Source organism: Panthera tigris, chromosome B2 (genome assembly GCF_018350195.1).
Source record: "Panthera tigris isolate Pti1 chromosome B2, P.tigris_Pti1_mat1.1, whole genome shotgun sequence".
Classification (NCBI taxonomy): domain Eukaryota; kingdom Metazoa; phylum Chordata; class Mammalia; order Carnivora; family Felidae; genus Panthera; species Panthera tigris.
This window is the reverse complement of record NC_056664.1, coordinates 77421307-77493395: the sequence shown is the minus strand read 5'-3', so window position 1 is coordinate 77493395 and position 72089 is coordinate 77421307. Positions and strand designations below refer to the sequence as shown.

General features: G+C 37.8%; 1 protein-coding gene and 1 long non-coding RNA gene across 6 annotated transcripts; one reads left to right on the top strand and one right to left on the bottom strand.

The window, feature by feature from the left end:
* Nucleotides 1-20947: 20947 nt before the first annotated feature.
* HTR1E (5-hydroxytryptamine receptor 1E) lies at nt 20948-23522 on the bottom strand. 5 transcript variants are annotated; one of them, XM_042985317.1, is made up of 2 exons: nt 23463-23522; nt 20948-22518 (listed from the first exon to the last, which is right to left on the bottom strand). In XM_042985317.1, exon 2 carries the CDS (start codon nt 22329-22331, stop codon nt 21234-21236), a length of 1098 nt encoding a protein of 365 aa, XP_042841251.1. In that variant the 5' UTR covers nt 22332-22518; nt 23463-23522; the 3' UTR covers nt 20948-21233. The 5 variants fall into 5 exon arrangements, with proteins under 5 accessions (XP_042841251.1, XP_042841250.1, XP_042841249.1 ...); XM_042985316.1 differs by having other exon boundaries at nt 23350-23508; XM_042985315.1 differs by having other exon boundaries at nt 23354-23508.
* A 2255-nt stretch (nt 23523-25777) lies between these two features.
* LOC122238409 lies at nt 25778-46588 on the top strand. The gene is made up of 5 exons (XR_006217323.1): nt 25778-26065; nt 28995-29228; nt 40762-40866; nt 42806-42852; nt 46522-46588. It is a non-coding gene; the product is annotated as an uncharacterized LOC122238409 (long non-coding RNA).
* Nucleotides 46589-72089: the final 25501 nt, after the last annotated feature.

Genomic DNA, 72089 nt, shown 5'->3' with positions numbered 1-72089 from the left:
CCAACATTTTATAAACAGTTGTGAAAATTTGATGTGATTGTAGTGGAATATTCTTTTAAAATGAATTTTTATTTTTTATTTACTTATCTATCTATTTATTTATTTTTGAGAGAGAGAGAGAGGGGGGGGCAGGGGGAGAGGGAGAGGGAGGGAGAGAATATTAAGCAGGCTCCATGCCCAGTGTGAGAGTCAAGAGTCAGACACTTGGGGTACCTGGATGGCTTAGCTGATTAAGTGCACAACTCTTGGTTTTGGCTCAGATCATGATATTGCAGTTTTGAGAGCTCGAGCCCTGTGTTGGGCTATGCACTGACAGTACAGAACCTGCTTGGGATACTCTCTCTCTCTCTCTCTCTCCCTCTCTCTCTCTGCCCTTCCCCTACTTGTGCTGTCTCTCTTTAAATAAAGAAATGGGCAGAAAACATGAATAGACACTTCTCTAAAGAAGACATCCAGGTGGCCAACAGGCACATGAAAAGATGTTCAACGTCGCTCCTTATCAGGGAAATACAAATCAAAACCACACTCAGATATCACCTCACGCCAGTCAGAGTGGCCAAAATGAACAAATCAGGAGACTATAGATGCTGGAGAGGATGTGGAGAAACGGGAATTCCCAACTGTTGGTGGTAATGCAAATTAGTGCAGCCACTCTGGAAAACAGTGTGGAGGTTCCTCAAAAAATTAAAAATAGACCTACCCTATCACCCAGCAATAGCACTGCTAGGAATTTACCCAAGGGATACAGGAGTACTGATGCATAGGGGCACTTGTACCCCGATGTTTATAGCAGCACTCTCAACAATAGCCAAATTATGGAAAGAGCCTAAATGTCCATCAACTGATGAATGGACAAAGAAATTGTGGTTTATATACACAGTGGAGTACTACGTGGCAATGAAAAAGAATGAAATATGGCCCTTTGTAGCAACATGGATGGAATTGGAGAGTGTGATGCTAAGTGAAATAAGCCATACAGAGAAAGACAGATACCATATGGTTTCACTCTTATGTGGATCCTGAGAAACTTAACAGAAACCCATGGGGGAGGGGAAGGAAAAAAAAAAAAAGAGGTTAGAGTGGGAGAGAACCAAAGCATAAGAGACTGTTAAAAACTGAGAACAAACTTAGGGTTGATGGGGGATGGGAGGGAGGGGAGAGTGGGTGATGGGTATTGAGGAGGGCACCTTTTGGGATGAGCACTGGGTATTGTATGGAAACCAATTTGACAATAAATTTCATATATTAAAAAATAAATAAATAAATAAATAAATAAATAAACTTTAAAAAAAGAGTCATACACTTAACTGACTGAGCCATCCATGCACCCCCAAAATAAATTTTTATTTTAGAACAGTTTTAGATTCACAAAAGAGTTGCAAAGATAGCTAGATAGTTCCTGTGTACTCTGTACCTAATTTCTTTTATAGTTAACATTTTGCATTCCACATGACACATTTGTCACAACTAATGCATATGTAATGTACATGACACTAACAATAGACTATTATCAAACTATATTTCAGTAGTTTTTAAGCCCAATATTCTTTTTTCTGTCCCAGGATCCTGTCCAGATATCACATTAAATTTTGTCAGCATGTCTCCTTAGGCATCTCTACTGTGACAGTTTCTCAGACTTTCTTTGTTTTCAATGACCTTGACAGGTTTGAGGATTATGATTCAGGTGTTTTTTAGAATGTTGCTCCTAGTTAGACAGGAGGTACAAGTTTTAAGGAGGATGACCACAGATGTAAAGTGCCATTCTCATCACATCATATTAAGGTACATGACTTATCATTGTTGATATTAACCTTGATCACCTGGGTGAAGTAGTATTTTTTCAGGTAAAGTTTGGTACAATTACTCTTTGTCCCCCTTTCTATACTGCACTCTTTGGGTTGGGGTCACTATGCACAATCCACACTTAAGTGATGGGGAGTTATGCTGTATCACCTTGGGGGGGCACTATCCACATAGATTATTTGAAATTCTGTATGGTAGGTTTCCTATTCTCTGTCATTTTTAATTTATTCTATAATTTATTTATATCATTATGGACTCATGTATAGATACTTATTTTATATTTTGGGCTACAATCTAATACTACAGTATTTATTTTTTTCCTAAAATTATTCCAGCTTTGGCAATTGGGAGCTCTATCAGTAGGCTACTGTGTCTCTTTGATATACCTCTATCATTGTGTTTTTTGGGGACACCCTGGCTTTCTGGAACTACAAGGTGCTTTAAGTCTATCTTGTGCATTTCCTGCCCCAGCCCTAGAATCAGCCATTTTTCTAAGGAATGCCAGTTCTCTTCATTAGAGAATGACATTGAAGACCAAGATCTGGGCACTGAATATGCTCATTGTCTTGAGGGCTAGTTTTATTTTTTAAATTTAGAATTTCCATGAAATCAGAAAAGAAGTAAATAGTTGTACATGTGGATCTGAGTGGATCATAAATCAATGAAGAAATTTCCAGGAACTCTGCTACCTGGAGACCAAAATCTGAGAGAGGTTTTAGACTATAGGTTGAAGACCTTCCAGGTAATTAGGATAGACTTTCTAGGTTGGGGGTGAAGAGTTTTGTTTTGAGAAGTAGGAGATGTTCCAACATTTAAGAGTTCAATTTCCTGAGGCTAGGAGGGCACAGAGGTGGCTGTTTCCATGGGTATTGGATCCCTGTGTCTTACTTGTGTGTAGCACTTAACAGGTGGCAAGACCTTGCATGGGTGCCTGCGTGGGTACCCTACTAAGTGTGGGGCCTTGGGTGCCTCAGAAGTCCCCACAACAGAGTTGACACCAAGAAAATATAGTGACAGCAGAACATGACACCTTCAATGGTCCATATCATTTGGGAAAGGAGAATGGCCTGAGAATAAGGGCTTTCTCTCATATTTTTCTGGAGTGCACAAGCTGAGTTCATTTATGCTTCTTTGTGTGTTTATTCCAGACAGCAATATTTATTTCTTTTTAAAAAGTAAAAACCGATTAGCTTAAATTATAGGAAGTGTGTCTATATACTTTGTTTCAGTTCCATGAGTTTCCTGTTTTCTACGAGTCTTTTTTGTGAAACATATCTAACAGGCATCTAAACCAGAGATGAACATGGTTGTTAGAGTTTTCCCATGTTAAGCCAACTGAGACAAGATCAGGACCTTGGGGTAACAAGAGAAATTAAAACTGAGCGGACTCATGATCTGCTTACTATTGCAGCATAAGAAATTACCTCCAAACATACTGGCTCAAAGCAGCCATTTTGTTTGCTCACAATTTTTGGGCAAATACTTCAGGAAGGGCTTGGGTAGGCAGTTTTTGCTTGGAGTGTCTCACATATTTGCTTTTAGATGTCAATTAGGACTGTAGTCGTCTGAAGATTCAAGTCAATTGGAGAAACAATGGCTCACTCTCAAAGCAGTGGATGCTAGCTGTCAGCAGGGAGCCCATCTGGTGCTGTTAGTTGGAGCATTGGCACCTGAACTCTCCAGCATGGTGATCTCAGAGTAGGTAGATTTATTATGTGTGGTGGCTAGCTTCTTCCAGAGTGAGCATTGCAAAAGGACCAGGTAGAAAATTGGTGGTCTTTTCTGACTTAGCAGAGGATGTCAGAGTGCAATTTATTCCTAGTCTATTGATCTAGGCAGTCACAAACACATTTAGATTCAAAGAAAGAGGACATATACCCCACCTTGAAGTTGGGGTAGTATCATATAATTTGGGGACTAAGTTTTAAAACTGACATAAGCAATAAGTGTTTTCAACTTTATTATTATTATTATTATTATCATTTTATGATTGAGTAGGTTTGTGGTGAGAATTTTTTTCTTTTCAAATTTTTATTTAAATTTTAGTTAGTTACCATACAGTGCAATATTGGTTTCAGGAGTAGAATTCAGTGATTCATCACTTACATACAACACCCAATGCTCAACGTAAGAAGTGCACTTCTTAATACCCATCATCCATCTTGCCCATCCCCCACCCAACTCCCTCCATCAACCTTCAGTTTGTTCTCTATCTTTAAAAGTCTCTATGGTTTGCTTCTCTCTCTTTTTCCCCCCTCCCATATGCTCATCTGTTTTGTTTCTTAAATTCCACACATGAGTAAAATCATATGATATTTGTCTTTCTCTGGCTGTCTTATTTCACTTAGCATAATACATTCTAGCTCTATCCATGTCATTGCAAATGGCAAGATTTTATTCTTTTTGGTGGCTGAGTAATATTCCATTATATGTATATGTGCGTGTGTGTATGTGTGTGTGTGTATATATATATACCACATCATCTTTGAATTTTTTTTAATGTTTATTTTTGAGAGAGAGAGCACTAGTGGGGGAGGGACAGAGACAGAGAGGGGGACACAGAATCTGAAACAGGCTCCAGGCTCTGAGCTCGAACTCCAGAACCGGGAACGGTGAGATCATGACCTGATCCGAAGTTGGGTGTTTAACCGAGTGAGCCATGCAGGCGCCCCTATACCACATTTTCTTTATCCACTCATCAGTTGATGGACATTTGGGCTCTCTCCACAATTTGGCTATTGTTGACAATGCTGTTATAAACATCCGATTGCATGTACCACTTTGAATCTGTACTTTTTCTTTTCTTTTTTTTCCTTTTTACAAACCCTTGTGTTGGTGGAGGGCTGACTTCCAATAGATTGCAGCAAGAGAGCTGCTCTGCTACCTATGAAACCCTGACCTAGAAGTAGGTTGTCTATGAATGGTTTAGCACTAGGTTCCCTGAACATGTGAACATGCCTTGAGTGATGGGCAAGGGAGTGGCCTCCTTTCCAGCCTTCACCGGTTTTCCAGGTTGAGGGGCTCAGCACACTGAGTGGTGGGGTTTGCCACATATTCAGGGCAAGCGCAGTGGCCACCTGCAGGGTGGGTGTGGGACGGGCTATCCGAGGCTAACTGAGGCCCCAAAGCGCTGCTGTATCATTCTGCCTGGGTGGGATTCTGACTTAGAGGCATTCAGTCATAGTCCCACAGATGGTGGCTTCACTCCACTGACTCCTCAGCCAAGCATATACAACTATTGAATCTGCATTTTTGTATCCTTTGGGTAAATGCCTAGTGGTGCAATTGCTGGATCATAGGGTAGTTCTATTTTTAACTTTTTGAGGAACCTCCATACTGTTCTCCAGAGTGGCTGTACCAGTTTGCATTCACAACAACACTGCATTCACATTTTTTCCTTCAAATCCTCACCAGCACCTGTTGTTTCTTGTGTTGTTAACTTTAGCCATTTTGACAGGTGTGAGGTGATATCTCATCATGGTTTTGAGTTGAATACATTTCTTACCCTAGTGCATGTCAGTGTCTATCTACCATTTGAATTTTGATTTGGAATGTCACAGAACAATTTTCACTTGTCTCATATCTTTGAATGTTCAGGGATGAGTCATAAGAGAAACAGGCAGTAAATGGCTTAACAGTTATAGCTCAGGGGGTGCGCACAAAGCATGGCAGTTGGTGAGGCATGGTAAAGATCACAGGCTTTGGTGAACCCAGCTCTGCCACTTGCTGTCTATGTGGCAATGCAAAAGCTACTTAATGCCTATGAGTTGACATTTTTCTTATCTGCAAAATGAGGACAATTATAGTCGTCATTCATTAAGTTATTCATGCAATTATTGAGCATCTATTTTGCAGCAAATTTACAGCATTGTAGTGAGATTTATGCATGAAAAGCACTTGTAACGGTGCCTAGAACATGGCTACAACTCAATTAATGTTTTAATTATTATTATTATAAGTAGTAGTAATATTTTGGCAACATGATGTAGATGAGGAGGTAGATGAACCTGTGATTCAGCCTGACACCCACCCAATAGGCTGGAGGAACCAGCGTAATGGTCAACATGAACTGTGGAGCTGTTCCTAAGGTTGATAAAATTGTTTCAGGGAAGGAGAAGGCTAGTCTTAAGGATATCTGGGTGTTTAGTGCATTCACTCATATTTTTCTGTTGCTTGCACTTCTAAACATGGCATCTCTCAACATTTGGTAATATAATTGTACTAATTCTGTTTTTTGGTGTTAAATTCAATAATATATTGTTCAACAGACCATCCTTATAGAATCTGGTACTGTTGGAATATGTAAATTAAGAATAAAATTCACAGCCTAGTTATTATATTTTGTAGAGCAAATATTAGGTGAAACTAGTTGATGTCATAATTTCTTAGTTTTCCAAATATTGACCCCAGTGATGGCTTGCTTTTGGTTTATTTCATTGCCTAAATGTTTTTGATACATTATTATATTCTGTATATTTCTTTATTTACTTCTTTTATCCCCAAAGTCAACCTTTTTAGTGTTCAGGCATATTATAAAGTAGATTAGTAGTCTAAGTAGAAATAATTCGTATTGTACATTGGATAATAACATTATGGCCAGTAGAGGGCATCAAGGAATTGTCCCAAGTACAGGTTTTGCTAAGACAAAAATATTGGTGTTTAAATTGCAGAACAATTTCAGCCAAAACATGCATACAAAAATAATTTCATGACGTAACTATATTCAAAGCATCATGGTTACACTACTGAGTGGTAATTTTGGGTCTCAGTCTATAACTATAGACATGCCTTAGTTATACATTTTGAGATAAGAATACCTCTTACTCATGTCAAAATGAAACTGTTGAATTTTGACATTCTTAGGAAAAATATAAAGGGTTAAATTTCAAAATGAAAAGTATAACTTCTAACTTTTTAAATAAGTATATACAGCCCCTCAGTGTCTTCATTTCCTCATCTTTTAAATGTGGGAGATTGAAGAAGTACTCTCCAAGGTCTTTTCTACTTATATCACAATGTGACAATGAATCTTTATTAATCTTCTGGGAATACCAGCGCAAACAGGAGAATTCAGATGTATTCTTACCTCTCAGCCATTGGAGGGCTCCCAGCATCAGATCAGAACTTGGATTAAAAGTCCCTTGCAAAAAAAAAAAAAAAAAAAAAAAAAAAAAAAAAAAGTCCCTTGCAATTTGTGGACATAATGTGTCTGATTTCTTAGCGTTTTTTAATCAAAATAAAGATAATTCATTATCTTAGGCAGTTTTAGAGATTTTCTGATTTCACTTCCCATCCTCTTCAATCTTTCTCTCTCCCTCCCACGCACCCTTCTTCTTTTCTCTCTTTCTCTCTCTCTCTCTCTCTCTCTCTCTCTGGCTTTGTGGCTCACCAAAGCACCTTTTTTTTTAGAGAGAGAGTGTGTGTATGTGTGCGTGCGCATGAGCAGGAGGTGGTGGGTGGGAGGAAGAGGGACACAGAGAGAGAGAGAGAGAGAGAGAGAGAAAGAGAGAGAGAGAGGAGAGAGAATCTTAAGCAGGCTCCATTCCAAAACCCCAGGATCATGACCTGAGCCAAAATCCAGAGCCGGAAACTTAAACAACTGAGCCAACCAAGGTACCCCAACACCTTTTTTGAGTATTATGTCATTTAACTCTTTCAGCAACCTGGAGAGTAAGTCTTTATACCCTTATTTTTATAGTTGAAGAAACTGAGGCTCTGAGAGGTTAAACAACTTCCTGATGTCACTCATTAATTTTGGGATAGAAATTTAAATCTAGGCTTTCTTACTTCATGTTCAATATTCTTTTCAGTCTACCAGAGAAAGTCTACACTTAACTCCAAATGCACTGTTTGGTAGAAGGAATTTATTACACTACAACTACTCATGGATATATTTTCAAGAATCATAAGATTTAAGAGAGAAGGAATTAGGTGTTCTAATTCCTCATTAGCAAAAAATGCTTATGGCTCTCTCCAGATCTTCAACTTCCATTTCATCTTGTCTCTTGTGTTGGTCTCATTAGCTCAGTCTCCTCCAAAGAACAGAGCCTATGGCCACTGGGTTCCTATTTTTACAATTCTCAGGGACCAAACATAACCTTTAGGAAAAGATTTTGATTGGATCCCTGGAGCCACAGGAAATGGAGGCAAGGGAGAATTTTCCAAATTACTGAAGGAGCTGTTTCCAGAGGAACAGAGAAATGATTTTGGAGCATGGGTTATTGGCCCAGTGTGGGTGCCTCAGTGAAGATCTCTGGGCCTTCACTGGGGGTTGGCCAACAAATGCAACCAAAAGCAAGTGTAGGAAAGGCCCAAAGAATCTAATGGTGTTAAGGGTTGATCTTCAGAAGTATCCTATAAGGTACTTTTTGGTTACCAATATAACCAATATAACAATAGCCAAGGAAAACTGTGCAAAACTATGATTCCTGGCTTTTCTTGACAGGCATGATGTACCTCCCACCTGGGGCTCACTGCCCTCAGGATGCACAGGGCTGAGAAGTACAGCTTTCTAGAAGGTAAAAGCTCACTGAATATGGTCTGATGGAGCTCTGGAAGCCAGGTGAACCATTTTTTAGGATGCTGACTTAGGTACACATTTAAATATCTTCTGTTAATGATGCAGGTATAGATCTTCGAGCTTAAACACACATTTTAGATTTTGCACAGTATTAAAGTGCAAAATAAAAACTATTACCTTAAGGAAGAATCTTTCACTGATGTCTCCAGATTTCCTGCTTTATGTTTCTGTGTCTTGCTGTTGCATTTGTTAGGATTCTGGGTTTGCAATGTCCAATACAGTCAGGTGTGAAACAGGCTAACTAAACAGGAGCAACTTCCTTCTTTTTCCCATTTCTTTCCCATTTCTCTTGGCCTTGTAACATAAGGATTAGTTAGGGAGATATGAACCCATGGGATAAAGTGTGTTTACTTATAGGATAGTCAATATAAGCATAAAAGCACACAGAAAATTATTAAAAAGTACTGATACAACTAATTTGGGGAAAAGCTATTAAATATGATTCCCACTACACTGTGCTGTGAGCAAAAAACCATAAGCCTGAAAGATGAGGTCAGTGCTCTGTCTTGGCTTTTATCCTGCAGACTTTCATGGCTCAGTTTCCATGTTTCTGTTTGAGGTCCCAAGTGTAGGCACTGTCATCCCCACTCTCTTCTGTCCCTACTTGCTCAAAGATCAGCTCAGATTTTCTGCTTCAATCCCATCAGATCTGGAGATACACCACTTGTATTGTTCTTGTTATTTCTTTTTGGTTCTTAATTGCCATGGCTCAAATTATGAAATGTAGGAAATGCAGGAGAATTTATTTTCCTGCCAATGTCTCCTCAAATGGCTTTGGATGGAGATGTCTTAGACTGTGCCATACAGGGTGCGGTCCTTAGACCAGTAACATCAGCATCACCTGGGAATTTTTAAGAAATATACAATCTCTGGCCTTACTTCAGACCTTCCATGTCAGAAGTTGGAGAAATATTGCTCTTTACTGCACTTTAACACACTGTATTGAAAATGCTACTTAAATTAACTCTCTCTTCCATTAGACTAAACTTTCAGTTAGAGAAAGAATCTGTATTGTTTAGTTCACCACCGAATATCCAAGACCTAGCATAATTCCTGGCAGGTAGTAGGTGCTCAGTAAATATTTGTTAAATGACAAATGAATTGAATATCTGCCTTAGTAAGGGTTGTTTGCTTAACTGAGTTGTTAAGTAACCACTGTGTTTAGAAGGACTCAGGGAAAGAGTAGTGCTAACAGTGGAGACAAATGAGGTGTTTAATTAACCTATTGTTATTTCCTAGGAAGGATTTTCTATCCAGTTGACTGTGATTAAGCAAGGGTAGACAATCTGCAATGTGGAAAAAAGATTGGTCTGTTTGGTAAAGAAGGTGACTCTTGTTTTATTCTACTATGTCTTCAAATTGTGGAATTTATGATCTGCTGCTGAAGTTACTGTACATTCTCTTTGGCATTCTGGAACTTTGCTCTCTTTCAATTTAAAAAGGTCATTTTCTGGATAAATCTGATTTGTCTGTCCTCTAATTTTATTTCTGAAATTTCTCTAACATCTCCCCCCACCTCTCCTTCTGCTCAATTTCCTCCTCTTTAGTACAGACTCCACTTTTTGCTCCCTGGCTTATTCCAGCACCTGTGGTCTTCATTCTTCCATTCTTTTTCATTCAAGGATTCTTTCAAAATTTCAGGTCTGATCATGTTCTCCGTTGGTTGAAAACATCAGGCAATTTTCTGCTGTCTTCAGGGTAAGATCTAATGTCCTTAGTGAGGCATTTGAGACCCTTCATGGACATGCCTGGACCATCAGCCTCCTTTCTTGACTTTCTCCTTCCTACCCCATATACTGACCACCTCAGGCCACTTCTCATTCCCTAAACACCGTTTAAATCTCTGTGTCTCCATGCTTTTATTCATGCTGTTTATCTGAATGAATTGTCAGCCTAGTGAACTCTTATATTATGTACCAGCCTAGTGAACTCTTGTATCATGTACCAGTGAAGGCTCCTCTCCTCTATCTCCCACAGAACTGATTATTTCTTCTTCTGCACAAACATAGCAGATTGTACATATCTCTACAATGCAATGTATCATACTCTGTTGTTTACTTGGATTTCTCTTCCAATAGACCATATTTTTCTTAAGGGCTACAGCTGGGTCTCATTCACAAGACAATCTGCTGCAAAGCTTGACACACAGATGTTAATAAATGTGTGTTGAATGAACTTTATCTTCAAATTATTATTTAGTAGACTAAATTTCACACACACACACACACACACACACACACACACACACCCTTACTGGATTTTGGTAATTTCTCCTGGTTATTTTTATTAAGAAAGGGGTCATATCACTGGAAATATGCCCGTTTGCTGGAGTATATTCAGATCTATGACATTTTAATAAGAGTCAAAGAGGTGATTCTATACCCTAGGATGCTTGTGACTGAGCTAAGCCTGGGTGAGTATAGAGCGGTTGTTAATGTCATGATTTTGCTTCACTCTAGAGAGGCCAAGATCAGGCTGCCCCAATATGGGCCACAGTGGCACATTTTATTTTTAATAAAAATTACTTAAGAGACAGCCTGTGCAAGAAGGACACTTAGACCCTTCTCTGCTTCCTGAGAGCAGGAACTAAATCTCCCATATGCAAGTACCCTCCTTGTACCAGGATGTAAAGAGACATCCTTACCACTAGAGATGGGAAATTGAGAGCCAAGAAGTCTGTGGAAACAACCCTTGTTGTTGTTGTTGTTATTGTTGTTATTATTATTATATTACTAATTTACTACTCTAAATCCTGTTTAGAATTTCTTACTAATTGGGGGCAACTGGTTGGCTCAGTTGGTAAAGAATGTGATGCTTGATCTTGGGGTTGTGGGTTCCAGCATGTTGGGTGTAGAGATTACTTAAAAAATTTTTAAAAAATCTTTAGAATTTCTTACTAATTGAAGCTCCCAAAGTTAAGTTTTCTTTGTCCTGTCAATTACTCAAAGATTTATTGTCTCATTGTCTAAAAAGTATAAAGCCTGCCTGTCTTGGTCATTTCTTTACATCTCAATTTCATTATTTGGCTTCCATGTGCACACACTAAAACTTTTTTTTCTCCCATTAGTCTGTCTCATGTAAATGTAATTCTTAGTCCAGTTGGAAGACCATGAAGGTAGAGGAGGAATATTTCCTTCCCTCACCTAAATCCCTCAAAACACCTGTTGAGGACGCAAGTGTAACTAGTTCACAAACCCCTTATTTTTTAATTTTTCTTTTTAATTTTTTAATGTTTATTTGTATTAGAGAGAGAAAGAGAGAGAGAGCGTGAGTGGGAGAGAGGCAGAATCTGAAGCAGGCTCCAGGCTCTGAGTTGTCAGCACAGAGTCTGATGCAGGGCTCAAACATGATTTGAGCCGAAGTTGGATGCTCAACTGACTGAGCCACGCAGGCACCCTTTAAATGTGACAAACCCTTTAAAGATGACTGTTAGTACCTGTCATGAAATGGATATTGTGTCTTCCTCTAATTCATATATTAAAAACCTTCCTCAGCAGTCTGCAACCCGCAAGAGGGTCTTCACCAGAACATAACCATGCGGGAACCTTGAATCTCAGACTTCCAGCCTCCAGAAGTGTGAGAAATAAGTTTCTGTTGTTTCTAAGCCAACAAGTCTATGATATTTTTGTTATAGCAGCCCAAACAGATTAACACAGCCCTTTGATCTCTGCCCACTGCCCCTCCCACCCTGTCCATTCTATTCCTTCCCACTCCCAAGGCTAAGAGTTAAGGAAAGGAAGGTCATTTTATCCTAAGAAGTAAAGTAAAAACAAATAACAACAACTTAAAAATAAAAAACAACCTATGATGAATAGAACTACATCCATGGAGTAAAAAACTAAATGGAAAAATTTAGTTTCATGAAGGCAACTGAGACATATTAGAGTCATGGAGACTATGTACATTTCCACACTAGAAAGGTCAATGGAAATGAAAAGACTTGAATCTGGTCCAACTGCACTGACTGTCCAAATGGAGCCAGTGTGCTTATTCCAGAAGCTTATGGCTCAGAGACCCAGGAACTCTGTGCATTCAGGATCCTTCAGTTGGAAGAAAGAGAACGATGCAGATTTCCTTAAGTAGTAGTGGTCAATTGTAATGGTAACTGTTGCAATAAGCAAGAAAGGAGTCTCTGGAGTTTCTCACAGCTAAACCTCAAGGACCTGGAACATAGTTTGGGACCCGGAAGGTTGTCTGGGATTGTAAAAGGCAACTCTAAAGGACAGGCAACATTGTTAGTTTCTTAGCAGCAGGAATTAATTGAGTTTCATTCTTGTGCTTTGCCATGGATGCCCGTTGGCTGCTTGCTTGCTTGCTTTCTTTCTTTCTTTTTTTCTTTCTCTTTCTTTTTTTTTTTTTTTTGTCTCATTTTGCTTGTCTTTCTACTTCTGCTTCCACTGACAATGGAATGACTCTCTGTGTTTTTTTTTTTGTTGTTCAAATTCTTGAGAGGTAAGAATGTCATTATCACAACCAATCCCTTTATGTGTAAGGGGAGCTTTCACACCAGACCAGCTCATAGCACATGGCCAGTATATAGGCCTGCTGTTCTTGGTCCGGTGCCCAACTGCCCTAACTCATCAGCTGCAGATAGGGAAGCTGGGGACAGGCAGGGGATGTCACCTGGTGCCACATGGTGAGTTATGCTTAAAGAATCACTTAGAGCTGCTTTTCTCAGTAGGAGCTGTGTCTTGTAACACATTTAGAAGGAGTTTGTTGGCAAGGCAGTCATTCTAAGGCAAGATCTCTCTGATATAGACTTATTTTGGAAACTCTGATGATTCTTCCTAAGTATTAGCAATGAGGTTGTTATCTTTATACCCCCCTATTCCAGTTTGTATAATGTCCAACAATTAAACATGAAATAACATGTACATACATAGTACACTTGGCATTCATTTTTAATTGGACTCTTGTAACAGTTATACCAATGACATTTGCCTGCACCAAACTTGCCTTTGGTTTCCTAATGGGATATTGTTTTTATTTCTAGATGCATGTGTGTGTGTGATTAGAAAGGGCAATTAGGCCTTAGTTTTTCATGAGAAATGGATCAATAAGAAGTAATCAGGTAAAGTTGTCAGGTAACACTGTTTACATTGTGGTTGTTCTTACTGTTCTTTATAAAACACCTCTTCTCTGCCCCTCCCCTCCAAAGTGCAGAAAGAGAGGATGGCTGATGGGTTAGTATTTTTATATAACTGCTTCTTACCTCTGAGTGTGGATTTTATTAGCATCCTTCTTACTGACTTACACAGATACTTTGGTTATACCACCAAGTTGCTCTCCTTTGCCATCTAAATGCTGACTCAGGCTTGGTGGCCTGAGTAATTAATTTATTCATTTGCCAATCCCTTACTGAGTGCTTAACCATGAACCAGAAACACTTGGGGTAACTGGTCTACTTATTATTCGACTGCTTATAAATCTGAATTTTCCTCAGAGTTCTGTTTCCATCCTCATTCCTGTGGATGTCTTCATAAATCAGCTTTTTAAAAAATTTTTTTTAAACATTTATTTATTTTTGAGACAGAGAGAGACAGAGCATGAATGGGGGAGGGTCAGAGAGAGGGAGACACAGAATCCGAAGCAGGCTCCAGGCTCTGAGCTGTCAGCACAGAGCCCGACGCGGGGCTCGAACTCACGAACTGTGAGATCATGACCTGAGCCGAAGTTGGATGCCCAACTGACTGAGCCACCCAGGCGCCCCTAAATCAGCTTTTCTTAAATCATCTTCTGATGTACCACTATTTGATACCATGCAAACTAGAAACACATGCACCTGTGACCTTATTTCTTGTATCCATGTTGTTTATACATTTTCTTTAAAGAACCATCCATCCTCCAGAGTTTCTGGTATTACTTTTTTCCCCCAAGATTTTGATGTGCAAAATGTGCTCTTCTGTCTTCTTTCTCTCCCATCCCCTTAAGCAAAGGCAATGTTTCTAATTCCCTCTAAAATGCTATTTTATCCAAATAGAAAATAAATAAAGTCACCTTCCTACAAATATGCTCTTAAGATTTGGGCCTTGTAGTTTTCTACCTGGATTGTCTGCCTCTTTCCCTCTGCTTTTTTCCTTATAGAGATCCCAGTGCCTAGTACAATGTCAAGCTCATGGCAAATGCTCACTTGGTGTTTGTGAACCCCAAACCACCACCACCATTATCTCCCCAAGTTTTCTCTTTCCATTGCTGTAGTCTTGCTTTCTTCATATCACTGCTCTTATACCATTTTTTATTTTTCAATGGAAAACTTTTACAATTTATTCAAACTCACAGCAGATGGTCAATTTTTTTATTGCCTAAAACTCTGTTGATATTATCTCCCAACTCCTCCCATTGCTGTTTCTTTTGTATCATCATTGTCCTGATGTCCCTTTCTTTAAAAAAAATTTAAATATGTGGCGACTCCACCTCCATATGAGAACCTTCTTACCCACTACATAGTTCTACCTCTAAATTTCTTGAAGTCTGTAATCAATGTGTTCATTTCAATTAAATTCAATAAACATGTAAATTATACAACTTGAGTGCCATCATGCACCACCCTCTGTGTTAGGTACTAGGAGCTTTTAGGGAGCCAACAGATTACTTTCTTTAAACAATTCTCTCTTCAGATTGATTCCTTACTATTATGAAGGAAATAATTTCAAACCATTTTTGTGGCAAGGCTGAAGCTTGCTGTATATTCTCCAGGGTGAGGTTTATGGGGAGAAAGGAGGGACCTTGGATAGTTTAAGGGTTCCAGAAACATCTAATGTCATACTTCCTAACTTTTGAAATATCTCCTCCTTCTACTGACAGGTTCCTGAGAGTCTCTTTTAATTCTAAGTCTGAAGTGACTTAGGTGAGACTATATTTGGTCTTTGAAAGCCTTTCCACCAAATAAGGATATGAGTCAATCCTTTGAAGTACCAATACCTCCTTCTCACTGATAGGTACTTTATTGTGTCCCATTTCTTAATGATCTCTGCCAATGTCAATGGAAACTCTTTAACCAATGTGGTGTCTATATTTGTTGGCCTGACCCATACTTTGCTATTAGACAGATTCAAATTGGTCTTGAAACTCTGAAACCCTCCATGACTTGCAATAAAAGTTCATAGCAGCACTTTCACCATGATAAGTCTTCTAAAATCCCAAATAATCCCTAGCCAACACCTGAATTAACATTCAGTTTCTGAGCATCCCATGTCAATGCTGGTACTTATGTGTTTCTTAGCAGGTAATGATATTGGTATTTTGGGTGTGGTACTTCTTTATTGAGTGGGACTTTTCCCCCCTCCCCCTTTTTTTAATTGTAAGATTTAGCCTCCATTGTCTCCTACTGCAAAATACCATTAGGGTTCTCTATTGAGATAACTAGACATGCCCACACACACTCTGAAACAACTTTTAGAACTACTGTGTGGTGCTCAGACATTTTCCCATCACATTAATCACTTTTCCTACTTTCTTGCTGATTACAGTCAATAATTGAGGCACAGTACTTTTTCCTGTATTGCATATGATGGTCCTTGAAAGCTGAACAAGATTTGATCCCATTTTCCTATGCAATGATAGTCATTTTCTCAGCCCTTTTAATTGAAAAAATTGCCTTTACTTGTATTTCCTTTGTAGTCATAAGGTTCTTTTCACTAGTTTTTCTGATCCTCTTACTGTATTTGCAAATACTGTACATAAGGACTTAAAAGTTGTTGCGTATAGAAGACCTTAAAAACTAAGCAAACACAGCAAACACACATTAGTCTGAGATCAGTACGATAATGGATGTTTTGTGTTGGTAGCCAGAACAGTTGCTGAACTTCACTTTGGAACTTCCCTTCTACGTGCCTGTCAGAGTTTGCAAGCTGAAATTCATAAGTATAGGAAACTATCCAGTTATCCAAAGCAGATAGAGGTAGCGATGCTCGTAAGGATTCTTATTGCTACCAGTTATAACCAGATAATTACCAGGTCTGCAAGGGAGTGACTTTTATCCAAGAATTCTTTCACTGGGTACACAAACACGGAAGTCCTAATTTATTAGTATTGTTAATGGAAGTGTTCAAAATATCACCCCTGGGGTTTACTTTTAATTTGCTGTTTACACTGGAAAAACTGACAATATCAGAAGGTACCATTACTTCACTCAAGTTTTAATTGAAACTGGCAATGGTGGTCAATACCAGCTAGCACTATTAGTTAAATGAGTAAACCAAACAGCAGATTTTTTTTTACCAACAGGTTTGATTATACTAGGAAATAAATACAGATTCTTCTTTGCTAAGGGCAAAGATAGGTGTGAGAGAATTGCATTTAACTAGGACTTATCTAGTAAATTGAAATGAGTTAGTAAAAATGAGTAAGTAAAAATTACTTATGCATCTTCTTTTTGTTTTTTATTTACTTAGACTCTTAACATTTTAAAATGCTTATAATTGCCAAGAATTTTCAATGATGATATGTGGTTGATGATAGGAAAGCAAGAGGGTTGCTCATATAATTTCTAGATAGTAGAGATATAGGCATGATAAATACTGGATTTTCAGCATATGCACAATTTCAGTCAAGTAACCCGTGATTTAAACCTCAACATCCTTGTACATAGATCACCACTAGCTGCGTAACCAATTGACTTGCCTGGAATATATGAGCCGTAAGTACAGAAACCAATATCCCTTTGGGGTAGACTGTTCATTGTCCCTTTGTGGTCATTCTCTCTTTCTTCCACTTATTATAATGTCCCCAATTTTAGCAAGGCACATGGCTGCCCAGCTAGAGATTTACTCTCCTATTCTCTTTTACAACTTGGTGTGGCCATGTGACCTAATAATTGCCAATGGAGTATAAGCAGAAGTTACATGATCCACATAACTTCCTTAAAAGGAAATTCTTCTCTACTTCTCTCTCTTCTTTCCTATGGACTGGAATGTTGATATGATGGTGAGTCAGCTCTGGCCATGCAGATGAGAATAAGACCTGGATGGTGGTGGTGGGGGGGGGGGGTGCAGAACCACAGGACAGAATAAAACTGAGTCCCTGGATAATGTTGTGGAGCAGAGTCCCCTACTCACTCTGGGCTGCCCTCCTACCTCCTGACTGTCACATGAAAGAGAAACTGTCTTGTTTGGACTACTATATTTGGAGGTTTCTTCTTTGAAAGCAGCTTAGACTGAATCTTAATGAATAAAGTCTATTCATTTATTCAATGGGAAATTCTTTTTCTTTCCATAGGGAAGCTTTTTCTAGCATTTTTTTGGAACAAAGTTGGGAAGTTGTATGGTAAGTTTTGGGGAAAAATAAAGTCAGTATTGCACCATGGGAATTAAGAACTTTGGTTTTCTCACTGGGAGAAGATGGCACATTTACATATTCTCTTCTAGGGATATAATCCCATTCACATTAACAGACATTTATTGAGTACCCACTGTGTGTAAAACACTGTAGCAGTCCCTAGGGATACAGAGATGAAACAGACACAGTTCCTGCCCTCAAGGAGCTCATAGTATATTAGGGCAGACAGCAGAAATACAGAAACAAATGCACTATAAGATAGGATGCATATAATAATAGTGACAGAAATGGGGTTCTAAGGAACATAGAGCTGGGGGAGAGGACTCTCATAGTGACAGAGAAGGAAGAAGGATCTCAGGAAGACTTTACAGAAGAGATTGCATTTGAGTTGCATGATAAAGAATTGGTGAAATAATGGAAAGCCATGGGGTCAGGTTTCTGAAGCAGTGAGATCAACTGTTAAGGAAATTCAGAGAGCACATAAAATATCCAGACTTTGCTGGAGTATGGGATGGGTGAGAAGAAGTGGTGAGACCTAACTCTGGAAAGGTAAATTAAGGTCACATAGTGAAGGAGCCTTGAACATTATACTAAAGAATCCTTATTTATTTTTTATTTTAAATGTTCATTTTTTAAAAAAGAATCTTTACTTTAAACTGATAGGGAAATATTAGAGGATTATAAATACTGTAATTAAAAACCAATGGCATGCTCTGGGATAGTGATTCTCAAACTTTAGTGTGCACCAGAATCTCCTGGAGGGCTTATAAGAGGAAGTTGATGCCCCCCCACCCCCCTCTGAATTTCTGATTCAGTATGTCTTCAATGGGGCCCTAGACTTTGCATTTTTAACAACTTCCTGGCTGATGCTAATGCTGCTGGCCGGGAACTGCCCCTCTGAAAACCACTGTTCTAGGAAGATGTCTCTGATAGACCACTGTTCTAGGAAGATGTCTCTGATAGACCACTGTCCTAGGAAGATGTCTCTGATAGACCACTGTCATAGGAAGATATATCTGATAGGTGTGCAGATATGTGGCCACAGAGTGACAGGTGAAGGACTTGAGAGGTAAGATCAGATAAGAAGATTTGGAATGGGTGAAGAAACCAAATTATTGGAGAAGAAGGGATCATATTCAAACATTTCTGTAGAGGTAAACACATAAGACTATCTGGATGTGAGAGACAAGCCACAAAGAGAGAAGATCACATTTATCTAATATGAATGATAAAAAGCATGGTAATCCTGTTATCTGAGGTGGGGAAGGTGGAAGGAGGAGAAGGTTTGAGTGTGGGAAAATGATCCTGAGTTCAGTTTAGAAAAGCTGTGTTTGAGGAACCAACAGACAGTTCATAGGGAGATGTTCACTGGATGTAATTCATGGGTCTGGAATTTGAGAAACACAGAGATCAGAACTAAAGACACAAATTGAAGAGCCATAGGAATGGACCTCATTGTTAAAATGATGGGATAGGATTGAGTATGGAGACACAGGAGGTAAGAGCTGAGGACAATGCTCCAGGAGAAAGGAAAGGAGACAAAAAATGAGGTGGTTGGAGAAACAGGGGAGTAAATTATTCTGGAAAGCACAGGCTTAAACAAGAAAGGGAGGCTTAGCTGTTTTTTTTTTTTTAATGTTTATTTATTTGTTTTGAGAGAGAGAGAGAGAGTGAGCACGCACATGCGAGAAGGGGAGGGGTAGAGAGGGAGAGAGAGGGAGAGGGAGTGAGAGAATTCCAATCAGGTTCTGTGCTGTCAGGGCAGAGCCCGATGTGGGGCTCGACCTCACGAAACTTGAGATCACGACCTGAGCCGAAACCAAGAGTCTAATGCTTAACTGACTAAGCCACCCAGGCTCCCCTTAACTGTTTTACCTGATGACAGATTGTGAAGCAGATGAGGACAGAGGGAAGGCCACTATATTTGCCTACTGGGAGATGTGTTTCAGGAGAGCTAGGAAGGGCACACCCAGATGGCAAAGGATGTGAAAGTCAGTGGAAGGTGAGAGGTGGAGCAGAATGAAGGATTGATGAGTGGAGAAGCTCAGGTGGGAGAGACAGGAGAGAGACAAAGCAGGAGCTTGAGTGGGAAGCAGGGTCAGAGGAAGTGTACACCAGTGTCCAAGAGACTTGAGCAAATGAAAAGGTGAGATTCAAGAAGAGTGGGGAGAGGAAGGGATGGGAGGTAGGGAGGGGGGAAGTGAGGGAGGAGAGGTATGGGGGAAAGAAGTTGGGGGCAAAGGAGAGAGGTGCAAGATTACAGAAAAGGTTAGAGAGCTTAGATTTAAGGCTAAAACATGGAGGTGGAGAGGGAGCAAATGCAGGTCTTCTCTGTAAACCAAGAAGAGATATGACCCTTGGAGGGTGAAGAGATGAGGAGAAGCTGTGGATGAGATGAGGAGCAGAGGTGTAGAACAGTCACTGACTTGAGAGTGCACAAGCATTTACAAACTTTCATTCCTTTCTGTCATCACTCGTGACTTAGTGGTAAGCTCCTCCTCATGACTAGAGCAGTCACCCCAGCTGAGGAGAGGCACGTGTGGCCTCAGGTCCCATCTGTAGCCTCCTGGCCCCAGGGTGCAGTCTGGCATGGAAGCCACAGAGGTTCCAGGGGTCACAATTTCACACTCATCTCCTTGATGGGTGTAAGCACAGATGTTCAACTTTTGTTTTTCCAAGTGCACACTGGTAATTTAATGAGTAGCATTCTCCAACACGGTTCTTCAGATAATATAAATTCCTTCATTTGATCACTCCACCCTGTGAAACTGCTTGTACTCCCACCTGAATCCTGTCAGCATGAGGGAGTGTGTGCGAGGCTTAGGGCGACACTTCTCCAAATAGGAGGAAGTCCAGTGTGCCTGTCAGGTAATATAGCAACACATGGGCCAAAGTATATTTAGGTTATTTTGTATTTGTTTATGTTTCATGTTCATAGTTAAAGACCCAGGAAAGCAGAGGATTCATTCCAGGTTCTCTTTAGAGAATGAGGAAGTGTATTTAATCATGAACTAAAAAGGATACATCAGCTGTACTATTTGCACCTAAAAGGATGTAGTCACAGTAAATGACTTTGGTTCAGGTCTGCAAGCAGATGGCAGCACATCACTTTTTAAGAAATGCTTTATGGAGTCATGCAGTTCCCACTAAAATTTGCACAAATATGGAGCCATGACCCCAGGTTTAATGCCACACGAAGGCAAGTTATCAGGTATTTGATTTATAAGTAATAAGAAATTCTGCAAATGAAGATTTATTTTGGCATTCTTTAATTGCAGGATTAACTGAAATGGCTAAAAAAAGTAGTTACTATTTCACCTTATTATTATTTCTATGAAATTTCTGTCTTTATATGATAATGTTTATTTGAAATCATGTACCACAATAAAACCAGAGGTAGAAAACGGCACACCGAATAACAAACCTCAGACAAAACAGAACAAAACAAACAAAAAGACCACACTACCTTACAAAATTTCCTGAACCAATTATGTTCACAAATTGATAAGTTGCACCCCTTACCCTTGTCCACTCACAAGGCTGGTAAAAGTGATGCTTTTTGGCTTTTTGCAATCTAAGTATGTTCTCGGCACTTAATGAGCTTTTTAAAAGCCAGCTTAAAGTCTTCATTAAAACTTGTGTAGAGCAGAGGATTGATCAGAGAATTAACATAACCGAGCCACGTCAAAAAATCAGCCACTTCAGAGGACACTGTATAGATGCTCAGACCTACAATCAACTCTTTGATGAAAAATGGCAGCCATGACAAAATGAATGCACCCAAAATCAGTCCTAGGATTCGTGCTGCCTTGCGCTCCCTGGTGCTAGAGATTTGCTGCCGTTCTCCAGGGTGATCTAGATCATTGTCGAAGGAAGGGATCCTGATAGAGGTGTGGATCTTCTCAAACTCTGTGGTAGGGTCTGAGGTGGAGAGATCAGACACACAGAAAGTCTGTGTAAGTTTACAACTCGCAAAAGAATTTTGGCTATCTGTGCTTCTGTTGCTTAAGTGCCGGCTTGATCCTCTTTTCTGGTAGAGGCTCTTGGCTGCATGATAAATACGGTAATACAGAATAAGTATCAAAGTCAAGGGGATGTAAAATGCCCCAAGTGTGGAGTAAATGGTGTAGATGACATGGTCATGCTGGATTGTGCACTGACTAGGGGGTGGGCTCAGCTGGCGGTGGCTCCTCCAGAACAGAGGGGGCATGGAGATGAAGATGGAGATGGTCCAGACGGTGAGGATCATCAGCCCAGCCCTCTTGGCCGTCCTCTTCCTGGCATATTCAATAGCATTGGTGATGGCCCAGTACCTGTCCAGGGCAATTACACAGAGATGGAGGATGGAGCAGGTGCAGCAGGTCATGTCCACACTCAGCCACACCTCACAGATGAAGTACCCTAGTTTCCAGCTGTCCATGGCAATGTACATGATGCTCAGGGGCATGACGAGCACTGCCACCAGGAGGTCCGTCACGGCCAGAGAACAGATCAGGTAGTTGGCAGGCTGGTGGAGCTTCTTGGTGGTACAGATGGCCATGATCACGGCCAAATTCAGCAACATGGTCAGGGTGGTGATGGTCACCAGAGTCATGGAAATGAGCATCTTCTCAGTGACGGTCTTGGGTCTCACAGCCACACTGGCTTCTGTGGTACAGTTAGTGATATTCATGTTTTCCCTGTTTTGATCTACACTGTGGAGAAGCTGTTGGTTATTTTCCCTCAGCTGGAAACTGCTCAGACTTCAGTGCCTCTCATTTATAAGAAGATTGTAGTTTGTTCAGCTTTGTAGTTTCTTATGTTCCATTTTGTATGGGGTAAAAGGAAGCACCACAGCATTTCTTCTGAATGGAGGGTTCCTGGAAAATAGTATGCTACTGGTTAATGAGTGAAAAATCATATTTTTTTCCCTCTGGAAAACATAATATTTCAGTATTCGTAAATTCTTTACACATATTTTTGATATAATTTCCTTTTTTATCTCTGGGTGTGAAGTTTATTTTTATTCTTCAAAAGATACCTTTTAAAAATTATAATTGACACACAATGTTACATTAATTTCAGGTGTACAACATAGTGATTCACAAGTTTATTCCTTATGCTGTGCTAACCACAAGTGTAGCTACCAAAAAGATACTTCTTAAAAAGTTAAGTTCCCAAACTCTTTCTCATGAAAACATTACCAACTTTAAAGTCTATCTTGCCACCTGAATTACTTTCTTATTTATATTTATTAATATATATGTAACATTTATATGTAAAAGGGTTTTTTTTTGTTTACATTTGGAAACATACATTCACATTGTATCATATTTTAGAAATTCAGGGACATTAAAGAAAAAATTATATTGTTTATAATCAGATTTCAAACCAGTTTTAAAGTTCCATAACAAATTTGAACTCCAAAGATATTTTAATGTCACAATGGAATTGTGCAATTTTGTCTAATTATTTCTGACATTTTACTATCCCACTGTGCATTTCTTTGGAGAAAAGAGAGAAAAAAAGCATATAACACTACTTGGATGTTTATGGCAAATTGTTCTCAGAGTAATATGGTAAATTGACTGCGAAACAGCATTATCATCAAGGTCAAAGAAATGTACATTGAAAAATGTGTTTAGTTTTGGTTAACATTTGTGTTCTTTTAGTATCTATCTATCTATTAGTTGATCAATTGATCAACCTACCTACCTACCATCTATGATCTGTCTGTCTCCTGGATAGCTGTGATTAAGCTGGGCAATCACTGAGATACTGACATTTATTGAATGCATAATTGTAAGGAATTTTAAAAAAGTACAGGAGTCCGCCTTATCTGTAGTTTCGCTTCCGCACTTTCAGTTACCACGGTCTGCAAGCCAATGATCCTTTCTGAGGAATCAGCAGAAGGTCAGTAGTAGCCTAACAATACGTCACAATGGCTGCGTCATCCACCTCACTTCATCTCATCACGTAGGCATTTTATGTCACATCATCACAAGAAAGGTGAGTACAGCACAGTAAGATATTTTGAGAGACCATATTCACATAACTAAAAAATTTTTTAAAAAATGTGTATTTATTTTTGAGAGACAGAGCACGAGTGGGGGAGGGGCAGAGAGAGAGAGCGTGACACAGAATCTGAAGCGGGCTCCAGGTTCGGAGCTGTCAGCACAGAGCCCGATTTGGGGCTGGAACTCGCAAGCTGTGAGATGATGACCTGAGCTGAAGTCAGACGCTTAACCGACTGAGCCGCCCAGGTGCCCCACATTAACTGTTATTATAGTATATTGTTATAATTGTTCTATTGTCTATTAGTTATTGTTGTTAATCTTTACTAAACCTAACTGATAAATTAAACTTTATCATAGGTACGTGAATATAGGAAAAAACATAGTACATACAGAATTTGGTACTACCTGCAATTTCAGGCATTTACTGGAAGTCTTGGAATATATCTCCTGGGATAAGGGGGAACTACTGTAACCTCAAATATAAATGTATACTCATGGAAACAAGACAATCAAAATCTACATAGGAATATTCACAGCCAATGGCTGCTGGTCAGAATGCCAATCAAATCTCTAATTTGTCTCTGTGGGATTCGGTCTAGGAAAACTTCAAAGAAAACTGACATTTTTGTGGTTTTAAGAAGGGAAGGGACATGGATTGATATGGATTAGGCTTAACAGGCACAATGATGTTAGCAAAGAATGAGGACAGGAACAGGTGAGGCATGTGTAAAATGGAGAGTGGAGTATGTAGGAGTCTTCGGGTGGAATGGGGACTGGAAGTCAGGGGGCAGGAATAAAAATCTCCAGCCATGGTGACATCTCTCTGGCTCTGGATTTAATTGCTTCTGCCCATTGGGCAAAACCCAAGGAGACGGGGAGATAGTTACCATCTATCCTTTAGATATGGAAAGTAAAAGAAAATGATTTCACTAAAGACCAAAAATGGGGCAGTTGTTTTTAAGACAGTCTTTATTTTTCTGCAGTGAAATGAGATTCATTCTGCCTCTCTGTTGTCATTATGCTTCTACAGCATTTCTGTGGATGTACCCTTTTTTGAAATTCGTATGTTTCTCTAGTTCTTCCATGGGACTTGTTCTGCCAACAATCCCCTCCTTTTTGTAAATTAAATGTTTTCGTCTCCACTGGTTTTTTACCCTTCTTTTATAATCAGTTTAAACTTACATTTATATCTAAGACAGGCTGTAGCATTGAAAGTATATGGGCTTTGGAATCAGGGAGACCCGGGTTGTTGCTGAGCCATCATCAGCTTGGGGCAACCTCACTACATTTCCCCCTGTGTCCCACGTGTTTATTTCTCTGTCCAACCCCTTTCTCTTTAAATGAAGGAAAATTCTTTTTTTTTCTGCAAAAATTAATCCTAAGTTATGTTTTTCTTGAGTTCTTGAGGTTTGTTGGGAGAGCAGTTCTAAATAAAAAGGCTTTTCCATTCTGATCGGAAGATTGAGAGTTTGGAGAGTAGCATGGAGAAGAGACAGAAAACTTCAGAAGTTTTAGTTTGATAATAGAGATAATTAGGAAATGTTATTTTCAAAGTATCAAGTAAAACAAAAATCAAATAATTCAGCTTTATCAAGCTTTTAAAAGCTGCTCTAGGGGTGCCTGGGTGACTCAGTCAGTTATCCCTTGATTTCAGTTCAGGTCATTGTCTCAGGATTTGTGAGTTTGAGCCCCACATTGGGCTCTGCTGACAGCAGAGACTCTGACTGGGATTCCTCCCCTGACTCTCTCTCTCTGCCCCTCCCTGCTCTCTCTGTCTCTCTCAAAGTAAATAAATAAACGTTAAAAAAAATTAAAAGCTGGTCTATTTATCTGAGCTTCCATACATCCTGTCATTTCTCCAGTGACATCATTTTCTTCCTTATTTTGTCACTATTTATTTTTCATTCCCCCCCCCCCCCCCAGAAGACTATACATTCTGGAGGGTGGGATGTATGCCTGATTCATCTTTTTAGCTGCCTCCAGTTAAATTAGCAAAAACATTACCGGTTGAGGCTATATTGTCAGCTCTTTAATGTGACTCCCTGGTTTATTTTGTGCCCAGGCCTTTCAGAACAGGAGTTGAGTGTTGTATCCTTGTGTTGTCAGTCACTCCAAATTCCTGCACATATCCAGCTTTCCATCTTTTATCTTTTTTTCATTTAACATCTATCTTAAAGTTTGTTCCATAACACCATGTGGAACGCAGTCTTTCGAATCACTGGGTGGGATGACATGGGAGCAAGTACAGATTGAACAAGTCTGAGAACTGCACCTTGGAGCTTTTCACTAATCAAAGGTCAGGAAGGAAAGGAGGAACCAGTGAAACAGAGAACAGCTGTTGAGGTGGAGGAGAATGATGGAGATAATCCCAAGACCAAGTGAAGAAAGTGCATGAAGAGCAATCAGCTGTGTAAGTGCTGCTGACAGGTGGTGGGTGACGAGGACTTGATCATTGGGCTGGGCAATGTGGATGACACTGATGACCTTGACAGGACCCATTTGGTGCAGTGGTGGAGATGAAAGTCTGAATGTGGTAGTTTTAAGAAAGAATGGGAAGGAAGGAAATAGAGGATTGGATAAGAACAAGTATTTCAAGAGTTTTGCCTTTGAAAAGGGGAACAGAGAAATAAGGTAGCTATGGGGGGAGATGTGGGGTCAAGGTTGTTTTCTTTTTAGGATGAGAGATTGTCTTTTTAAACTGGACTGTTTACGGTTTTCTTTGCTGCTACACCCAATATACTTTATATTGGGGCAGAGAGCATTTCTGGAGTGAGTGAAATGTAAAAGAGGAAGGAGGAAAGCAGTGATGGAATAGGCAGGGAGTCAGTGGGGTGGGGGCACCAGGTAGGTAGAATTCTCTGAGGAATTTCAGGGATTACATTGGGGATCATGAAAGGGAAAAAGATATAGCCATACTCAGGAAATGATCCAACTTCAATTGTCTTGGTTCCTTTACCTTGTTAAGGAAATAGCACATGGTTTTATAATCACTAGCAATTCCTTAGGAGGTAGTATGATTTCTTTTTTTTTTCTTTTTTCTTTTTTTAAAATTTTTTCTAGAGGTAGTATCATTTCTAATTAGAGCAATGCTTGTTAAATAGCCCCCCAAAATTTAAGTCTCTTTTGCCTTTAACATAGTAGGAGAGGAGGAACTATGTAACACTTAACTCAAAACACATGCTGCAGAACAATCCAAACACTAATATCAATACACCAAGCTTGCATTAGTCCGCTGGGATGGAAAATTAACTGCAATAATCACAGCGAAAAATGGACATATCCTATCAGGAGTTAATGGGGGGAGGTTTATAAAATTTAGTTTCTGTTCTGATTATGACATGGAAAATACCAGTGCAGTCCAAAGCCATATTTAAATAGTTTTTCATTGAAATTACAAATAGGGAGAATCACTGTAAACCAAATGGGTCGGGGTATACTGCTTTCATTTACTGAGATGCTTCAGAGCCTCTGATTTAGTATACTACCCCAGTGGCAGAACACCAGGGATAGGTCATGAGCACACTCATTTTTAGATTAAATTTAATTAATTAATTAATTTTTATTTTATTTATTTATTTATTTATTTATTTATTTATTTATTTGAGAGAGCAAGAGAGAGAGCTGTGAGGAGGGGAGGGGGCAGAGGAGAGAGAGAATCTTAAGAAGGCTCCATGCTCAGCTTGGAGCCCAATGCAGGACTTGATCCCATGACCCTGGGATCATGACCTGAGTTGAAATCAAGAGTTGGATGCGCAACTAAATGAGCCACCCATGTACCTCTAGCACACTTATTTTTTAATTTAATTTTTTAATGTTTATTTATTTTTGAGAGAGACAGAGACAGAGCATGAGAAGGGGAGGGGCAGAGAGAGATGGAAACACAGAATCCGAAGCAGGCTCCAGGCTGTGAGCTGTCAGCACAGAGCCCGATGTGGGGCTCGAACTCACAGACTGTGAGATCATGACCTGAGCCGAAGTCATATGCTTAACAGACTGAGCCACCCAGGCGCCCCTAGCACACTTACTTTTAATTTCACCATCTTACGTAGTCTTGGTTTTCAACAACTCTTTTTCAAAAAAAATTTTTTTTAATGTTCATTTGTTTTTGAGAGAGAGACAGAGACAGAGCGCTGGCGGGGGAGGGCAGACAGAGAGAGGGAGACACAGAATCCAAAGCAGGCTCCAGGCTCCGAGCTGTCAGCACAGAGCCCGACGCGGGGCTTGAACCCACCAACCATGAGATCATGACCTGAGCCAAAGTGGGAGGCTTAACCAACTGAGCCACCCAGTCACCCCAGTTTTCAACAACTCTTTATGATTTACCATAAATATTCTTTCATCTCTTCTTTGATTATTTTCATTTTGCCCTAATTTCTTCAAATAATTAAATTTTAAAAATCACTAATGTAGGATCTAAGAAATAAAACACACAAAACAACACAAAACACACTCTACTACAGAGAACAAACTGGTGGTTGCCAGAGGGGAGGAGAATGGGAGGATGAAGTAGGTGCAGGGGATTAAGAGGTATAAACTTCCAATAATAAAATGAGTAAGTCATGGGATATGAAGTGCAGCATTAAGGAATATAGTCAATAATATTGTAGTAACTATGTATAGTGATAGATGGTAATGAGACTTACCATGGTGACCACTTAATAATATATATAAATGTTGAATCACTATGTTGTATACCTGAAACTAATGTTGAATAGCACGTCAACTATACTTCAATAAAAAAAGAAAAAAATCTTCAATGGGTGCTAATTTCTTTTTTTTTTTTTTTTTCAAATTTTTGGAGTAGCTGCTTGCCCTCATATTACTAATTTTATCTCTCTAATTGTTTTAAATTCACTTCCTCAGCCTTCATAAAGCTTCTCCTTGGCCTGTTATAGGAAAGAAAGGGGTACATAGTAGTTTCTCGGTTTGTTCTTCAATGAGAGCAAAGGAAGGTGCCCAGGAGATACTGGATTGTGGAGTTCATTGTTTTTTTTCTTGTTTATGTAAATTGTGATTGAGACATGATATGTGATTATTATAAGGTTATTATATTCATAATAACAGGAAAATACTATCATTGTAAAAATCAAACAAAACAATACATAGAGTTTTAGGAGATGTTTATATATTCTGGACACAAGTCTTTTGTCAGAAGAATGTTTTGTGAACATTTTCTTCTACTCTAGCTTTGCTTTTATGTTTTTTAATGATCTATTTTGATGAGAAGATTTTAATTTTGATGAAGTCTAAGTTCTCTATTTTTTCTTTATGATTAGAGCTTCCTGTGTCAAAGAAATGACTTCAAGTTCACAAAAATGTTTTTCTGTATTTTCTTCTAGAAGATTAAAATCTTTAGCTTTCATGTGGGAAGAGGTCATCAGGGGACATGACCACTGATTGACTTGTAAGCTGGATCCAGACAACCAGAGGCATCTCACCACCTACCTTCCCCTATCCTTGGAATGTGTGCTCAGCCTACCCATTCCCATAGTGGGAACCGTTTTGAAGGATGCAGCCTTGAGAGAAAAATTTGTAGATGAGACTGTCTGGATGGAATGCATTACTGAACCCAGGTAAGGCTTCTATATAAAGATTCTGGAGGATGGGTGTGGAGGTCTACTCTTCTCATGGGCAGACAAGCCTCCTGTGTAATTTTCCTTTCCTATTAAACCTGCCGCCTACCAATCTGGAGTGGTCTGTCTCTTAGACTCTGCTTGCCCTCCATTCAGGGGCCAATTTCAGATTTCAACTGAGAAATTCCTGAATTTGTAAATCAACAGTTCATGATCTATCTTGAATACATTTTAGCATTTGGATATGAGGTTAGTGTTAAGGTTTATCTTTTTTCCCAATATGGGTGTCTGGTTATTTCAGCAACTTTTGTAGGAAAGACTTTATTTCCCCAATTGAAATGCTTTGGTGTCTTTGTCAAAAATCAGTCAACTGTATGTGTCACTCTATTCTTTTTTTTTTTTAAATGTATGTTTGTTTATTTATTTATTCATTTTTGAGGGAGAGAGAGAGAGAGAGAGGCAGGGAGAGGCCTGTATTTTTTATTTAATTTTTAAATTTGAGTATAGTTGACACACGTTACATTAGTTTCAGGTGTACAGTGTAGTGATTTGACAAGTTTATATGTTATGCTATGCTCACCACAAGTGTAGCTATCATTTGTCACTACACACTGCTGTTACAACATCATTGACTGTATTCCTTATGTTGTGCCTTTTATTCCTATGACTTATTTGTTTTGTAACTGGAATCTTATATCTCTCACCCATTCACCCATTTTACCTATCCCACACACCCACCGTTCCTTTGGAAATCATCAGTTTGTTCTCTGTATTATAGGTCTGATTGTCCTTTTTGTTTGTTTAATCATTTGTTTTGTTTTTAAGATTCCACATATGAGTGAAATCATATGGTATTTGTCTTTCTCAGTCTGACTCATTTTACTTAGCATAATACCCTCTAGGTCTATCCATGTTGTCACAAATGGCAAACAAAACAAAACTCAACCTTTTTATTGCTGCATAATATTCCATTGTGTATATCTATATCTGTATCTATATCTATCTATATCTATCTATTTATCTGTATCTATGCAACATCTTTTTATGTATTTGTGTGTCAGTGGACACTTGGGTTGCTTCTATATGTTGGCTATTATAAATAATGCTGCAATAAACCTAAGGGTGTATAAATTGGTAGCATTTCTATAAACTAATAATCAAGTAGCAAAAAGAGAAATATCCCTATGCATTATAATATTTTTGATGTTTTTGTAAATGGTACTTGTATTTCAATTTCCATTTTTATTTTTTGCATAGGGAAATACAGTGGATTTCTGGATATTGATTTTCAATCTGTGATCTTGTTAAATACTCTTATCAATCCTAGTAGATATTTTGTAGATTCTTATGATCTTTCTGTGAAAACATTCATTTCATTTGCAAACAGAGACAGTTTTATTTCTTTTATTTCTTTGTCTTGCCATGTTATACTGACTAGTACTACAGTGAAATGCTGAATAGGGGGTGCCTGTTTGGCTCAGTCAGTTGAGCATCTAACTCTTTTTAGATTTTGGCTCAGGTCATGATTCCAGGGTCTTGGGATTGAGCCCATACTATTGGGCTGTATGTTGAGTGTGGAGCCTGCTTAAGATTCTCTTTCTGTCAGGCTGCCTGGGTGGCTTAGTCCGTTAAGCATCTGACTTTGGCTCGGTTCATGATCTCATGGTTTGTGGGTTCGAGCCCCACATTTGGGCTCTGTGCTGACAGCACAGAGCCTGGAACCTGTTTCAGATTCTGTGTCTCCCTCTCTCTCTCTCTGCCCTCCCTCCCTTACTCACACTCGGCCTCTCTCTCTCAAAAATAAATAAACAGTAAAAAAAAAATTTAAAAAAAGATTCTCTTTCTCTCAAGACAAATATGTGACTTCACTCATATGAGGACTTTAAGATACAAAACAGATGAACATAAGGGAAGGGAAGTAAAAAGAATATAAAACAGGGAGGGGGACAAAACATAAAAGACTCTTAAATATAAAGAATAAACAGAGGGTTACTGGAAGGATTGTGGGAGGGGCGATGGTATAAATGGATAAGGGACATTAAGGAATATATTCCTGAAATCATTGTCGCACCATATGCTAACTAACTTGGATGTAAATTAAACACTAAATAAATAAAAAAAAATTCTCTTTCTCTCACTCTGCCCCCTTCCCTGCTTGTGTGCTGTCTCTAAATAAATAAATAAATAGTCCTTTAAAAAATGCTGATTAGAAGTGGTAAGGACAGACATTCTTATCTTCTTCCCAATATACATGGGGGAAATGTTCATCATTTATCATTAATATATTAACTACAAGTTTTTCTTAGATCCCTTTTATTAGTTTGAGGAAATTTTCTTCTATTCCTAAATTGCTGATAGTTTTTATAATAAGTGGGCATTTAATTTAATCAAATGTATCTTTTCAACTACTGAGATGGTTTTGTGATTTCTTTATTCTGTTAATGTGGTGAATCACAGTAATTGATTTTTGGATGTTAAAACAATCTTGCGGTCTTAGAAAAACTTCCAAGTCTTGGAAAAACATCATAATTAGTTTCGATGTATTGTTTTTTAAAAAAACATCTATTGCTGACTTTGATTTGCTATTTTTTGTTAAGGAGTTTTACATTTATGTTAAGGAGTGATATTTGTCTGAAAATTTCTTTTCTTGTATTAATTTGTGAGTTTTGGTATCAAGGCTATGCTGTCTTTTAAAAAATGAGTTTAAAAATTTTTCTGAAGGGTTTTGAGAAATATCAATGTCATTTCTTTTGTGAATATTTGATGGAATGTACTTGTGGATCTCTTTGGAACTTGAGTTTTCCTTGTGGGAGATTTTTAAGTACAAATTCTTTACTCAAATAAAAAAAACCCATAAACAGCAACACCAAAACACCATATATTGGGCTTTGTGGGATTTCTGTTTATTCTTGTATCACTTTTGGTAACTTATATCCTTTAAGGAATTTTTCCATTTAATCTTAGTTTAATTAACTAAGAATTTAATCTTAGTTGTCAAATTCATAGTCATAAGGTTAGTCATAATATTCCTTTCATGTTCTTTTAATGCCTGTAATATCTTTGTGATATTCTTTCATTCTTGCTATTGGTTTGATCAATCTAGGTAAGGATTTTTCAATTGTATTAATCTTTACAAAGAATCAGCTTCTGAATGACTTGGTTTTCTCTATTATCTATTCTTTAATTACTTTTAGCCTTTATATTTATGATTTCCTTCCTTTCCTTACCTTGGTTTAACTCACTCTTCTTTTTCTAGTCTCTTAATGTAGAAGCTAAGAAAATTAGTTTAAAACTTTTTTTCACCAACAATGTAAGCATTTAGAATTATAAATTTTGCTCTAAGCACTATTTTAGCTGCACCCTATACATTTTAGTATTTGTATTTTCATTATTGTTTAGTCAGAAATGTTTTGTAATATCTTCGTGGTTTCTTATTTGGCTTATGCAACATTTAGGAGTGCACTTCTTAACTTCGAAAATAAGGATTTTATATGTTCTTTTAAAATTGACTTTTAATTCCGTCATACTCAGGCTTATAAAACATTGTATGATTTCAGTCATTTGAAATTTATTCGGACTTATTTTATGGCTCAGCTTATAGTCTCTGTGGTGATGTTATGTGTATGTTAAAGAGAATGTATATTCTGTGATTCTTCCATGTTATTTGCTTGACAGAATTGTTCAAATTTTTTATACCTTTGCCAATGTTTTGTCAACTTTCTGTCAATTGTTGAGAGAAGGGTTAAAATCTGTAACTATAATTTTAGATATGCTAATCTCCTCTTTTGGTTAGGTCAATTTTTGAGTCATGTATTTTGAAAGTAAGTTATTAGATATATACTCATTTAGAATTGATGTCTTCTTGATGAATTGACCGTTATATCATTATATACCTCTGTTTGTCCCCAGTGTTCTATGTTCTGATGTTTACTTTGTATGATTTTAATAAAGCCACTCCAGCTTTAATTAATGTTTGCATGGTATATCTTTTTCTGTACTTTTACTTTTAACCTATCTATGTCTTTATACTTAGTGGGTTTCTTATAGATAGCCTCTATCTATAAGATATAGATATCTTATAGATAGCCTCTTGCATTTTTGTCCAGTCTTTCTCTGCCTTTTAATTAGGATGTTTAGATTATTTACACATAATGTAATTATTGATGTGCTTGTTTTTAATTCTACCATCTTTGTATTTACTTTCTATTTAATCAAGTATCCTTTTGTTTGATTTTTTTAGCACTTTATGATTTTCAGCATCCAAGTTCTGTGCATGTGATGGTAAATTTATACCTAAGCATCTTACTAGTTTTTTCTGGAGGGATTGTAAATGGCATTGTTTCTTTAATTTCAGATTTGACACGTTTATTTTTAGGATACAGAAATGTGATTTATTTTGTGTTTTGATCTTGCTTACTCACCTATTAGTTATAGGACTCTTTTGGTAGACTCTGGTGTTTTCTGCATAGATGATCATGTCATTTGCAAATAGGAACACTTTGTTCTTTCTTATCTGTATTGCTTTTCTTGCCTTTTTGAAGTAGCTAGACCTTCCAGTACTATGTTGATTATTAGTAGTGAGAGCATCCTTCTTTAGCTTCTCCCTACCTTAGGGAGAAAACATCCATTCTTTCCCTGTTAACAGAAGAGGGATCATTTTTGGGGAATGGAAGGTGAGCATAAGTGGTATGTGCCATTTCTAGGCCTGGTGTACAAAAACTTTTAATGTACTATCCTAGCTCTCAATCTCCATCCACTAGTGGATGGGATGGAAGTATCCTGGGGGGGGGGGTGTCTCTGAATGACGAGGTGGGGCAGAATGCAACCCCTTCTCCTTCTGACTTGCATTAGATGGTGATATAAATGAGAAATAGCATTTTACTGTGTTAAGTCACTGATACTTTGGGGCTTATCACTTAAAGGAACTAATTATTTACCTTAAGTAACACATCCTTGAGTGATTTAATCTCTGGATGTTTGGTTTTACAACCTGAAAAATGAGGATAATTATATTGACCTCACATATTTATAGAAAAAAAGGAAATGAGACAGCATTTGCCAAAGTGCTTGCACATTTCCTGTAACATGAGGTACTCAATAAACATTTGTTCAGTCTCCTGTTTGCTGAGCATACTCATATGTAGATATACTAATGGGTTTGTTATCTTCATATTGAACTAAAAGGTATTTACTAGTGTTTGTGTCTTTGAATATTTAATCCATCCCTTTAAAATGTATTCTTCAGCAATAAAAGTGATGAAACAAAATGTAAACCTCATATATACTGATCAGAATATTATGCATTTGTCAGTCCCCCTAACATAGAATTCATAGTCGAATTTGACTTTAAGGACTGTTTTTAAGAAAATTCATGCCACATGTATTACAGGTTATGCTCATGCCTTTCTTGTATCTTTTGGAAACACAATTATATGAAAAGATGAGGAGAAAAAGAGCAAGGAAGTTTTCCCCATCTATATAAAATTTATGTGGAAAGCACATATATGCCTTTTTTTAACCAAGTCACTTCCATTCATTTACAAAGTCATTTTGAAGGGATTATTGTTTAGAAGACAAATCCAAAAAGATGTCTAAAGGAAGAGATGGTTGAGATTTCTTTGACAAAGCTAAGGGATTTAGGTGATGAGTGAGGATGGGGGTGTGGTGGAGTTTAGGTTGGGGCTGAAACCTTCAAGGTTGAAAGCAGAGGATGGCCTGTGTGGGAAAAGGCCTTTTCTTGGGAAAAGGAAGTAATTTAGAGAACTGGGTGGCAGGAAGGGGCTATGACTTATGGGCAAAATGATTTTACTATTTTGGAGATGATAATATAAATTTCAGATATTGTTATAATATCCTAGATAACTTCTAGAGTAAAGAGAATTTAGAGAAGTTTCTCAAATTTGAAGGTTTGTCTAAAACTTATGTTTTTAATTTGAGTCTTTTATGCTATTAAACATAGACACTATTGTATAGCTAGCACACTTTTGTTTCTTTGAAATCTGGTTAGTTTACTGGTTTGGGCTTTTACCTTAGTACTTTTGCTGACCTATAAAGGAGAGCCTCAATTTTTGTTATGTTCAGAACACATTCTGTTTCTCAGATTACTACAAATAATTATTATAAATAATACTCAGGTTATTCAGTGAAGAACAAACATTGATTTTCCTTTTTTAAAAAAGTTTATTTATTTTGAGAGACAGAGAGAGAGAGTGGGACTGGGGCAGAGAGAGAGGGAGACAGCAAATCCCAAGCAGGCTCCACAGTGTCAGTGCAGAGCCCCATGCAGAGCTTGAACTCAAAAACCACGAGATCGTGACCTGCGCCAAAGTCAGATGCTTAACCGACTGAGCCACCCAGGACCCCAACATTGCTTTTCCTTTTATTGTGCAGTGTGCTGTTTCCACTCCACCCCTGGCTGTTAAACTCATTCAGCTTCCCCAAACCTTTTTTAAAATGTGCGTCTTGGATTGGGCAATGCATTAGCTATAGAATTCTGCCATGCTTCAGACAGACAGCATATGATGAGATAAATTTGTACCATCTATTTTTTTTTACATAAACTTTTTGTTTCGGTATAATTTTATATTTATAGAGAAGTTGTGAAGATAGTACAGAGTTCCTGTATATCCATCACCCAGTTTTACCCATTGTTAACATCGTACATTACAGAGTACATTTATCAAAACTAAGAAAGCAACAATATTCATCACTATTAACTAAACTCCAGACCTTAGTTGGATTTAACCAGCTTTTCCATTAATGCCTTCTTTCTGTTTCATTGCAGGACACATCATAGTTAGTTGTCACATTTTCCTAGTCTCCTCTGGTCTGTGATAATTTCTCACTCTGTTTGATTTGCATGACTTTGATGGTCTTGAGGAGTACTGGCCAAGTATTTTGTAGAATGTCTCCTGATCTTGGTTTGTCTGATGTCTTTATCATGGTTAGTCTGGGGTTATGGGATTTGGGAAGAATACCTTCTCATTACCTCACATCAGAGTACATCATATCCACATGGCATTACTGGTGATGTTAACCTTCATCACTTGGTTAAGACAGCTCTCTCCAGGACTCTCCACAGCAAAGGGACTGTTTTTCCCTTTCCCTGCTCTAATTTTTGGGAGTGAGTCACTAAGTGTAGCTCACCCTCCAGGGTAGGGAATTAAGCGCCACCTCCTGGAGGGGAGAATATGTGTATATATTATTTAGAATTCTTCTGTGGGGAAGATTTGTCTCTCCTCTACCATTTATTCTACTTATTCAGTAATTTATATTTGTACTTATATGTCTGTACATTTATGACTCAGTCCAAAGAAAACCATAGCCTCTAGTTTTGGGACAATTATCTTTATAAAAGTGCTGTTGATGCCTAGTTACATTATTTGTTTATCAATATAGACTTATGAATATTTATTTTATACTTTTTAATTGAATACTGCATTATTTTGCTGCTTAAATTGTTCCAGCATTGGCCATCAAGAGCTCTTTCAGTTGGCTGTTGATACATTGTCTCTTTTATCACACTATTTTCCTTTGTCCAGAATGGACAGGCTACACCTCTTTGAAGGGTGTTGGGGAAAAACAATCTGCTCTGTGAAGTATAGATAAGGTTTTTAGTCAATAGAGAGTCTCTATTGCCAGCAAATAAAGCCTTTTAATATGAAGGACACCTGTAGAAGTGTTGTTTACTTTTCAGCTGAGAATAATAAAAATGAACTTTATGAAGTGCCTTTCATTTAAGTGAGCTGGTGCCTGAGGTTAAATTAGCATATTAAAAAAATGAAATGATGTTTTTTTGACCCAGCTTTAATGATATTACTGAAGTACTCAATTCTTCAGGGAAGATCTGGGCTTGTTCCTGTGCTGTGCACACAATTTTCTTTTAAATCTTCTGCAGTGCAATGTGCCTTTGTGGCAGACTCAAGGGAATGAGCATTTAAGCCATCTGCAGGACTAAGGTTTCCTACTGGGCTTCCACCTGGGGAAGCATTGCTAACTCAGACCACTTGGCTCTGCTCCAACTAGTTCCAAGGGCATGTTCTACAAGAGGGAGGTTTGCAAGTATCTTTTTTGGGGGGTGTGGGAGGCTCAATCTACTTCTTGCTGAGAAGCAAGAGGTAGTGTGTTATAATGAAATGGAGGGGCCAAGAGTAGAGACTCCTGTGAATGCATCTCAGATCTATTGATGGTTGGCTGTGTGGCCCTGAAAAAGACACTCTATGCCTTTGGATCTCAGTTTCCCTGTGTTACCAGGACTTCATTATTTCTGACCATCTCTCAGATCTAATGTCTTATGATTTTTATGCTACAATTTTATGGTGGCTGGAAGAGGGGTATGTGCATATATTTACAATTCAATTCCAAGAGTGAAGTAGCCTCTAGTTTTGGAGAAATTATATTTGTAAATGGGCATCTATTGATGCCCCATAAAAATGCCAATGTTTCTTGACATTTATATGGCACTATTATTTTTCAAATTTACTTTCACCTTAATTTTGTAGTTTCAACATTAATTTTCTGTTTTTTACTTTGGACACATAATCTTTCTATCAAACATACACATTTATCTGTTCACTTTAACTCTCATGTTGATATTTAGCCATGTCTCTCTTTCCTTGGGTGGTTTTCTCCCAGTTTGTCACTTGTCATGGGTGGTGTGTGGTCTCTCACATTTATGCAAATCTTGAGATTGCCTTTGTTCCATACTATCAATTTCAAGGATATTTGCATAGAGAATAGTCTTGAAAGGTAGGGATTGGGGAAGGGAGGCATGCTTATTGTCTAGTATGATAAAGATAATGCCTGCTTTGGAGTAATGAGCAGGATGCTTAATGCCCATTACAAAATATTTGAGTTCCCTAAACTCAGTATGCAGCCTGTAATGCACTCACTGCATGTGAGAGTCAGCTGACCTTCTTGGCATCACTCTGTGTGAATTTGGGCTTGGGAAATTGGTACAAGAAAATGCTAATACTCTGGCTACTGCTATTGCTATAGTAAAGTCCTTACTCTCTGACTCAGGAATCTCCTGTTTTCTATGTGGTTTCCATAAAACTGTGGCACGCTTATTTGTTAGCTTATAAGTAGGATAAAATAGCATATTTTGACAGTTAGTTCTTTGTACTATACTTCCCTTGTGAACTTTCAGAGGGTTGTGTACAATCACTAGTTTTGCGGGGTTGTCCTCTCTTTATTCATACTTACCTTGAGCTTGATGTGGTACCATCAAAAGAATTGAGAACTTGGATTTCCAGAGAATTGGATTCAAGTATACATTTGGTCATTTTCCAGCTTTGTAATGCTGGCGAGTCACTTAATATCTCTGTACTTCTTTCTCTTTTTAGTGGAGATGACCTGCTTCACAAGGTTATTATGAAGGTAAAACAAGATTTTATATACCTGTGCTACCCAATATGGCAGCCATACATGACTGTTTAAGTTAAAACTAAATTAAATTAAAAAATCATTTCCTTTAAGTTAAAACTAAATTAAATGAAAAAATCATTTCCTTGGTTATACTGGTGCCATTTTTCAAATATTTAACAGGGGCTTTGTTATGTTTCTTTTAAACTTGATGAACCCTTTTAGTTGCTAAGCTATTATCAGTCACAGTCCCTTCTAGAATATAGTTAATTAGATTTCACTATTTTCCTGCAAAATGTTGAAAGAGTCTATAAGGATTAGTAGCACTAATCAGAATTTGAAAGGGCACTGATACCTCTGTAAATATTATAGGATTATATTTATTTTTTTTTCCTTTTTAAACTGCCACAGGTGAGGTACTTCAAATGTAATAGGAAAGGCAAATAGTTTCACCTCATATAAACTCCAACCCATGGGTCCTAGATGCTGGAGTGCTGGGCGGAGGATTCAGAGGCGGTGTCTGGACTCAGTCCAGAGTTATGACTGATTATGATAAATCACTAGCAACTAGCCTAGATTGATATCTGAAAATCTTAAGTTTTTTTTTCCTAGAAATAAAAAAATTAATAATTATCTTTCTAAATGGCAGCAAAGGTATTGAGGACTATCGTCTTGATTCAATCTAATTTCAATTCCAGTTCTGCCTAGAGAAAAACAAATTCTTCCAATCACCATGCTTATGAACTGAAGCTCTTATCAGAAAACTGATAGAATTGTGACCCTTAATGCTACTTTTTTTATTGTTTATAAGAATCACAGCAAGGAAGTGATGTAACTTTCTTCCCTTCCATAACAGCACAAATAGTAAATAACAGTGGTAGTGGTTACAAAATACATGTATGTAAAATATAAAATTGTCTTCCAGGGTGGAAGATGATATAATTCTACTCTCACTAGGAAGTTCAAGACTCTGAGCTGCTTTTCACAAAATGCAGTCAAATTTATTCATGGTCTACAGTTTGAGCTTGTTAATAAGCAGTACATAAACACTTTAAGACCCAGCACATATTAATTATGTGTGTGTATATATATATATATATATATATATATATATATATATATATATGTTTACTGGAAAGCAAACTAACAACAGTTCCATATTGGGATACCTGTTGAATGAAGACTGATGACAAAATACAAAGAGAATAAAGTAACATCTGTTCCTGAGTCTGATATTTAGGAAAGCAAAATATTAGTGCTTTTGGCACACATGGTAACTCTATGAACAGATGTTTTAATATAATGAGTACTTATAGAGTAATGGAAATACACCAAAGTCAGGTTGAGTCAAATTTTAAATATGCCGTTGTGAGATGAACTATAATTACAATTTTTTTTCCTTTCCTTTTTTGTTGTTTACTCTATCTCTTAACTTGGCTTGGAAAGAAATGGTTTCAGTGACATGTTTTCAGCACATTTGACAAGAAATTATGGGAAAAGAGTATCTGGTTAGGGCATGAAAACATTTCCAGAAGAGCATTCAAGAGTTTGACTTCTAGAATGTTTGCCTCTCAGTGTTCATCAAACTTGTCGGAGTGCAAGGTTTCTAGTATAGTGAAGAGTAAATATGATGTGTACTCTGTGGTCAGAGTGCTAGGGGCTCAAGACCTGTCTTTGCTGCTTGCCAGTTCCTTGCCTTTGAGGAAGAAACTAGGCCTACATAAGTCCTCAGTTTCCCTCATTTGGCTGTTGGAGATGCTGGGGGCAGGATGGACCGGAACACTCATTTTCTTCCCCGCAGTGTCCCATGGAGGCATAGTCGGGGGGCGGTTATCTGCTTTCCTTCCCAGGAGAGAACAGCAGCATGTTCAGTAACAGTTTTCCACCTACTGACAAAACTTGAGAGTGTGAGATTGGGGAAAGCCTGGCATTTGTGCCCACCCCCTCCCCCAGCTCACAGACCTGCCAGGGTGCAGGAGAGGCTGGAGCTCTCATGCTCAGGTTGTCAGTACACAGACCATCAGACCACATAAGCCTGTCCCAGCTACATGTCAGTTCTCTCTGTTCCAGCTTTATAGCATGACACTGGGTGGAAAGGTCAGCGTGGTCATTCCCTGGTTATTTTCAGTCCAGGAGAGAGGGACAAAAAGTGCATTATTTTTTTTACCAGGTGGAAAGTGAATTTGCCAACCAACTTGAATAAAGCAGATGCCTCGATTCCAATTTGGTGGCTTCTGATTGTTGGAGGAGTAATGGAGCTAACATGTAGAGGCAGGTAGGTCACACTTGGCACATGAATAAGTCCTGTTTAGGTACTAGTTATGATCAGTATGATCATGATTATTGTTATCATTATTTTCAATTGGTTAGATTGCAGAAGATTGGCACTAGTACTCCCAAACTTCCAGCATGATTCAGTATTGCTACCTGATTCACGTGGTTGTCATGATCATCAGTTTAGATAACATATCAATTTGCTTTGTAAAGTGTAAAGCACATTATATAATAGTGATGATAATAGAGTATTTAGTGTTTTTATGTGACACCATGGGGTGATATTCCTTGCCAGTTTCTCACTTCTCTCCTGGCTTTTCCAAGACAATTTCAAAGTCTTGGTCAAATAACACAGTTAGACATTACAGCGGAATTAGTAAGTATATTGTTAATTTCCCAACATGAATAATTCATGGTAAAGATATTTCATAAACAGGCCATCTCTTAACTCTCTGTTGAAACAAAGCTGTCATGGTTCTGGGCTTATGCCTGTTGTGCTATTTTAAAAGAATTTGGAACATTTATGTAAGAACCCAAGATTGTGAATAGAATTTGGACAAATGTAAATAGTGTTTTAGTGTTAACCCAAACCTGGATTGAACTCCTTTTGCTTTAAATATCTGCTAGTTCTCTTTCTAAGACAAAGTATATTCATTGAATGGCCAGGATAATTTCTTATTCTTAGTACTGTCTTATAGTCCTCACTGGCCTTGTCCTAATTTATTAACTCAACAGATAGTTATTGAGCACCTATTTTGTGTAGTTACTGTTTCACCTGTTGGGGATGTAGTATAAATAAAGAAAACAAATAAACTATACCTTCCACAAGTTTATATCCTGTTCCTAGCATAATTTATTTAAAATGAAATATTAATTGTGATTCCCTTAGAGACTTAAAATGTACTTAAAAGTACATTTTATATAATTCCCAGGATACTGTAACTTATGGGAAATGTTTTAAATACATACATACATGCATACCTCTTTATTCTTTACATGGAAACACTCCTTAAACCTTTAGTGTTTATAGAATTATTAATTTGACCATATTAGTTTGATCAACATTATTTGCATATTTATCATATAATCTCCCATCAGGAGAAAAGTAAATAATTGTTTTCAGCCTAGATTATACCACCGATGTATTTGACTTGATACTTTTAAATAAGAGCTTTATGTTTTCCTCAATATCTTTCAGTCAGTGAAAGCTCCTTATTCTAGGGGCACCTGGGTGTCTCAGTCAGTTAAGCATCTGACTCTTGATCTCAGCTCAGGTCATGATCTCATGGATCATGAGTTCAAGCCCTGTATCTGGCTCTGTGCTAATGGCATAGAGCCTGCTTGGGATTCTTTCTCTCCTTCTCTCTACCCCTCACCTGCTTGTGCTATCTCTCTCTCTCTCTCAAAATAAATAAACTTAAAAAAACCCTTAAAAATAAATCCTCCTTATTCTAGAACTTGAGATATATCTATCATCTATCTATCTATCTATCTTTGGAAGAATATCTTTAAAAATATATTTATACTTTTATATATTCTTTGAAAGAATATCTTTAAAATCCAACCAGGAGAACCTAGCAATAGGGATATGTGTATGTGCCTAAGTTAGCAGCTCTTATTTCAACATGTTGTAGAAATTAATTATGCCTTAGGAAGGAATTTTCTTTCTGGGTTTTGCTAAATTCAATTGAAACAACAAAGAGTTATATGTTAACTCTTTCCTGGCTCAAGTCCAGGAAAGATGAAAGGGAAAGATATTCTTACCAATAGTTTAAGATCATCAAACCTGGATTATTTATAGAAAACAAAAGATGAATTTGCACCAGTTCTTGTACATATTAAAGACGTTTCTGAATTTGCAGTGCAGTCTGCCATCCTTAACTAAGCTTCTCTTTCCTATGGCTTCTCTCTTTCTCTCTCTTTCTGCTTTCTCTAATCAGATAACACAGACTTCACACAGGGAGGCTCAGGGTGTGAAAACTTCATGGTAAGTAGAATATAACTAAATTATTTGATCTGCTGTTATTTTTAGAACTTTCATATTTCATAACCTTTCTTTATTCCATTTATTTTCCCAGGAGAGAAAGCTCAGGCTCTTAAATTCTGCATAGTCAGATTTCGGACTGGTCTTTATAACCTTAAAAGCCCTTTCTCTGGAAGAGAAACATAATTAAACTGAAGACACAAATTAGATCCACCAGTCTGACAGGGTTATAGTGCACCCAGACCCCTCCCCAGGGCTGACCTATCACTGGGTCTTCCTTTCCTCAGTCCTTTCCTCACTTCTTTGCAGTGTATCTCCTGAGAGCACTCCCCAACCATCCTTATGCACACAATTCTTCATCTCAGAATGTTTTCAAGAGATCCAGTCTAAGACAGAAGTGGATTAGTCCAGGGCAGTGCCTCCAATCTTTCTTTATTTCTCAAAGACCAGTAAAGGTCAAAACTTTTCTAAAGCACATTTAGAAGGTAGATGTCTTCTAGAGAAAATTGGAGTAGGGACAATTGGGTAATTATGGTGGAAGGAGAGACGAGGTAGATATTTACGAAAAAATGTGGTCTATAATCAAGAGAAAAGAGATAGGGCTTTTGATGTCAAAAGACATGCCATGTTGATGTGTCAGTTGCCCTGTTACAGAGCTTGAGAACACTGACATTTGAGGCCAAACCTACTTCGTTCTCGTTCCTGAGGTATCAGTGGATGTTGCTAGAGGGACATGTGGAGGGGTTCAGTGTGCAGAGGCATCACTGAAGGGAGAAAGCAAAGTTAAGTGAACAGCTTCCTTATCTGTGAAAAATGATGAAGTATTTGAGATGTAGTGGATATGTCTGGGCAGTGTTGCCAGAGATACTAGGGTAGCGAGATTGAAGGCACTGGCTTTAGAATTTTAGGTTCAAATCCTGGGTCTGTCCCTTACTAGCTGTTGTCTATGGTTAAGTTACTTGACTTCTTTGAGACCAGAAATAATGGAGATAATGTCAAAGAACAGTTGTGAGAATTAAACAATATACATAATACACAATACAGTGAATAGCAAGTATTAAGTACATAGGAATTTATACAATGCAGTAATGTTTTTTCAATACCCATGTGATAGCTTGCATGGAATACTTCAGCCTTTGCAGTGGATAAATAGCTCTTTCCTTTGTTCTAAGACATTGAAGAAGATTTTAAGGATATTAAGGAGAGTTTCTTCAATGAAGCTGAATTAAAAATACATATCTACTCTAGAGTGTAAATTATCCTCTCCATTTCTCATAGTTTTGTTGAATCATTACTTAGGCATATAAATATTTACCTGCGAATTGATAAACATAATTTATGCAATTCAGGAAAATGTCAAAGTTCATGGGAAGCTGTAATTGTTAGACTCAAAAAGTCACTGGGGATTTGCTGTATTTTAATATCATCTGCTAATTTCTTTATCTAAATTTTAAAATAGTATATTTAGCATTCTCAATGTCAGTTTGAAAAAGGCCCTTTCAAACTAAAGCAGCAAAACTTATGGCTTCTATTAGGCATGATAATTAGGGACGTGAGTGAGAACCACAGAATTTTAAAGCTAGAAGTGACATCAGAGACTCCGTGCCTCAACCCCTTTTATGGAAATAAAAGATAAGCTGGTGAAGGGACTTGCCAGAGTCCTACAGCTTGTTAATGAAAAGACTAATAATAGCCATTACCTCCAGACCTAAAGTCCAGAACACTTGCCATTGCACCAAACAACCCATTCAGTCAGTTCCTGAAAAGACACAGACATGATGAGCTGGTGGTGGCTTGAGATCGTCTGTGTACGTGGATTCTCCATTGATCAGCTCAGTAAACTACACCCATGCACCTACCCACACTCCACACACAATTTATGTTCATAACAACTTAAAAGAGAAATATGAATCCAACGTGAAAGAGTATAGTTTGGAAATGGAATCAATGCAAATTGTCTTTGAAGTTTACATAAACATTTCGCTCTTTGACAGTAATAAAGTAGAGCCAGGTTTCTGGAACTAGAAGAATATTTTTGCCTGAAGAAAAAAGGATTGGATTTACTATGAGAAAGTTAATGATTATGAAACATGTATTTGTTTATATTCAAAAGTTGTCAACATGAAGTATAATGACTAAAAACTAACATTAACAAAATGGAAAGGATTCTAAAATATACATCTTAGCCCAAAATGTGTACCAAAGTTGTTGTAGAACCAAATGTCTCCATTTTTGTTTTCAAATGTCCTGCCAGGACTTTGACTGACAGATATACATCTAATTTGTACATGTACCACAATATATTGTCATTAAATATCTTAAGGGCTCCAGTGGCTTCCTGTGTGTTTGTAGTGTTTCCCACAACAAACTGTAACAGATTCAAATACCTATATAACCACTTGCCATATCCAGGAGGCACTTTCCATATATCTGTCCTCTATTATATTTACTGCAGCAAAACTTAAAAAATACATCTAATTTTATTCCTTCTATCTGTTTTACCTTTTCATGGTAATTTCTCTGACCACCTACAGTTATTCTTCAGTCTCCAGCAATAGCTTTAACTTTTTGAGTCATGACTCCTTTGTGAATCAGATGAAAATAGAATTTTTCTCCCTAGAACAGTATATAAAACACATATATAACAAATTTGCATATGATTTATGTTACTAAACTGGAAATTGATTTTGATCATAGAATATTTTATTTATAGAAAAGATAATGTAAAATCTAATAGTGATATTCTGGAAATAATTGAAACAAGTCTAATTTGTACAACCCCCTCCCCCCCCAAAAAACCTCCCAAAGTAAATATTAACTCTCCCCAAATTAAGGTTTCTGATGTTAAACTTGAAAAAGAGGTTGTCATAACAATGTGAACATTTATCTTGGGCACTAAGCTGATTTTGACATTTTAATTTTGATGGCAGCTAGTGCTAAAAAACTATAACTCAAAGGTAGATTGTTGTCAAAGAATATCAGAATTTCCCAAGACTCTTTTTGGTTGAATTTATATAGCATCGTTTCCTTTGTCCTCAAATCAATAAGTTTACCTTTGCAAAGCTTGCATTATTGATTTCCTCTATGCCAGAAAAGAAAAGACTGTGAGTCCACATTTAAGTTTTAAAGTTGTCTAAATAGAAGGAATCTGTGAGAGAAGTCTCCAGTATTTCCAATTATTTTCAGATTTCTTTCTGCAGGGACACTGAGAAGGCCATGTAACTCTTGACTATAACCTATAAAAGCACCTTCCCTAGCACTGCAAGGTTGGCATGGATGTCTGTGTGCAATTCTGGCTTTCCTACTGGAGCTTGGACATAGTTTGATCAACTAGTATGCTTTTGGCTGCAAATAAAAAAGCCCAATTCAAGAAAAAATTATACAGTAAAAAAGTTAATTATCTTACATAACAGAAAGTCCAGAAGTAGAATTAGTTTTGGTCAGGTTGGTGCTGCAATAATTCAATGGTGACCATCAAGGATCCATGTTCTATATTTCTGCTCTGTTATCCTCAGTGTGAGAGTGTTGAATTTAGACTTGCTACTCTTATGGTTATACAATACCAGCACTATCTGAATCAACATACATTCTTGCTCACCTCCTAAATGAGAGAAAACCCTTTCCCCCAACTATAATTGGACAAATGTAGACCAGTGTCTTCTTTACTTACAGCAGGAGCCAGAGCCATGTCATGTGCTGACTGCTTTCTGTGAAGCAGGAATAACTTGACAGTGAGGTCTGTTATCCCTCAGTCATTGGGTTGGGGGGAGGGTGGATGGGTGGGGACAGCGCTATCCAAACAAAATCAGGATTCTATTAGGAAGGAAAAAAAAGAAACGGATGTTGGGAAGGTAACGTTCTCTCTTGATATCTTCGGTAGTATTTATAATAGCACCTACAGGAAATATATAGAAAGATTCACCTCAGCTAAAAATATCTGCCAATTAACCTAACCCATGAAATAACTCTGTTGAGTTATTCTGGGAAAGGGTATCCCTTTTCTCTAAAAGTTTTGCCTTAAGTTTTATTGTGTTTCAAGAATACTCTTTTGTAAATCCAACAATCATATGAATAGTAGAGAAAAATCTTTATATTCTGTTACACTTTTTTGAGACAAAACTGTTTAAAGGGGAATGGCTTAATACCCTGGCTTTAACAAGAACCACAACACTGGACAAGACATCTTTCTGCATGGTTGGTAGGGGATTGAATCTGAAACATGGACATCATTATTTACAGAATATGTAGTTCTTTCTTTATCAAAGCAGCAAAATGAGATGTGGGCAAAGCATTGCAAGTGTTCCAGTTATACATATAATATCCATATTCTTCCTCATTGAAGTTTTGACCAACCAAGAACTTTCTCACCATTTGCAGATGCTGATTCTTGTGTAGCCTCTAAAAGTGACTCTCAAAATAGGAATCATTTAAAGGTGTCATTAAACAAATACATAAACAACATCCAGAAGTTGGCTGTACCAAACTCTGGATGTCAGCTTCATTCAGTTGTGTATTAAAGAAATGTATGAACTAACAGTTTCTCCATTACTTGTCAGCAATCTTGGAGTAGATATGTTTTTATTTTGACAATGACACTGCTTTGGGGCTGACTTGACAATGACACTGCTTTGGGGCACAGGGTTAGAACCCTGTGCCATGGGATTTGGTGGCCAAGTCAGACTCTCCTGAATGTCATCTTGACACTTCCTTTTCACATTTAGCTTCCCTCTTCTGCCTTTTCTCTCCTTGGTCTCCTCTTTCTGTCTCTCTTCTTGCTACCTTCCTTGTTCCCACCTTTTCACTTTCTTATTTTCTCATCTCTCTCCTTCCTTCTGTCTTCCCTAATACCTTCCTTGTATCCCCTTTGTTGTTACCATCATTCTTGTTGTAGCAGAAGACTCTTAGCAACAGAATGCAATAGGCAGTACTTTTCATTAAAAATGCTAATAATTTTATTATTTTTGCCACTTTTTAAAAAGTTTATTTGAGAGAGAGAGCATGCACGTGCAAGTGGGGGAGGGGCAGAGAGAGAAGGAGAGAGAAATCCCAAGTGCTGTGAGTATAGAGCCTGCAGAGCCTGATGTGGGGCTCAAACCAATGAACTGTGAGATCATGACCTGAGCCAAAACCAAGAGTTGGACACTCAGTGGACTAAGCCATCCAGGTACCCATCTTTTGCCAATTTTTGATCCTCAGAGGAATGAATGACAGTGAAAGAATATGAGTGTGTGGCTGCATGTGCATGATATTTAATGTAAACCTGATATGTTTACTCTTTTAAACAATGATTACATTGATAACTGTAGCAAAAGAAGGAATCCATGTTCCTTGAGTGTGTTTCACATATTCTAATAAAGTCAGGGTTTGGCCAAGGACTTTAAGGTATTAGAATATCTTTAGACTAAAAGTTCTACCAGTGTCTCTTTTCCTTTAACTAAAAATTTTATTATTTTAAAATTTGTAATAATTTATTATTGTAAATAAGGAAAAACATGTATGGGGCACCCTGGTGGAGTTAGGAGGGTACACATGTAGGATGGCCTGGGTGGGTACTGGAGTGCAAGCAGGGTAAGGTTGGCATTCACATGGGGGCCAGTGGCCTGGCATGGGGGTGTCAGAGATAGAACAGGTTGAAGATGGTATACAACGAAGGGATTAGGTAGAGTAACGGCATGGGGTTTTGTGACTGAACAGGGTGAGGAGAACATCCATATATGATCATGGCCTGAGTGGAGTAAGGAAGATGTCTATGTGAGGGAGGTGATAAACCACTGACTTGGTTTAGATTTATCATTTCTTGCCCAGACTATTATAACAGTCCCCTAACAGATCTTCCTGCTTCTAGACAAGAAGCATAGAACCTACTATGTTTTAAGCCAAGGATTTAAGATGAGAAAGTGGATCGTAGCATAGGAGATACATGAGAGAGAAAGGGAATATTTTTCTCCAGGAAGGTAAATCCTTCTGAATACCAAGGAAGTATCCAACCTTGCTAGATAATTTCTCCATCATAGACCAAGCTGTAAAGTGCAATGATGATAACGAACTGGCTAATGAGAAATAGCAGCTGTAAAACAAGATTCAGTCTTACAGCCTCTTTGTAGAAAGCATTTTCTTTTTTTTTTCAATATATGAAATTTATTGTCAAATTGGTTTCCATACAACACCCAGTGCTCATCCCAAAAGGTGCCCTCCTCAATACCCATCACCCACCCCCGCCTCCCTCCCACCCCCCATCAACCCTCAGTTTGTTCTCAGTTTTTAACAGTCTCTTATGCTTTGGCTCTCTCCCACTCTAACCTCTTTTTTTTTTTTTTTCTTCCCCTCCCCCATGGGTTTCTGTTAAGTTTCTCAGGATCCACATAAGAGTGAAACCATATGGTATCTGTCTTTCTCTGTATGGCTTATTTCACTTAGCATCACACTTCCAGTTCCATCCACATTGCTACAAAGGGCCATATTTCATTCTTTCTCATTGCCACGTAGTACTCCACTGTGTATATAAACCACAATTTCTTTATCCATTCATCAGTTGATGGACATTTAGGCTCTTTCCATAATTTGGCTATTGTTGAGAGTGCTGCTATAAACATTGGGGTACAAGTGCCCCTATGCATCAGTACTTCTGTATCCCTTGGGTAAATTCCTAGCAGTGCTACTGCTGGGTCATAGGGTAGGTCTATTTTTAATTTTTTGAGGAACCTCCACACTGTTTTCCAGAGTGGCTGCACCAATTTGCATTCCCAGCAACAGTGCAAAAGGGTTCCCGTTTCTCCACATCCTCTCCAGCATCTATAGTCTCCTGATTTGTTCATTTTGGCCACTCTGACTGGCGTGAGGTGATATCTGAGTGTGGTTTTGATTTGTATTTCCCTGATGAGGAGCGACCTTGAGCATCTTTTCATGTGCCTGTTGGCCACCTGGATGTCTTCTTTAGAGAAGTGTCTATTCATGTTTTCTGCCCATTTCTTCACTGGGTTATTTGTTTTTTGGGTGTGGAGTTTGGTGAGCTCTTTATAGATTTTGGATACTAGCCCTTTTTCCAATATGTCATTTGCAAATATCTTTTCCCATTCTGTTCGTTGCCTTTTAGTTTTGTTGGTTGTTTTCCTTTGCTTGCAGAAGCTTTTTATCTTCATAAGGTCCCAGTAGTTCATTTTTGCTTTTAATTCCCTTGCCTTTGGGAATGTGTCAAGTAAGAGATTGCTACGGCTGAGGTCAGAGAAGTCTTTTCCTGCTTTCTCCTCTAGGGTTTTGATGGTTTCCTGTCTCACATTCAGGTCCTTTATCCATTTTGAGCTTATTTTTGTGAATGGTGTGAGAAAGTGGTCTAGTTTCAATTGTAGAAAGCATTTTCTAAAGAGGGCTGTTTACCTAATCTACCTGCTCTGGGAACCAGCATCTAGTTATTGAAATAAAACTCATTCTTATATAAGCTACAGAATTTTGTGTTACAGAAATTTGTGATGGTAAAAGTTGAAAATGAGAAGTAAAAATTATCATCTCACAACTCTAATAATCGCTAGCAAATTTTCTTCCACATTCCTTCCTCCAGCTCCTGCCCCTGCCCCTACACATGCATATAGATATATGAGATAATGCTCTGCCTTTGTGTGTGTGTGTGTGTGTGTGTGTGTGTGTGTGTGTGTGTGTTTAATTTTACTTAATAATAATTACATTATAGTCATCTTGCCAGGCTATGAGCTTATCTTTGAAAACATGATTTCTGAAGTTATAGATATGCTATTACTGCTAGAAATTTAGATTTCTCCCTATAATAAACAGTGTTGCAATGACATTTTTTTGTGTTAATTCTTTAAAAAATTTTTTTTAAATGTTTATTTATTTTTGAGAGAGACAGAGACAGAGTGAGAGTGGGTTAGGGGCAGAGAGAGAGAGGGAGACACAGAATCTGAAACAGGCTCCAGGCTCTGAGCTGTCAGCACAGAGCCCAACGTGGGGCTCGAACTCACGAGCTGTGAGATCATGACCTGAGCCGAAGTCGTACGCTCAACCAACTGAGCCACCCAGGCACCCCTGTGTTAATTATTTTCTTAAGACAACTCCTCAAAGTGTAATTGAGTCAAATGCTAAATATTTCATGGATTTTTATACAAATAGGAAAACTGATCTCCAGAAATAATATATCAATGTGCACAACCACCAACCACAACAAGGGTTCCAGATTCTGGTAAAAATGGTTTGCTTCATCCAGTTTAGGTAAATTTTTTTTCTAAGAATGCCCAAAGTATTAAAATACTCTGCCTGACCTTTAAACCTTGCATAACTAAAAATATGAAGGGTGAAAAAATGCATAAAAAAATTTAATACATTTCGCTAACAGAATTTAAACAGCATTAACTTATGAATAGAATAAATAATGCTTTAGACATCATGAGCTAGATAGTAATTGAAACATGAGATTATTTGGCATAAAATTTTACAGTTAATGAATGTCTTAACTAAAGTATGCAAGATTTTAAAAAAATTATTGCAAAATAAAAATGATAATGCTATGTTAAAAATCATAATGGTGCACTAGAACAAAAAATTTCTTATACTCAGTTGACCCTCACCCCTTTGCTTTGTGGATTATCTGCTTTGAGGATAATAGAAAATGAAATTTTTAAACATTTTTAAATGGCTTCTATTCCTGCCCAGCACAACAATTATCATCTTTGTCTCCCAGTTAATATATGCTCAGACAATCCAAGCTCATTTTGGTGCCACTGTAGGAAAATGCAATTAGGAAGGAAAATTTACTACTGCACCCATCATAGAACAAAGTCTCCAAACATGTATGACTTTTGATTATCCACTACTTTGCATTCTCTCATTAGCAGAGACAATTGGAGGCCGAATAAAAACATAATTTTATTTGCAGAACTCAGAGTAATCTCTCATAGCTATGATATCTTCCTTTCAGAGTTTAGAGAGTTCTATAATCCATAAAGATTCTGAAGGGCGTTAAACCTGTATAAGAAAAAGAGTGAAATAATCAGATCTAAGAATAAGTTTTTGATATATGTAGTTATCATTATCATGGCATGTGTGTTCCAATAAACCTTTACATATATATATATACATATATATATATGTATGTATATATATATGTATATATGTATGTATATATATATGTATAAAAGGCAGGGGGGAGGTTTGGCTCATGGCCTGTAATTTGCCAAACCCTTCCCTTGAAGATACTCAGGAGATGAGCTGGCTGCCCAAGGGGACTATGGCCCAGTCTGCTCCTTAGTGAGATGAAAACCACTCTAGGGCTTAGTGCTGCACTGACAACTGTGCATGTGGGCCCAATGGTATTTGCGAGTTTCTGACCAAGTAGTGGATACAGAAACCTGAATGTGAAAGTTGTGTTGAAATAGACTGAGCCTACCTCATAAGAAGCTCCAACTATGAGCACAGCATCATGTACAGAGAAGTTGAATCACTATGCTGTATACCCAAAACTAATGTAACATTGTGAGTCAGATGTACTCTGGAAAAAAAAATTAAAAAAAGAAAGAAGCACCAGTTGCTTAATTACAGATCAGGTCCAATTTACCCCCTTCCCCCTCCTCTATCTACACACACACACACACACACACACACGGATACACACACACACACACACACACACACACACACACACACAAAGACGCATGGAGAGAAATTTAGTTACCAGGACAAAGAGCTACAAAATCTGGGGAGTGAAGGAAAATGTCCACAACAGGGGTGAAAGAATTAAGAGACTAGATTGTTAGAGTCTAAAGTACAGAATCATGCAGAGACACATAAGAGGAATATCAGTCTTGGCCAGGTCAGGGAAGAAGACTGCGGAAATAATGTGTAAGCTGAAATCTGAAAGAAAAGTTAAGGGGAACATGCCCTGGGCTAGAAGGGTAGGCAGAAGCCAGATAAGACAGGTGTGAGAGTTCACGTGGTGGAGTCTGGACTTTATCATGAAGGCAACTGGAATATGTCTCTTCCTATTACCCTCTGTATCATTCAGACATTTGTTTTGGAATCTTCTTTACTTTTCCCCTTATATTTTAATCTCAACTTTTCATTGTTCCTATTTGCTATCTGAATTCCAGCTATGCATTCTGCCTGTTTCCTGCATATAACTTTTTCTGTGTTCCTTGCACATACATCTACTTGGATTCAGTAGGTCATATTTAGCACCAATTGTGGTGAATTCACCCAGAGGACTTTCTAGATTCGTAAACTGAATAATAGTCTTACTAAAGCACTACTCTTTATAAAATAATTTAATATATGATGGTGGTGGCATTTCACATTGGGGGGGGAAGGTGAATTATATTATTCATTAGTGTATTTTGGACCACTTAGTGCCCATCAAGAAAAAAACCAGAGTTAGATCCCTATCTCACATCAAATAAATACCAAATGGATTAATATTTTACCTATAAAATCATTGTACTGGATGAAAATGAAGGAATTTCTTTTTTAAATAATCTTGTATTAGTAAATAATTTTATAGGTAAGTAAACCCAAATTGATTAATTCATTAATTTATTAATTAATTTAAATTAATTTGTCAAACAATTAAACCTAAATTTGTAAGGCAAAAAATGTCATTAAAAAAGTCAAAAGATAAATGACATATTAGGAAAAAATATATGTAATTCAGATTATGTACTAAAGACTAATTTCATTATTATGAGAAGAATTCCCAAAAATCAACCAGTAAAAGAACAACCACTCCAAAAGACAAACTGAAATGGTATAAACAGAGTGCACAGAAAAGGAAATACTGGAGTTTTTTAAACCTTGAAAAAAAATTCAAACAGTGTCATAATTAGAAGGAAGGCAGATGAAACTATCATGGAATCTTATTTTTCACTTATCAGATGATCAAAGACCACAAATTTTGATAACATTGCATTAGTGACAGTGGGGAAATGGGTGCTCCTATACATTGCTGCTGGGAATTTCAATCAATACAGATTTTTCAGAGGAGAATTTGGCAACAATTACCAAAATTAGCAATTCAAATATACTTCGGCCCAGCAATTCCCTTATAGGAAATTATATATCTACTTGAATCATGATAACAGCAGAAGTTTGCAGGAACAAACAAAACATGAAACAAAACAAAACCCACTAAATATCCTTTAAGAATAGGCTATTTAAATAAATTATGGTATAGTTATACCTAATATCTGATGTAGCCATTAAAAATGGTAATGTAGCATGAAATAATCTCTGTAATATTTCATAAAGAGAAAGAAGCGGGGTACAGAACAGTGCATATAGTATGAAGCCACATGTGTAAACTGTATGCTAGTGAGTGCATTTGATATCTCTGGAAGTATACACAAGAAATCGATTTTGGTGACTGCCTCCAGGGAGGGAAACTGGTAGCTGAGGTGGTAGAGAGAGTTGTTTTGTGCACCTATTGCCTATCTGAAAAATCTCTCTCCTCCCCCTAAGTACAACTGCCTTTTGATGCTCTGACAGGCCAGTTGACCCCTCCAAGTTTTTGGTCTTCTCTTAAAATGAAACTACCTCTGTTTAGTGCTCACATCTTCCAGAGACGATCTGTCAACTTATCTAATAAGATATACATATAAAAACCCATGTAAAATATAAAACACTGAACACAGGTAAGGAATAACTATCATTAGTCCTCCTCTAATATAGTGAATTATGTTAATTTGACAAGTGAAGCAAGGAAAAGTTGGAGTAGAAAAATAAATTTCAGATCCTAAGTAGATTTAAGCTCTCCTATCTTCTATGTATTTAATCTTTCCTTGTCAGAGAAAGAGCCATATCTTTCCAAAGTTTAGTACGGTGCTTAGCTCACTGTGGGTGTTTAACGAATATTAAATAATAATAATAGCTATTTATGGAACATTGCACTACTTGATAATACTTTCCTTCCACTGATTCACACTTTTAGCAAGCCATTTTTAAAATGTATTCCTAACTAAATTAAGGTGCAAAACCTCACAGTGAGAATTGATATTTATATAAAAAAGAAAACTGGCACAAAACCAATGATTTAATCTGCAATTTTCCAATTCCTTCTTAGTGGCATTAATAATGGTGCCCTTTTGAAATGTCTTTTTTTCAAATACCATATTATAACTGTGATAGGCTGGCTAGAGAGTATAGTCTTCCTATTTGCTGTTTTTCTCCCTTCCCTTTGCTTTCACATTTTGTGATCTGCCTTGGGAGGAAGGCATCAAAGGGAATAATAACCTAATTTTAACCTTTAATTGCTTTTGCTCTTTAACTATGTATGTAGTTTCAGTTTTCCTGCTCGTTACGCTATATCACTTCTCAGCTATGGCACATGTGTACACAGGTGCTTAGATAATGATCTCTAAGAACCCCTCCAATTCAGATGCTGTATGTGTCTCTAGAGAAGATGTACATTATATGTGTCTTGTATTGTTTTTGGTTATGAAGAATTATGTCTGTTTAATAAGCCTCAATAAAATAGTAATCCTCTAAAAGGATAAAAATTCTCTAGATCCTTTAAGAATACGTCGATGGAACTGAGTTTCAGAAACCTTGGGACAATGAAAATGCATATTCATATTGTTAAGGATTCACAAAAGTTGGCTATTTTTACCTGGAATGCCCTTTCTCTACCTGCCAAACTCCTACTCAGCATTTAAAACAGCCTAAATATCATCTCCTTTCTGAACCTTTGCCCAACAAAGAAGAGCCATCTCTGATCCCATGCTATCTTACAATGTGCAACATTCTCTTGAGCTCTATACTTATCTGCTTTTGTGACTGCATCTTCCATCAGACTGTGAACTCCTTATTGGCAAGAGTGTTTCTTATTCATCTTTGAATCCCTAGTGGCTGGAACACAGGAAGTGCTCAACAAATGTTTCCTGAAGGCATGAATGAATAATTATTGGAAGTGAGGAGTCCTAGGTTCTAGTTTCAGCTCTGCTGCTAATAATGTGTGGTTCTGAGCAACTTGATGAACTTTTCCAGATGTCAGTTTCCTCAAGTATAAAATGAAGGGATATCTTAGAAACTCTCTCAGGTCTAGTTGATGATTTTGTATTCTTAATTAAGATCACAAACTCCTTTTGGCAAGGATTCTATTTTCTGTGTTATTGTGCATAGCACACTGTAAATATTCATTACATCACCCAGAAAAACACATATCGAAAAAGTAACCTATGATTGAGTTGTGGAGCAAATGATAGATATCATCTCAAACCAAAGGGCTGGTCTTTATGCATCGTTAGTTTTAAAAGAGCATCTTCTCTACAGAAGTATTTGTTCATATTCTTATACATCTTCAGATTTGAAGGGCAACTATAAAGTGGTGGCAGAGTCCAGGTCTCAAAGAGACAATGGTTGGAGGGGCCAAGATGGTGGAGCAGCATGCAAGTTATCTGCTTCTCTTAGCCCTGAAATGCAGTTAGATCAGCATCAAACCATTTTGCACACCTAGAAAATTGATCTGAGGATTAACATAACAATCTGCATAACTTGAGCCACAGAACTCGGGAGAGGTGAACTGAGGGAGAGAGAAGCTTCGAAGGATATGGAGCCGTATTTGTGGAGAAAGGACAGAGAAAGGGGGGAGAGTACAGGAAAAGTACTCCTCCCAAATGTAGCTGGAGAGAAAGAGAAATAATGGAAGCACCCACAGTTATTTGAACAAGAAAGGGAGAAAAGAGAAAGGAGAGGGTTTCAATATCATTAGGACTCTATAAACAGGGCAGAGCAGCATTGGAAATTCCATAGCCCAATACCTGGCAGTGCTCTGGTGGGAAGGGAAAATCCCCAGGAACTGGCAGCCAGGGACGAGGGGCCCACAGGCCACATGGGGAGAAGTGGTTCCCCTGCCACCCTGCTAGGAGGGCATTTGATAGAAGCTGTATGGCCTCCTCACAGGCAAAGGTCCCAGCGGACCCCAGAGAACACAATTGCTGGTATTAGAACAAAAATTCCAGGGTGCAGTGGCACCTGATGTGGGTTGTATGTGGTGATTTACCATAACCACTGAAATGCAAATGATATGAGATTGCACAAACTTATTCTGGGGCAAGTCGGCATCCTGTCACAATCTCCGAGCCTCAGCAACATGATTGCAGGGACGTTCCCAGGGTCAAGCTGGCATCTGGCCATTGCTCCTCGCAACCCTCCCCCAGAGGGTCAGAGTGGGTCCAAGCTACAGGGTCCTCAGATGTGAGGGGTTTGGAAACACAGCTCTATCTGAGATAAAATTCGGGAGAGAGGTCCTGCCTGGCAGGCTAATGGTTTGGATGTGGACAGTGTAGAAGTGGGGAGTGGAAGGAAGCCAGAGACAAAAGAGGGGTGCTTGATTGCTGGTGGGGTAGAGCACAGAGTTCTGATGCTAGAGACTGGGAAGCTGCATGATACCATTTTCACCTCTCCTGCAGCGCTGATCCACCACATTAAGCTAAGCAGTGCCACATAGTGGATAATGAAGCCATTACACCAAGCCCCAACCAACAGCACCAACCAAGCCCTGGGGAGAGGACCACAAGTCTTTCCACTGCTTAGTGTATGGACTATAAAGTGCTTCATAGTTTGACTTCTAGGGGAAACTGGATGTAATTTCATTTGGGTTTCATTCTGTTCACTGGTCCATCTATTCGGCTTTTTTTTGTTGTTTTGTGTTTTCTTTTTCCTTACTTTTCTTATTCTTGGATACAGAAAGAGAAAACAATTGTTTTTATTTTGTGTTTTTGTATAAAACGTTTAAGAAATTTTTTTACTATAGTTTTTGAGATTTGTTTTTTATTCTATTTTACCTTCTCCAATTCATTTTATTCGATTTCATTGTATACATTTTCTTAATTTTTAAATGTTTTCTTACTTTTTTTTTCTTTTTCTTTTCTTTTCTTTCCTTTTTTTTCTCTATTCAATCAAGCTTCTTTCAAAAACCAGACCAAAACATACCCAGGATGTAGCTTCCTTTATTTGATTTTTTGTGTTGTTTTTATTATTTTTAATTTTCCTTTTTTATTGTATTAATTCTTTTTCTTCCTCCAAAATGACAAAATGAAGGAATTCACCCCAAAAGAAAGAACAGAAAGAAATGATAGCTGGGGAATTAATCTACACAGATGTAAGCAAGATGTCTGAACTAGAATTTAGAATCACGATTATAAGAATACTAGCTGGGGTTCAAAAATCATAGAATCCCTTTCTGCAGAGATGAAAGAAGTAAAATCTAGTCAGGACAAATTAAAAACACTATAACTAAGATGCAATCTCAAAAGCATGCCACAGAGGCAAAGATGGATGAAGCGGAGCAGCGAATCAGTGACATAGAAGACAATATTATGGAGAATAATGAAGCAGAAAAAGAGGGAAACTAAGGCAGAAGAGCACGATATAAGAATTAGAGAACTCAGTGACTCACTGTAAAGGAATAACATCCGAATCATAGGAATCCCAGAAGATAAAGAGAGAGAAAGAGGGGTAGAAGGTTTATGCGAGCAACTCGTAGCAGAAAGCTTTCTTAACCTGGGGAAAGACACAGATACCAAAATCCAAGAAGCACAGAGAACTTCCACTAGATTCAACAAAAACCGAGCATCAACAAGGCATATAATAGTCAAATTCACAAAATACACAGACAAGGAAAGAATTATGAAAGCATCAAGGGGAAAAAAGTCCTTAACCTATAAGAGTAGACCAATCAGGTTCACAGCATACCTGTACATAGAAACTTGGCAGGCCAGAAATGAATGGCAGGACATGCTGAATCCGAAAAATATGCAGCCAAGAATTCTTTATCCAGAAAAGCTGTCATTCAAAATATAAGGAGAAATAGTTTCCCAGACAAACAAAACTAGTGGTTTGTGACCACTAAACCAGCCCTGCAATAAATTTTAAGGGGGACTGAGAGGAGAAAAGATTAAACAGCAAAAAGACCAAAAGCAACAAGACTAAAAAGGACCAGAGAACACCACCAGAAACTCCAACTCTACAGGCAACACAATGGCAATAAATTCATATCTTTCAGTACTCACTCTAAATGTCAATGGTCTAAACACTGCAATCAAAAGACATAGGGTAGCAGAATGGATAAGAAAACTAGATCCATCTATATGCTGTTTACAAGAGACCCATTTTAGACCTAAGGTTACCTTCAATTTTTTTTTAATGTTTGTTTACTTTTGAGAGAGAGTGAGAGAGAGACAGAGAGACAGAGAGACAGAGCATGAGTGGGGAGGAGCAAAGAGAGAGGGAGAAACAGAATCTGAAGCAGGCTCCAGGCCCTGAGCTGTCAGCACAGAGCCCAATGCGGGGCCTGAACTCACAAACCATGAAATCATGACCTGAGCTGAAGTCGGATGCCTAACTGACTGAGCCACCCAGGCGCTCCTAAAACACCTTCAGACTGAAAGTAAGGGGATGGAGAACCTATCATGTATCATGTATCATGGCTACAGGAGTAGCCATACTTAGATCAGACAATATAAATTTTAAAATAAAGACTGTAACAAGATATGAAGAAGGGACTTTATATCATAACTAAGGGGTCTATCCACCAAGAAGATCTAACAATTGTAAACATTTATGCCCCCAATATGAAACACCCAAATACATAAATCAGTTAATCACAAATATACAGAAACTCACTGATATTAATACCATAATAGTAGGGGACATCAACACCCTACTTATGGCAATGGACAGAAAATCAACAAGGAAACAATGGCTTTGAATGACACACTGGACTGGATGGACTTAATGGATATATTCATAACATTTCATCCTAAAGCAGCAGAATACACATTCTTCTCGAGTGCACATGGAACATTCTCCAGAATAGATTACATACTGGGTCACAAATCAGCCCTCAACAAGTTTGAAAAGATGGAGATCATACTGTGCATATTTTCAGACCACAATGCTATGAAACCTGAAATCAATCATAAGAAAAAATTTGGAAAGACAATGAATACTTGGAAGTTAAAGCACTTCCTCCTAAACAATGAAGGGGTTAACCAAGAAATTAAAGAGGAGATTAATAAGTACCTGGAAGCCAATGAAAATGATAACAGCTCAAAACCTCTGGGATGTGGCAAAGGCAGTCATAAGAGGGAAGTATATAGCAATACAGGACTTTCTTAAGAAGGAAGAAAGGTCTCAGATACACAACTTAATCTTACACCTTAAAGAGCTGGAAAAAGAACAGGAAATAAAACCTCAAACCAACAGAACACAGGAAATAATAAAGATAAGAGTGGAAATTAATGCTACAGAAAAAACCAAACCAAACCCAAACCAAACCAAAACAAACCAAAACAAAACAAAAAACAGTAGAACGGATTAATGAAAGCAGGAGCTGGTTCTTTGAAAGAATTAACAAAATTGATAATCCCTGGCACATTTGATCAAAAGGAAATGACCCAAATAAATAAAATAAAAAAATGAATAAGGAGAGATACAACCAACAATACAGAAATACAAACGATAATAAGAGAATATTATGAGCAATTATATGCCAATAAATTGGGCAATCTGGAAGAAATGGACAAATTCTTAGAAACGTATAAACTACCAAAACTGAAACAGGAAGAAATAGAGAATTTGAACAGACCTATAACCAGTAAAGAAATTAAATAAGTAATCAAAAACCTCCCCAAAACAACAATTCAGGGCTGGATGGCTTTGCAGGGGAATTCTATCAAACATTTAAAGAGTTAACACCTATTCTTTTAAAGCTGTTCAAAAAAATATAAATGGAAGGAAAACTTCCAAACTCATTCTATGAGGCCAGCACTACCTTGATCCCCAAACCAGACAAAAGACCCCACTAAAAATGAGAACTATATCAATTTCCCTGATGAACATGGATGCAAAAATTCTCAGCTAGATTCTAGCCAACCAGCCCTAACAATGCATTAAAAGAATTATTTACCATGATCAAGTGGGATTTTACCTGGGTTGCAGGGCTTGTTCAATATTTGCAAATCAATCAATATGATATATCACATTAATAAAAGAAAGGACAAGAACCACATGATCCTCTCAATAGATGCAGAGAAAGCATTTGACAAAATATAGCATCCTTTCTTGATAAAAACCCTCAAGAAAGTAGGGTAGAAGGATCATACCTCAAGATCATAAATGCCATATACAAAAGACCCACCACCAATATCATCCTCAAAGGGGAAAACCTGAGGGCTTTCCCTCTAAGGTCAGGAACACAACGGGGATGTCCACTCTCACCACTGTTATTCAACGTAGTATTGGAAGTCTTAGCCTCAGCAATCAGACAGCACAAAGGAATAAAAGGCATCCCAATTGGCCAGTAGGAAGTCAAACCTTCACTCTTCACAGATGACATGATACTTTATATGGAAAACCCAAAAGATTCCACCAAAAACCTGCTAGAATTGATTCATGAATCCAGCAAAGTCGCAGGATATAAAATCAATGCACAGAGATCGGTTGCGTTTCTGTACACCAATAATGAAGCAGCAGAAAGGGAAATCGAGGAATCGATCCCATTTACAATTGCACCAAAAACCATAAAATAGCTAGGAATAAGCCTAACCAAAGAGTGAAAAACCTATATGCTGAAAACTGTAGAAAGCTTGTGAAAGAAATTGAAGAAGACACAAAAAAAATGGAAAAATATTCCATGCTCCTGGATTGGAAGAACAAATATTGTTAAAATGTCGATATTACCCAAAGCAGTCTACATATACAATGCAATCCCTATCAAAATAACCCCAGCATTCTTAATAGAGCTAGAACAAACAATCCTAAAACTTGTATGGAACCACAAAAGACCCCAGATATCCAAAGCAATCCTGAAAAAGAAAACCAAAGCTGAAGGCATCACAATTCTGTATTTCAACGTGTACTACAAAGCTGTAATAAGCAAGTACTAGCACAAAAACAGACACTTGGACCAATGGAACAGAACAGAGAACCCAGAAATAGACCCACAAACATATAGCCAACTAATCTTTGACAAAGCAGGAAAGAACATCCAATGGAATAAAGACAGTCTCTTCAGCAAATGGTGTTGGGAAAATTGGACAGCAATGTGAGGAAGAATGAACCCGGGCCACTTTATTACACCATATTCGAAAATAAACTCAAAATGGATGAAATATCTAAACGTAAGACAAGAAGCCATCAAAATCCTAGAGGAGAAAGCAGGCAAAAACCTCTTTGTCCTTGGCTGCAGCAACTCCTTACTCAACACGTCTCCATAGGCAAGGGAAACAAAAGCAAAAATGAACTATTGGGACCTCATCAAGATAAAAAGCTCCTGCATGGAGATGGAAACAATCAGCAAAACTAAAAGTCAATAGACAGAATGGGAGAAGATATTTGCAAGTGATATATCAGATAAAGGGCTAGTACCCAAAATCTATAAAGAACTTATCAAAGTCAACACCCAAAAAACAAATAAACCAGTGAAGAAATGGGCAAAAGACATGAATAGACACTTTTCTAAAGAAGACATCCAGATGGCTAACAGATACATGAAAAAATGCTCAACATCACTCATCATCAGGGAAATACAAATGAAAATCACACTGAGGTACCACCTCATTGGCTTTCAGAATGGCTAACGTTAACTACTTAGGCAACAATAGATGCTGGTGAGGATGCAGAGAAATAGGAACCCTTTTACACTGCTGGTGGGAATGCAAACTAGTGCAGCCACTCTGGAAAACAGTATGGAGGTTCCTCAAAAAATTAAAAATATAACTGCCCTATGATCCAGCAATGGCACTACTAGGTGTTTATCCAAAGGATGCAGGTGTGCTGTTTCAAAGGAGCACATGCAGCCCAATGTTTATAGCAGTGCTATTGACAATGGCCAAAGTATGGAAAGAGCCCAAAATGTCAATTGGCAGATGAATGGATAAAGATGTTGTATGTATATATATACACAATGGAGTATTACTCGGCAATCAAAAAGAATGAAATCTTGACATTTGCAACAATGTGGATGGAACTAGAGTATATTATTCTAAGCAAAATTAGTCAATCAGAGAAAGACAAATATCGTATGACTTCACTCATAAGTGGAATTTGAGATACAAGACAAATGAACAGAAGGGAAGGGAAGCAAAAATAATATAAAAACAGGAAGGGGGACAAAACATAAGAGACTCTTAGGTGTAGAGAACAAACTGAGGGTTGTTGGAGGAACTGTGGTGGAGAGATGGGCTAAATTGGGAAGGGACATTAAGGAAGACACTTGTTGGGATGAGCACTGGGTGTTATATGTAGGGCATGAATTACTGGATTCTGTTCCTGAAATCATTATTGCACTATATGCTAACTAACTTGGATGTAAATTAAAAACACAAAACAAAAACCAAAAAACCAAAAAAGCAAAGAGACAATGGTTAATGGAAATGAACGATAATCCTTATCGCAACTGATATTTTATTCAGCACTTATTTCGTGCCATGTAAATTACACATTTTATTTCTAATTTTCAACACAACCTTCTAAAACCTTATAAAACCATTGAACCAAACCTTAGAAAAGTTATATAACTTTCCTTCCAATTTATCTATCGCTATTTTATACCTTCATAATTATATAAAATGGTGACTATTTTATTATACTCCTGGATTCTGCAGGTCAGGAATAGGAATTTGTGTGTACTTTGTCTCTGGTCTTCTATGTCTAGGGCCTCAGTTAGGAAGACTTGGGGTCTTCCTGGAAAGCTAGGAGTTAGAATCACTTAAGGGTTTAGCCTAGAAGTTGATGGTTGTAGTTAGCTGAGACCTCAACTGGAGCTTTGGCCAAAACACCTGCATTTGGCCTCTACATGTATTCTCTCACTTCCTCATATCATGGTGCCTGTGATCCAATAGGAGTGTTTGAAGAGGACTAAGAAAGGCTGTACTGCTTCTCATGACATAGTTTCAGATGTCATGTAGTGCCACATCTACTGTAATCACATTCAAGGGATGGCGAAATAGACCTCTCCTCTCATTAGAAGATTTAACATCTCATTGTAAAAAGAGGATGTGTGATAAGAAATCTTGTGAGCATCTTAGAAAATCTGCCACAATAGCCCAAGGTTTCAGATCTAGAAAGACGTAGAGATGAGATTCACTCTGTCCATTTTAGTTCAAGACTTACACATTTTTCATTACACCACAGGATCTCAGTAATTTGATGATGCTAATACTTGGAGATTTCTCTTATTTGTGAATGTTAATTTAAGTAAGGTTAACCTTCCTTAAAATCTCAATTATTCCCTCTTTACTTTTCTCTATTCCCTTGTATCTCTTTTTTACTTTGGACCCAATTACTTCACCTGACTTTTTTTTTCTCTCTTTTTTTTCTTGGTATATCATTTTTCTCTCTTAAATTCTGCATGGCCATGGCATTTGTTTTATTCATTTTTTTTCAGAGTCTGGAAAATTATGAAACTGCCCCATCATTTCATCACTCATTGTCTTCTGAGACTCTATCAGTTATTAGTACTTATTTTAGAGAAAAACCAACCTATTTGTAATCATTCCTCAAGGTATTTACTTATAGCTAGTGGTGTGTGTGTGTGTGTGTGTGTGTGTGTGTGTGTGTGTGTTTGTGTGTGTGTTGGGACCCCTGGATAGATCAACCTGGCTGTTGGTATTACCTGAGAAGGTGAGACTGAGATTATTTGTGAAGCTTACTAGGGCAGTGGTTCTCAACCCTGGCTGCATGCATATCAGAACTACTTGGGAAACTTCTACAAAATGCTGATCACTGTAACCCACCCCAGAACCATTAAATCAGAATCTATGGAGGCAGGGCCAGACAGTGATATTTAAGAAAACAAAAACAAAACTTCCCAGATGAGTAAAACACAGCATCATGTTTGAGAAACACTGCACTAGAGAATTCTGATGTTTTCAGTTGAGAATCACTGAGAATCCCTGAACTGGGACTTATAGAAAGTTGAGGGAGTGACATACATTCCATGCCAGGGATAGAAGCCTCATTATCAGGTATGGAGCACTCCTGTACAGGGTGATGAACTGCCTAGAGGCAGTGGTTAGTGCTGGTCACACTTTGGGTCAAAGCACAGTGAGCACTCCCCAGGAATGATGGAGACCCCCCCACTTTAGACAGCTCCTCTAAAAGGCGCAAGAAGCCCAAGACGCCAAGTCCCTCAAGTCAGGACTGGTCTGGAGAGCTGCAAGTGGGGCATGGAATGGGTGCAGTGATGGAGAACTTGGCCAGTTGAGGCAACGGAAACAAGGCAAAAGGTGATATTAATTGAGCAGATTTGGTTCTCAACCAATAGCCTGAACAACACAATCTGGGGGCAGATGAAGCACAAGAAATTTGGAGAATATGTTTCTAATGATGTTCCTTCTCTTTTAAGGGTATCATATTGTTTCAGTTATTAATTTTAAGTTATCAATTGTAGTTTTATGTGAAAGTTATCATTCCTACAAATGAAATAATTCTTCACAATTGCAGAGCTTTAGGAATATATAAGGATACTAAAATTAGCAAACATTTGTTACTTGTAAAGGTTTATTTTATTGCTTTTTCATTTAGTTCCTCAATACTGTGAATCTCTGTTTTAAGAGAATTTAAGATACTTCGAAGACTTTTGTTCAAATCGCAATTTATTACTGTTGTCAAGACAAGTTGAAGTAACACAGTGTAATCACACCATGTGCTCATTTAACTTAGGCAAATCTAACTACTCATGCTTCAAAAAATATATAAAGACGGGCACCTGAGTGACTCAGTTGGTTAAGCATCTGACTCTTGATTTTGGCTCTGGTCATGATCTCACAGTTCATGGGATGGAGTCCCATGTCGGGCTCTGAACTGACAGTGTGGAGCCTGCTTAGGATTCTTTCTTCCTCTGTCTCCCCGTTTCCTCCTTGCACAGTCTGTCTCTCCAAAAAAGAAATAAGCATTTACATATATATATTTAAATATATATATGTATGTATATATATATATATATATATATATATTAAGCATTTAAATACATATATATAAAATAAATAAGCACTTAAATAAATAAATAAATACACACATAAATAAATATATATATAAAGACAGGAAGGAAGAAATAATTTAAACACTGCAGACAACTCTGCTATATCACTAAATGAGTGTATGACCCTCTATCCCATTTTCCTTGCATCTGTCACATCGAGAGCATTGTGCTTCACTGAATAGGATTTATTCTTTTTTTTTAATGTTTACTTATTTTCAAGAGGCAGAGAGAGAGAGACAGATAGCAAGCAGGGGAGGGGCAGAGAGAGAGGGAGACACAGAATCCGAAGCAGGCTCCAGGCCCTGAGCTGTCAGCACAGAGCCCGATGTGGGGCTCAAACTCACTAACTGTGAGATCATGACCTGAGCTGAAGTTGGATGCTTAACCAACTGAGCCACCCAGGTGCCCTGAATATGATTTATTCTTATTGCTTAGACCACATATTTATGCATCTTTATTACTGAATATAATTATAACATAAAGTTGCATATATTCATGTACATAGTGTTTTATGGACAACATGCAAGAATTTTACAAATAATTGTAAGTATAGTGCGCTAATAGTGCAACCTTCCCCACACCCCAAGATATGATTCCAATGCATATTATTTTATTCCTACAGATGATTATGTGAGCTTTATTCAAAATCAATGATGATTTAGTTTTTAGAACTGGAGGGCTGCATACTGTTAGGAAGCCTTCCCTAGCATGAATTGCCTCAAGTAAGATGACTCTCTGCTGTACTACATAGTACCCAGTGCATACTTTCCTTCTAGGGTTTTCTAGAATTATGTCTCTAATTGTATAGTAATTTTGGGCTGTCTCTTTGTCTCACCCCTAAGATTATGAGGGCCTAGAAAAGAGAGTGTTCATTGTGTGTTCATCGTGTTTTCAGTGCTACACATAGTGTTCGGCATATAGTAAGTGGTCAGCAAGTATTTACAGGAGAAATGATTATATAAATCTCCCTATATCAATGTCTGGCCAGTTTAATGAGGTATGACAGTCTGTATTCAATCCTTGTTATTTCTGACCCAAATGACTTCAGGCAAACGTTCTTTAAAAATTTTTTTCTTTATGTGTTGCTTCTCCAAGGGTTGGAGATCACACAACCACATTTTAAACCATTTGATTGTTCATAACTAAGAAAGTCTCCTTCATGTGCAAACAAAATCTCACCTGCTTTATGTTCCCTTCTTCTTTGCCCATTTTCTGTAAACAAGGAAAAAGATACATGGAAAAAATGCCCTTGGGAAGGCAGTTCTTAGAAGATTAGTCTTGGGAACTAAAGGCAAAACAAAAGCACAGGCCTGGGTTGTTGATTTATTCTTTCTGCATGATTGATGTTAGCCTCAGTGCAGTGTTTGGTGGTGATAGTATACTTCCACATGGATGTATTCATGTTCATGCATCTGTTTTCCCACACATTTTGCAGTATTGGCAGACACTCAGAGTCTGAGGCTAAGCCATGTATCCAGGATACAACCTAGGGAAGGAGTAAATAAACCTACTGGGGGCTAGAGTGGACCAGGAACATTTTCACACCTTCCATGGACAGGTGCCATACATACCATTTCAGGTTTAATATGTCTCCATTTTTAATTCCACGCACTCACATCATATTCTTACTTTTTAAAGAAGATCTGACATTTCCCTTAATGGCAGTCATGAGCATGTATGCCTGGATCTTGTGCCACAAGTTCATGCATTCGTTACTTATCTTCCCTGCTGTGGATGTCAGGCTGTGACTTTGGTTTGACAACAGAGGCACATAAGTAGCCAAGTGTTAAATGAATCGGGAGTAATTAGAGGGCTCATATTTAAAAGGAGTGAAGCTCTACAAAGGAGCTGAACTTAGACTAGGTTAAAAAATGTGGAATATTCCCTCATCTTCACTTGCCACCCATCAAACACGATACCTACAATGAGCCATGTTTTTGTGTGTGCACGTGTGTACATTACAAAACCCAAGGGCAAAGTGAAGGTGACAGTCATTGCTCAGTGGCATGACTTCATGCCTCTTCTGCTGCTCAGCATACTCCTTCTGTTTCTTCATCCAGAGTCAGAGCTTCTTAATAGCAATGGAGATCCCTCTGGCTAACAATACTGCTGTGACGCACTTGGCGACAAGGGCATGAAAGTGAATCATTAAATCCGCTGATAAGGAAGAGAAAATTAATTAGAATAACCCAGTGCTTAGGAAAAAAGTAATAAAATTTTTTCCTCAGCTTGGGAAAATTAAACTCATATAATTGATTTTAGACACACTAGTCCGATTCAAGTAGCATGTGAAAGAGCAGGAAAGAGTTAAAGTCTGGTAGAGTAATAAACTGAATCAGAAAAAGTATCCATTATTTCATACAAGCTCTTGCACTCAGATGCTTAGCATTATAATTAGGTCTGACTTCTAATTGTAAAGGCATGAAGAGAGGATTTTAAAACAGATGAAAAACCCCTTTGACTTCCATAGCAACAAGAGATTTTCTGAATCAAGTGAGCAGCAAGAATATTAAAAAGAAAAACCGATTCCCCAAATATCAGAAGCTTATTTGAGGCCAAAATATTAAAGAATGTAATGGTATTTGGAAATATGACCAGGCTCTCTTGATAGATCCTAGCTTCATTTTTTATCACTAGCATAGTATTATTACCATTTATAATTGGATAAATATATAGTATATGTGTAAAGCAGTTCAGAGCCCGTATTCTGACTCACCTTGTGGGAAAAATCAATGTTTTTTAATATTGGATTTTTCAGTACTCAAGTGGTAGAAATAAAATCAACAGCAGCAGTAGTGTATTTGAAGGCACATAGGGTTAGCATCAGGCATTAGGAGAAGGGTCTGAGGCCATTATGGCCAACAGAGTGTCTGGGATTAGAAATCTCATGAAATTGTAAGGCTGGGAGAGAATCAGAGGGGAAGCTGAGGCTTGAGGAATAAGTGACTTGTCCCAAATTACCTAGACAGGTACTAAAAGTTATTAGAATTCTGTTGCTCTAACACCAGTCTGGCCTGTCTTTCATTAACTCCCACTTTCCTACAGTGGTTGTACCTGATCCATTCCTCTCCCCACTTGCACCTCAACAGAACTTGAAAAGACACCTATGAGGACAGAACATCCGCCTCAGTTGAGTCTTAAAGGGTATCTGACTAGCAAAGCTCACCAGCTGGAATAATGTGAACCCCAAATATAAGCTTTTCAAACTCATCTGCCAAATTTTATCCTGACTTATCTGGGCAGCTTTTTCAGTGTGCCCCTTAAGTTTGCTTATTTAGACACTGCCTTTCAATGTACTTATCTGTAAACTGGGTAGAATGGCTTGGCTTCCTTACTGTTACTCAAGACTATAGCGACACTAGGGAAGAGTGTCACCACAGACAACCTGGGGATTCAGAGCTACCCAGCCTCTGCCAACAGCTTTATGTGGGCTCTTGGCTGAAATGGGATTGGAAAGCTAGGCCTTCCGTTGCTGAACTTGTCTCAATCTCCCTTCTCTCTATATTGAAGTATAGTTGACACATGATTTACATTAGTTTCTTGTGGACAACATAGTGATTCAATGAACTTGGCTCTATCCTCTGCTTCTCTTTCCAAAAATTGCATAAAAGAAGGTTAAGAAAGCTTCAAAATCTGTCAGGAAGTTAACATAAACTTACCCCTTCTTCCTCATATATGCCCTTGTTTCTGATCTTTTTACCACAGGATCCTCTACCCCACCTGCATCCACTGAACCTCCGTCATCCTGCCTGTGATGGTTAATTTTATGTGTCAACTTGGCTAGGCCGTGACACCATGACGTTTGGTCAAATGGTCTAAATGTTTCTGTGAAGGTGTTTTTTAAAGATGAGGTTAACATTTAAATCAGAATTTGAGTAAAGCAGACCTTCTATAATGAGGGTAGGCCTCATCCAATCAGTCAAAGTCCTTAAAAGAAAAATACTTCCCCAAGGAAGAGGAAATTCTGCCAGCAGACTGCTTTGGGATTAAGTTGGAACATTAACTCTTCCCTGGGTCTCCAGCCTGCTGGCCTGCTGTGTAAATATTGGACATAGCAACTAATTTTGTAAGCCGGTACCTTAAGCACTCTCTCTCTCTCTCTCTCTCTCTCTCTCTCTCCCTCTTCAGTAGTAGATGCAGTGATGCTTCTAGAGCTAGTAGAGCTGTTGAATAGGACAAGAGAGAGGATGAATCCCCAATTCAAAATGTGCTCAAAGTACAAAGTAACATCTTAAATGTCACAGTGGCAATTCTGGAAGCTCATGTTATGCTCTCCCAATAGTAGGGCCTCCTTGTCATGTGCTGCTGTTCTTTCATCACATCTAACCTCCTGAAGATGGATACAAGCTTAAATTTATGCTCCTTTTTTTTTAAAGCCATGACTACTGAGAATTAATTACTTAATTTTGTTTCCTTCATGTTATACTATATCTAACATTTTCTATTCTTCTTCTAGAATAATTCACTTCTTTACTACTTCCAGCTAGTAGACAGATACTTTGAGACCAATTCTGGATTCTTTTGAACAGTATCATTGCCTCACTAAAAGTCTGTGATGAGAGTCACAATCTGGTATGGGACCATAGCTCTATACATAAGATGGTGGCTGTAGTTTTTCTTTTGTGCTCTCCCTATTGGAAAAAAAATCCATGTTTTGCATTTTTATAAAATAAACAGAACTATAATGTGTGTGGGGAGAGGGAGAGAGAGGGAGAGAGAGAGAGAGAGAGGAAGAGAGAGAGAGATTCTTTTTTTTCTGGAGAATCCTAACATGCTGCCTCATACTGTTTGGGGACTAGACCAACATGTGGTAGGTGGACACTTCCCTTCCCTTTCAAGTCTCTGACTGCCAGGATCCTCTGTTGGGTAAACATTTGAGGCTCTTGAAAAAAGTGTCTCTAACAAAGAAGTGAGGTTTTCTTCAGAAGCAGATGTAAAACTTGTAAAAATGGCTACTTGTAGCTCTTGCCACTTTGGGATTGTGCAGCTGAGAAGAATGGTACAAAGCAAATGGTATCTGTCTCATTCATCCAAACATTCAAGTATTTATTGACCATTTACTCAATGTAAGTTCTCTTCTAGACATTGGAGAATTGAAATTGAACAAGACTGATGAAAATTCTGCTATCACAAAACCTTAACTCTAGTTGGGACAGAGGCCAGTAAACATCTACACAAGTTAATTTTGGGTTGTGGCAAGTTTGAGGGAAAAAAGGAAAGCAGTGACAGAGTGAGGAAAAAGAAGGTACTTTATTTTTATTTCATTTTTTTTTGTGGACAGCATATAGTTGCATCATTTCCCCCCATATCTGATAATCATTATTTTTTAAAAGTTTTAATACCAGTATTAACATACCATGTTAATTAGTTTCAGGTGTACAACATAATGATTCAGCAATTCTATACATTACTCAGTGCTCATCATGTAACTGTACTCTTAAACTCCTTCACCTATTTCACCGCCCCCCCCTCACCTCCCCTCTGGCAACCATCTGTTTGTTCTCTGTAGTTAAGAATCTGTTTCTTGGTCTCTCTCTCTCTCTCTCTCTCTCTCTCTCATTTTCCTTTGTTTTGTTTCTTAAATTCCTTAAATTTTCTTTGATTGTTTTGTTCCATATAAATTTTAGGATTTTTTATTCTAGTTCTATGAAAAATGTTGTTGATATATTGATAGGGATTGCATTAAATCTGTAGACTTCTTTGGGCAGTATGGACATTTTAACAATATTTGTTCTTCCAATCCAATAGCATGCACTATCTTTCCATTTCTTTGTGTCATCTTCAATTTGTTTCATCAAAGTTTTCAAAGTACAGGTGTTTCATGTCTTGGTTAGGTCTATTCCTAGGTATCTTATTGGTTTTAGTCCAATTGTAAATGGGATTGATTCCTTAATTTCTCTTTCTGATGCTTCATTATTGGTATTTAGAAATGCAACATGTTTCTGCACATTGATTTTGTATCCTGTGACTTTACTGACTTCATTTGTCACTTCTAATAGTTTTTCAGTGGAGTCTTTGTGATTTTCTATGTAGGGTATTATGTCTTCTGCAAATAGAGAACGTTTTACTTTTTCCTCACCAATCTGGATGCCTTTTATTCCTTTTTATTTTCTGAGGGGTGTGGCTAGGACTTCCAGTACTATGTTGAATAAAAGTGGTGAGAGTGGACATCCTAGTCTTGTTCTTGACCATAAGGAGAAAGCTCTCAGTTTATCCCCGTTGAGTATGATGTTTGCTCTAGGTTTTTCATATATGCCTTTAT

Coding starts and splice junctions, on each gene's coding strand:
- HTR1E (XM_042985317.1), bottom strand. CDS start 22,331: ATGAATATCACTAACTGTACCACAGAAGCCAGTGTGGCTGTGAGACCC.